The sequence below is a fragment of the Diplotaxodon limnothrissa genome, linkage group LG14, assembly GCF_057381915.1.
Source record: "Diplotaxodon limnothrissa isolate DT_005_m linkage group LG14, D_limnothrissa_male_GT1.1, whole genome shotgun sequence".
NCBI lineage: Eukaryota > Metazoa > Chordata > Actinopteri > Cichliformes > Cichlidae > Diplotaxodon > Diplotaxodon limnothrissa.
The window spans coordinates 42,457,075-42,529,163 of record NC_140609.1 but is presented as its reverse complement, the minus strand read 5'-3'; the positions used below and the strand labels follow the sequence as shown (position 1 = coordinate 42,529,163).

The window sequence follows — 72,089 nt, the reverse complement described above, 5'->3', positions numbered from 1 at the left end:
TCGTGCCTCACAGGCCTGAGGAAGACCTTTTAAGGTCGAAACGTTGCCTGAGGCACGTTTGATTTTTTTCAACCGGAAAACACGGTTTTTTGTTTTTAGGGATTTTCAAGCCCCTGTGCTCTCTTTTAGTTGTTTGCAGAATTTTTATTTTTGTTTATATTAAACAACCGAATACCCGGGTTTCTTTTAAGGGATTTTTAAGCCTTCGGGCTCTCTTTTAGTTGTTTGGAACCGAATTTACGGTATTTTAGTTTAGGGATTTTTAAGCCTTTGGGCTCTCTTTTAGTTGTTTGGAACCGAATTTACGGTGGTTTATTTTAAGGGTTTTTGAAGCCTTTGGGCTCTCTTTTAGTTGTTTGAAAACAATTTTGTTGTATTTCATTTATATTTAAAGTGGTAATTTAAAAACCACTCGTCATGGCGGACGAGTGGCAAGTAGTCCGCTACGGAAGACGACGCCAACGTTTCTTCCTTGAGAACCCAGACAGGGATCGGGGGTTCTCCCGTGGGATGGCCCGTGCACCTTCCTTCTACCCTCGTAGGAGGAATCAATTCCCCTACCCTAGCCGGCCAGCGCCTCCCATAGGGAACTTCCGGTACAGGAACACCCAGTCCCGCTCTTTTGCGGATGTGGTACGCCAAGCTTACCCAAGACCTCCCCGAAGAGGTCCTTCTCCACGGGGCTTAGGCAATGAGGTCAGGCGGCAACCAGCTGACCCTCAGTTTGGGAGACTGGTTCGAAAAATGCATGGGGTGATCAAAATGGTTCACCACTTGCAGAATGTGGCTCTGAAGCCTGGACAGACTACAGAGCCGAGAATGATTTCCAGAATGGTGGAGGTTCTGTCTGGAATGATTAAACCAGCCGCTCCAACGGAGCACACTTTGAGCCTGATTCAGGCCAATGCGAAGAACTGGGGTTATACCACTTGCCAGATTCTTATGGAGCACTATGAAGCTGGTCTGACGGATCTTTTGGAAGGGTTGTCCACCGTTCTGGTTCCTGATTGGAAACCTGCATTTGAAGTAGCAGTGCGTTGGGCGAAGCGGAACCTGTCGCGTATCACCCACACTGTTCTTGAGCATGCTGAAGCCCTGATTACGTCCATTGCTGAGGAGGGACAGCAAGGACAGGCTCAGGTCCCCCAGCAAACGGAAACCCCGGCTCAGCCCGAGGCTCCACAAGCCCGTGGAACTTCCACAGCTACGATGACCGCTCCTGGGGTTTCAACCTTAACTGCTACTTCAACTGAACGTAGAGATTCGGGTAGACAGCAAGGTCCCCGGCAGAGGCCCAAGGTCATGGTTTCGGCTGGAACCATGACTGATTTACGGGTTCAAGATGAGGATTGGCCTCAGGTTGGAAGTCACGCGGAACCTCCGAAAGAGCGTCGGAGAGTCAGACAACGCCGTGACCAGGAGGCCTTCCTGGAAGTTATCGCTGAAAGCGCGGAGGACCAGGAGGAGTCTGAGGCGCCAGTCTATCGTTCAGAGCACCCCGAATTGGAGGCTCTGTTTGATGAAATGCAGAGAGAGGAGGAAGCGGCTGAAGCAGCGGCGGCTGCCCTGCACTCTTCTGCACAAAGTGAAGACCTGGAGCAAGCCGACATGCAGATGTCACCTGTGTCACAGATATCTCAGGTTGAGGTCCACCGAGAAGAAGACTCTGCACACAGTGATGATCTGTTTGAAGACTCCTTCGATCACTTCACTTCTCCAGAACCGCCGAGGTTTAGGGTGAAGCACCATCCAAACACTCAGCGGAAGCTCACAGATTGGTCGTTGGAGGTTGAGAAAAAGTGGCTCATTATGGGCGATTCGAACGTTTGTCGGTTTCCAGACTTCCTCACCAGCAACCTACAGGTGGATAGTTTTCCGGGTGCTCATTTTCGACACGCACAGGCATTAATGGAAAAAACTACACCACCTCCAGATTTAGTGGTGGAAAAGATCATTTTGTCCTTTGGCATTAACAGTAGGGCGAATAAGTCTAAGGAAACCACAGTGAAGAATCTGCAGGGGGCACTTCGTTCTGCGAAGAGGAAGTTCCCCTATGCGGAGATATGGGTACCACTGATCAACTTTTCGCCAAACCTCCCGACAGAGGAAAAGGAAAACCTCCAGACCTTGAATGAGCATCTGATCAGGAACATGCCCTACATCCCCCTCTTACCGGAGGAGGATTTTGAGACCGAGCTGGATGATGTACACTGGACCAGTGACACTGCAAGGGCAATGTTTGAACATTGGATGGTGACGCTAAACTCTGCTGCCCCTTGAGCCTGGAACGAGAGGGGGCGGAAGGCTCGCAGTCCGTTCAGGCTCAGGAAGTAGTAGTTTTGGCAAAAAATTTCAAACTTACTGACTCACAACGTAGGTTGCTCAGTAAGGGGTTGACATATGTCCCAACCCTCGACATAGGCAAGGATGGCAGGGACCAATTTCAGTTAGATATGCAAAACTATCATAGGAAGCTCAAATTGGCAACCCATTATAGGAGCTCTAAAAAGCGAGACAAACTTCCTTTCATTGGCCCTTCCATTTGGGAACCTTCGTGGAATCTGATACCAACCCCAGTCCAAAATTTAATTAATACGGATAGAGACGTTTTTAGAACACATTATAAATCTCAGAATGAGAAACCCAATATTTCATGGCAGGAAGTAAAAGCGCTACGGGAGCTAATTAAAACCAAACATATGGTAATCAAGCCAGCTGACAAAGGATCAGCTGTTGTCATAATGAGTAGGGAACAATACATGTTTGAGGTGGAAAGACAACTTAATGATCCGGTGTATTATAAAAAATTGGAAAAACCTATGTACATGGACACTGTTCCCATGGTAATTGACATATTGGACACACTAAAAAAGAAGAAATTCATAAATGCGAAGCAAAGACAATACTTGATTGGCAAATTTGAGCCCAGGGAGAGGAGATTTTATATTTTACCCAAAATTCATAAGGAGCCGCATAAGTGGACAGTCCCATTTGAAATACCTCCCGGTAGACCGATAGTTTCGGACTGTGGGAGTGAGACATATTTGATAGCCGAATATTTAGACTATTATCTTAATCCCTTGTCCATCACTCACCCTGCCTATGTCAGAGATACTTATCATTTTATTGAGGTTGTGAAGGGTTTAACCCTCACATCGGATTCCGCCTTCTTTAGTATGGATGTAGATAACCTTTACACCAATATTCCCATTGAGGCTGGAATCAATTGTGTGAGGAAGGTGTTTGAAAGGAATCCAGACCCCAAAAGACCAGATCAGGAACTTTTAAAATTACTAGAAATTAGTTTAACTAGAAACGATTTTGTCTTTAATGAAAAATATTATCTTCAGGTGAAAGGCACGGCAATGGGCAAGAGATTTGCACCGGCCTATGCCAACATCTTTATGGCCAATTGGGAACAAGAAGTTTTAGCCAAGTGTGAGACGAAGCCGGAATGTTATCTTAGGTATTTAGATGACATTTGGGGTGTCTGGACGAAGTCGCGTGGGGAATTTGATAACTTTGTACAAATCCTCAACACACACGATCCCTCAATTACATTAAAAAAGGAATTTGATGAATATTCAATTGATTTCCTGGATACCACGGTCTTTAAAGGACCGGATTTCTTACAGACACATAAGTTAGACATTAAGGTGCATTTTAAAACGACGGATACACACGCATTACTCCACAGGAGGAGCTTTCATCCGACACATTGTTTCAGAGGGATTGTGAAAGCACAGCTCTTACGGTTTGCTCGGATTTGCACAAGAAGAGCGGAGTTTCTTGAAGCAGTGAGGACACTCTTTAAGGCCTTGAGGAACAGAGGTTATCCCAGGTCATTCCTAAGGGACTGCTTCAAAACCTTCAGGGAATCGAAGGCGTTGGATGATCGGAATATCATTCCACTAATTACGTCTTATTCGAGCACTTCCAAGGTTCTAAATGGGAAGTTTAAGACTAATTTCGATACGATTCCGGATGTCCAGCAATTTCTTCCGTCATCTAAGGTTATCTCGGCCTACAGACGGAACAAGAACTTGCGGGATTATTTGGTTAAAGCCAGGTTACCATCTCTAACCGTGCGGAAACCACAGTTATTGGAATCCCAATTTGTTAGGCTTAAGTTTGTTAAGAGTGCTGATAAGAAAGTTTTTCGGGTTGAGCAAGGGTTCAGCACCAACTCAAAAAATTGTATATATGTTATCTTTTGTTCAAGGTGTGGAGTTCAGTATGTTGGAGAAACCAAGAACACATTGTCCACACGTATGATGCAACATCGATACAATGTGAGGAACAAGAAGTCAACAGACACTCTTTTGGTTCAACATTTTTTAATTCATGGCGAAGAAGCGATGCGGATGGCTGGCCTGCAACGGAATGTAAGCTGGACGGATTGGGAACGCAAAAAGAAGGAAAAGTACTGGATTTTTTTACTAGGTACTAAAGACCCATCTGGCCTAAATATGCAAATTTAGTTTAATTTCCAATTTGACCCAGCTCCGGATCCCAGTTATTTGTCCAACCCTAATTGAAATGTGCCCTGGTCTGGTCCAAATTTCTATTATCCCAACCCCTTATCCCCAATTCGGATCCTTTTCCTAACCCTAACCACTCCCCCTCTTCCCCTTTCCCTCCTATCCCCTCCCACTACCTTTCCCTAACCCCAACCCCTTCCCTTCCCCTAACCCTAACCCCACCCATGTTCCCTTTCCCTAACCCTAACCTTTCCCCTTTTCCCCTAATAACCCCAATTGGCTTTATGTCCAACCCTAATATGGCAGTAAATTCATTGTTGGGATGTCAAAGTATAAATATAAAATTATACACTCAAATATTAAAAAGTACTCACGCTAATAAATAAATAAATAAATAAATTTAAATAGTGTATAATTTCAGTTCATGTTGTATAATTCATTTTAGTATAATGTCAAGCCCTAATTTTAAAAGGACACAGGGAAACTGGAAAAACATTTAGAAAGAGCGGTTTAAAACGCACAACAGACCAGAGGGTATAAAAGGAGCGCAGGCAGGAGAGAGAGCTCATTCTGCTTTCGACAGCCAAACAGTGCACATCTCCAGCAGCCAGCCATTGTTTTGAGCGCTTGGATTTTTGTTGGTTTTATTTTCTTTCGTGCCTCACAGGCCTGAGGAAGACCTTTTAAGGTCGAAACGTTGCCTGAGGCACGTTTGATTTTTTTCAACCGGAAAACACGGTTTTTTGTTTTTAGGGATTTTCAAGCCCCTGTGCTCTCTTTTAGTTGTTTGCAGAATTTTTATTTTTGTTTATATTAAACAACCGAATACCCGGGTTTCTTTTAAGGGATTTTTAAGCCTTCGGGCTCTCTTTTAGTTGTTTGGAACCGAATTTACGGTATTTTAGTTTAGGGATTTTTAAGCCTTTGGGCTCTCTTTTAGTTGTTTGGAACCGAATTTACGGTGGTTTATTTTAAGGGTTTTTGAAGCCTTTGGGCTCTCTTTTAGTTGTTTGAAAACAATTTTGTTGTATTTCATTTATATTTAAAGTGGTAATTTAAAAACCACTCGTCATGGCGGACGAGTGGCAAGTAGTCCGCTACGGAAGACGACGCCAACGTTTCTTCCTTGAGAACCCAGACAGGGATCGGGGGTTCTCCCGTGGGATGGCCCGTGCACCTTCCTTCTACCCTCGTAGGAGGAATCAATTCCCCTACCCTAGCCGGCCAGCGCCTCCCATAGGGAACTTCCGGTACAGGAACACCCAGTCCCGCTCTTTTGCGGATGTGGTACGCCAAGCTTACCCAAGACCTCCCCGAAGAGGTCCTTCTCCACGGGGCTTAGGCAATGAGGTCAGGCGGCAACCAGCTGACCCTCAGTTTGGGAGACTGGTTCGAAAAATGCATGGGGTGATCAAAATGGTTCACCACTTGCAGAATGTGGCTCTGAAGCCTGGACAGACTACAGAGCCGAGAATGATTTCCAGAATGGTGGAGGTTCTGTCTGGAATGATTAAACCAGCCGCTCCAACGGAGCACACTTTGAGCCTGATTCAGGCCAATGCGAAGAACTGGGGTTATACCACTTGCCAGATTCTTATGGAGCACTATGAAGCTGGTCTGACGGATCTTTTGGAAGGGTTGTCCACCGTTCTGGTTCCTGATTGGAAACCTGCATTTGAAGTAGCAGTGCGTTGGGCGAAGCGGAACCTGTCGCGTATCACCCACACTGTTCTTGAGCATGCTGAAGCCCTGATTACGTCCATTGCTGAGGAGGGACAGCAAGGACAGGCTCAGGTCCCCCAGCAAACGGAAACCCCGGCTCAGCCCGAGGCTCCACAAGCCCGTGGAACTTCCACAGCTACGATGACCGCTCCTGGGGTTTCAACCTTAACTGCTACTTCAACTGAACGTAGAGATTCGGGTAGACAGCAAGGTCCCCGGCAGAGGCCCAAGGTCATGGTTTCGGCTGGAACCATGACTGATTTACGGGTTCAAGATGAGGATTGGCCTCAGGTTGGAAGTCACGCGGAACCTCCGAAAGAGCGTCGGAGAGTCAGACAACGCCGTGACCAGGAGGCCTTCCTGGAAGTTATCGCTGAAAGCGCGGAGGACCAGGAGGAGTCTGAGGCGCCAGTCTATCGTTCAGAGCACCCCGAATTGGAGGCTCTGTTTGATGAAATGCAGAGAGAGGAGGAAGCGGCTGAAGCAGCGGCGGCTGCCCTGCACTCTTCTGCACAAAGTGAAGACCTGGAGCAAGCCGACATGCAGATGTCACCTGTGTCACAGATATCTCAGGTTGAGGTCCACCGAGAAGAAGACTCTGCACACAGTGATGATCTGTTTGAAGACTCCTTCGATCACTTCACTTCTCCAGAACCGCCGAGGTTTAGGGTGAAGCACCATCCAAACACTCAGCGGAAGCTCACAGATTGGTCGTTGGAGGTTGAGAAAAAGTGGCTCATTATGGGCGATTCGAACGTTTGTCGGTTTCCAGACTTCCTCACCAGCAACCTACAGGTGGATAGTTTTCCGGGTGCTCATTTTCGACACGCACAGGCATTAATGGAAAAAACTACACCACCTCCAGATTTAGTGGTGGAAAAGATCATTTTGTCCTTTGGCATTAACAGTAGGGCGAATAAGTCTAAGGAAACCACAGTGAAGAATCTGCAGGGGGCACTTCGTTCTGCGAAGAGGAAGTTCCCCTATGCGGAGATATGGGTACCACTGATCAACTTTTCGCCAAACCTCCCGACAGAGGAAAAGGAAAACCTCCAGACCTTGAATGAGCATCTGATCAGGAACATGCCCTACATCCCCCTCTTACCGGAGGAGGATTTTGAGACCGAGCTGGATGATGTACACTGGACCAGTGACACTGCAAGGGCAATGTTTGAACATTGGATGGTGACGCTAAACTCTGCTGCCCCTTGAGCCTGGAACGAGAGGGGGCGGAAGGCTCGCAGTCCGTTCAGGCTCAGGAAGTAGTAGTTTTGGCAAAAAATTTCAAACTTACTGACTCACAACGTAGGTTGCTCAGTAAGGGGTTGACATATGTCCCAACCCTCGACATAGGCAAGGATGGCAGGGACCAATTTCAGTTAGATATGCAAAACTATCATAGGAAGCTCAAATTGGCAACCCATTATAGGAGCTCTAAAAAGCGAGACAAACTTCCTTTCATTGGCCCTTCCATTTGGGAACCTTCGTGGAATCTGATACCAACCCCAGTCCAAAATTTAATTAATACGGATAGAGACGTTTTTAGAACACATTATAAATCTCAGAATGAGAAACCCAATATTTCATGGCAGGAAGTAAAAGCGCTACGGGAGCTAATTAAAACCAAACATATGGTAATCAAGCCAGCTGACAAAGGATCAGCTGTTGTCATAATGAGTAGGGAACAATACATGTTTGAGGTGGAAAGACAACTTAATGATCCGGTGTATTATAAAAAATTGGAAAAACCTATGTACATGGACACTGTTCCCATGGTAATTGACATATTGGACACACTAAAAAAGAAGAAATTCATAAATGCGAAGCAAAGACAATACTTGATTGGCAAATTTGAGCCCAGGGAGAGGAGATTTTATATTTTACCCAAAATTCATAAGGAGCCGCATAAGTGGACAGTCCCATTTGAAATACCTCCCGGTAGACCGATAGTTTCGGACTGTGGGAGTGAGACATATTTGATAGCCGAATATTTAGACTATTATCTTAATCCCTTGTCCATCACTCACCCTGCCTATGTCAGAGATACTTATCATTTTATTGAGGTTGTGAAGGGTTTAACCCTCACATCGGATTCCGCCTTCTTTAGTATGGATGTAGATAACCTTTACACCAATATTCCCATTGAGGCTGGAATCAATTGTGTGAGGAAGGTGTTTGAAAGGAATCCAGACCCCAAAAGACCAGATCAGGAACTTTTAAAATTACTAGAAATTAGTTTAACTAGAAACGATTTTGTCTTTAATGAAAAATATTATCTTCAGGTGAAAGGCACGGCAATGGGCAAGAGATTTGCACCGGCCTATGCCAACATCTTTATGGCCAATTGGGAACAAGAAGTTTTAGCCAAGTGTGAGACGAAGCCGGAATGTTATCTTAGGTATTTAGATGACATTTGGGGTGTCTGGACGAAGTCGCGTGGGGAATTTGATAACTTTGTACAAATCCTCAACACACACGATCCCTCAATTACATTAAAAAAGGAATTTGATGAATATTCAATTGATTTCCTGGATACCACGGTCTTTAAAGGACCGGATTTCTTACAGACACATAAGTTAGACATTAAGGTGCATTTTAAAACGACGGATACACACGCATTACTCCACAGGAGGAGCTTTCATCCGACACATTGTTTCAGAGGGATTGTGAAAGCACAGCTCTTACGGTTTGCTCGGATTTGCACAAGAAGAGCGGAGTTTCTTGAAGCAGTGAGGACACTCTTTAAGGCCTTGAGGAACAGAGGTTATCCCAGGTCATTCCTAAGGGACTGCTTCAAAACCTTCAGGGAATCGAAGGCGTTGGATGATCGGAATATCATTCCACTAATTACGTCTTATTCGAGCACTTCCAAGGTTCTAAATGGGAAGTTTAAGACTAATTTCGATACGATTCCGGATGTCCAGCAATTTCTTCCGTCATCTAAGGTTATCTCGGCCTACAGACGGAACAAGAACTTGCGGGATTATTTGGTTAAAGCCAGGTTACCATCTCTAACCGTGCGGAAACCACAGTTATTGGAATCCCAATTTGTTAGGCTTAAGTTTGTTAAGAGTGCTGATAAGAAAGTTTTTCGGGTTGAGCAAGGGTTCAGCACCAACTCAAAAAATTGTATATATGTTATCTTTTGTTCAAGGTGTGGAGTTCAGTATGTTGGAGAAACCAAGAACACATTGTCCACACGTATGATGCAACATCGATACAATGTGAGGAACAAGAAGTCAACAGACACTCTTTTGGTTCAACATTTTTTAATTCATGGCGAAGAAGCGATGCGGATGGCTGGCCTGCAACGGAATGTAAGCTGGACGGATTGGGAACGCAAAAAGAAGGAAAAGTACTGGATTTTTTTACTAGGTACTAAAGACCCATCTGGCCTAAATATGCAAATTTAGTTTAATTTCCAATTTGACCCAGCTCCGGATCCCAGTTATTTGTCCAACCCTAATTGAAATGTGCCCTGGTCTGGTCCAAATTTCTATTATCCCAACCCCTTATCCCCAATTCGGATCCTTTTCCTAACCCTAACCACTCCCCCTCTTCCCCTTTCCCTCCTATCCCCTCCCACTACCTTTCCCTAACCCCAACCCCTTCCCTTCCCCTAACCCTAACCCCACCCATGTTCCCTTTCCCTAACCCTAACCTTTCCCCTTTTCCCCTAATAACCCCAATTGGCTTTATGTCCAACCCTAATATGGCAGTAAATTCATTGTTGGGATGTCAAAGTATAAATATAAAATTATACACTCAAATATTAAAAAGTACTCACGCTAATAAATAAATAAATAAATAAATTTAAATAGTGTATAATTTCAGTTCATGTTGTATAATTCATTTTAGTATAATGTCAAGCCCTAATTTTAAAAGGACACAGGGAAACTGGAAAAACATTTAGAAAGAGCGGTTTAAAACGCACAACAGACCAGAGGGTATAAAAGGAGCGCAGGCAGGAGAGAGAGCTCATTCTGCTTTCGACAGCCAAACAGTGCACATCTCCAGCAGCCAGCCATTGTTTTGAGCGCTTGGATTTTTGTTGGTTTTATTTTCTTTCGTGCCTCACAGGCCTGAGGAAGACCTTTTAAGGTCGAAACGTTGCCTGAGGCACGTTTGATTTTTTTCAACCGGAAAACACGGTTTTTTGTTTTTAGGGATTTTCAAGCCCCTGTGCTCTCTTTTAGTTGTTTGCAGAATTTTTATTTTTGTTTATATTAAACAACCGAATACCCGGGTTTCTTTTAAGGGATTTTTAAGCCTTCGGGCTCTCTTTTAGTTGTTTGGAACCGAATTTACGGTATTTTAGTTTAGGGATTTTTAAGCCTTTGGGCTCTCTTTTAGTTGTTTGGAACCGAATTTACGGTGGTTTATTTTAAGGGTTTTTGAAGCCTTTGGGCTCTCTTTTAGTTGTTTGAAAACAATTTTGTTGTATTTCATTTATATTTAAAGTGGTAATTTAAAAACCACTCGTCATGGCGGACGAGTGGCAAGTAGTCCGCTACGGAAGACGACGCCAACGTTTCTTCCTTGAGAACCCAGACAGGGATCGGGGGTTCTCCCGTGGGATGGCCCGTGCACCTTCCTTCTACCCTCGTAGGAGGAATCAATTCCCCTACCCTAGCCGGCCAGCGCCTCCCATAGGGAACTTCCGGTACAGGAACACCCAGTCCCGCTCTTTTGCGGATGTGGTACGCCAAGCTTACCCAAGACCTCCCCGAAGAGGTCCTTCTCCACGGGGCTTAGGCAATGAGGTCAGGCGGCAACCAGCTGACCCTCAGTTTGGGAGACTGGTTCGAAAAATGCATGGGGTGATCAAAATGGTTCACCACTTGCAGAATGTGGCTCTGAAGCCTGGACAGACTACAGAGCCGAGAATGATTTCCAGAATGGTGGAGGTTCTGTCTGGAATGATTAAACCAGCCGCTCCAACGGAGCACACTTTGAGCCTGATTCAGGCCAATGCGAAGAACTGGGGTTATACCACTTGCCAGATTCTTATGGAGCACTATGAAGCTGGTCTGACGGATCTTTTGGAAGGGTTGTCCACCGTTCTGGTTCCTGATTGGAAACCTGCATTTGAAGTAGCAGTGCGTTGGGCGAAGCGGAACCTGTCGCGTATCACCCACACTGTTCTTGAGCATGCTGAAGCCCTGATTACGTCCATTGCTGAGGAGGGACAGCAAGGACAGGCTCAGGTCCCCCAGCAAACGGAAACCCCGGCTCAGCCCGAGGCTCCACAAGCCCGTGGAACTTCCACAGCTACGATGACCGCTCCTGGGGTTTCAACCTTAACTGCTACTTCAACTGAACGTAGAGATTCGGGTAGACAGCAAGGTCCCCGGCAGAGGCCCAAGGTCATGGTTTCGGCTGGAACCATGACTGATTTACGGGTTCAAGATGAGGATTGGCCTCAGGTTGGAAGTCACGCGGAACCTCCGAAAGAGCGTCGGAGAGTCAGACAACGCCGTGACCAGGAGGCCTTCCTGGAAGTTATCGCTGAAAGCGCGGAGGACCAGGAGGAGTCTGAGGCGCCAGTCTATCGTTCAGAGCACCCCGAATTGGAGGCTCTGTTTGATGAAATGCAGAGAGAGGAGGAAGCGGCTGAAGCAGCGGCGGCTGCCCTGCACTCTTCTGCACAAAGTGAAGACCTGGAGCAAGCCGACATGCAGATGTCACCTGTGTCACAGATATCTCAGGTTGAGGTCCACCGAGAAGAAGACTCTGCACACAGTGATGATCTGTTTGAAGACTCCTTCGATCACTTCACTTCTCCAGAACCGCCGAGGTTTAGGGTGAAGCACCATCCAAACACTCAGCGGAAGCTCACAGATTGGTCGTTGGAGGTTGAGAAAAAGTGGCTCATTATGGGCGATTCGAACGTTTGTCGGTTTCCAGACTTCCTCACCAGCAACCTACAGGTGGATAGTTTTCCGGGTGCTCATTTTCGACACGCACAGGCATTAATGGAAAAAACTACACCACCTCCAGATTTAGTGGTGGAAAAGATCATTTTGTCCTTTGGCATTAACAGTAGGGCGAATAAGTCTAAGGAAACCACAGTGAAGAATCTGCAGGGGGCACTTCGTTCTGCGAAGAGGAAGTTCCCCTATGCGGAGATATGGGTACCACTGATCAACTTTTCGCCAAACCTCCCGACAGAGGAAAAGGAAAACCTCCAGACCTTGAATGAGCATCTGATCAGGAACATGCCCTACATCCCCCTCTTACCGGAGGAGGATTTTGAGACCGAGCTGGATGATGTACACTGGACCAGTGACACTGCAAGGGCAATGTTTGAACATTGGATGGTGACGCTAAACTCTGCTGCCCCTTGAGCCTGGAACGAGAGGGGGCGGAAGGCTCGCAGTCCGTTCAGGCTCAGGAAGTAGTAGTTTTGGCAAAAAATTTCAAACTTACTGACTCACAACGTAGGTTGCTCAGTAAGGGGTTGACATATGTCCCAACCCTCGACATAGGCAAGGATGGCAGGGACCAATTTCAGTTAGATATGCAAAACTATCATAGGAAGCTCAAATTGGCAACCCATTATAGGAGCTCTAAAAAGCGAGACAAACTTCCTTTCATTGGCCCTTCCATTTGGGAACCTTCGTGGAATCTGATACCAACCCCAGTCCAAAATTTAATTAATACGGATAGAGACGTTTTTAGAACACATTATAAATCTCAGAATGAGAAACCCAATATTTCATGGCAGGAAGTAAAAGCGCTACGGGAGCTAATTAAAACCAAACATATGGTAATCAAGCCAGCTGACAAAGGATCAGCTGTTGTCATAATGAGTAGGGAACAATACATGTTTGAGGTGGAAAGACAACTTAATGATCCGGTGTATTATAAAAAATTGGAAAAACCTATGTACATGGACACTGTTCCCATGGTAATTGACATATTGGACACACTAAAAAAGAAGAAATTCATAAATGCGAAGCAAAGACAATACTTGATTGGCAAATTTGAGCCCAGGGAGAGGAGATTTTATATTTTACCCAAAATTCATAAGGAGCCGCATAAGTGGACAGTCCCATTTGAAATACCTCCCGGTAGACCGATAGTTTCGGACTGTGGGAGTGAGACATATTTGATAGCCGAATATTTAGACTATTATCTTAATCCCTTGTCCATCACTCACCCTGCCTATGTCAGAGATACTTATCATTTTATTGAGGTTGTGAAGGGTTTAACCCTCACATCGGATTCCGCCTTCTTTAGTATGGATGTAGATAACCTTTACACCAATATTCCCATTGAGGCTGGAATCAATTGTGTGAGGAAGGTGTTTGAAAGGAATCCAGACCCCAAAAGACCAGATCAGGAACTTTTAAAATTACTAGAAATTAGTTTAACTAGAAACGATTTTGTCTTTAATGAAAAATATTATCTTCAGGTGAAAGGCACGGCAATGGGCAAGAGATTTGCACCGGCCTATGCCAACATCTTTATGGCCAATTGGGAACAAGAAGTTTTAGCCAAGTGTGAGACGAAGCCGGAATGTTATCTTAGGTATTTAGATGACATTTGGGGTGTCTGGACGAAGTCGCGTGGGGAATTTGATAACTTTGTACAAATCCTCAACACACACGATCCCTCAATTACATTAAAAAAGGAATTTGATGAATATTCAATTGATTTCCTGGATACCACGGTCTTTAAAGGACCGGATTTCTTACAGACACATAAGTTAGACATTAAGGTGCATTTTAAAACGACGGATACACACGCATTACTCCACAGGAGGAGCTTTCATCCGACACATTGTTTCAGAGGGATTGTGAAAGCACAGCTCTTACGGTTTGCTCGGATTTGCACAAGAAGAGCGGAGTTTCTTGAAGCAGTGAGGACACTCTTTAAGGCCTTGAGGAACAGAGGTTATCCCAGGTCATTCCTAAGGGACTGCTTCAAAACCTTCAGGGAATCGAAGGCGTTGGATGATCGGAATATCATTCCACTAATTACGTCTTATTCGAGCACTTCCAAGGTTCTAAATGGGAAGTTTAAGACTAATTTCGATACGATTCCGGATGTCCAGCAATTTCTTCCGTCATCTAAGGTTATCTCGGCCTACAGACGGAACAAGAACTTGCGGGATTATTTGGTTAAAGCCAGGTTACCATCTCTAACCGTGCGGAAACCACAGTTATTGGAATCCCAATTTGTTAGGCTTAAGTTTGTTAAGAGTGCTGATAAGAAAGTTTTTCGGGTTGAGCAAGGGTTCAGCACCAACTCAAAAAATTGTATATATGTTATCTTTTGTTCAAGGTGTGGAGTTCAGTATGTTGGAGAAACCAAGAACACATTGTCCACACGTATGATGCAACATCGATACAATGTGAGGAACAAGAAGTCAACAGACACTCTTTTGGTTCAACATTTTTTAATTCATGGCGAAGAAGCGATGCGGATGGCTGGCCTGCAACGGAATGTAAGCTGGACGGATTGGGAACGCAAAAAGAAGGAAAAGTACTGGATTTTTTTACTAGGTACTAAAGACCCATCTGGCCTAAATATGCAAATTTAGTTTAATTTCCAATTTGACCCAGCTCCGGATCCCAGTTATTTGTCCAACCCTAATTGAAATGTGCCCTGGTCTGGTCCAAATTTCTATTATCCCAACCCCTTATCCCCAATTCGGATCCTTTTCCTAACCCTAACCACTCCCCCTCTTCCCCTTTCCCTCCTATCCCCTCCCACTACCTTTCCCTAACCCCAACCCCTTCCCTTCCCCTAACCCTAACCCCACCCATGTTCCCTTTCCCTAACCCTAACCTTTCCCCTTTTCCCCTAATAACCCCAATTGGCTTTATGTCCAACCCTAATATGGCAGTAAATTCATTGTTGGGATGTCAAAGTATAAATATAAAATTATACACTCAAATATTAAAAAGTACTCACGCTAATAAATAAATAAATAAATAAATTTAAATAGTGTATAATTTCAGTTCATGTTGTATAATTCATTTTAGTATAATGTCAAGCCCTAATTTTAAAAGGACACAGGGAAACTGGAAAAACATTTAGAAAGAGCGGTTTAAAACGCACAACAGACCAGAGGGTATAAAAGGAGCGCAGGCAGGAGAGAGAGCTCATTCTGCTTTCGACAGCCAAACAGTGCACATCTCCAGCAGCCAGCCATTGTTTTGAGCGCTTGGATTTTTGTTGGTTTTATTTTCTTTCGTGCCTCACAGGCCTGAGGAAGACCTTTTAAGGTCGAAACGTTGCCTGAGGCACGTTTGATTTTTTTCAACCGGAAAACACGGTTTTTTGTTTTTAGGGATTTTCAAGCCCCTGTGCTCTCTTTTAGTTGTTTGCAGAATTTTTATTTTTGTTTATATTAAACAACCGAATACCCGGGTTTCTTTTAAGGGATTTTTAAGCCTTCGGGCTCTCTTTTAGTTGTTTGGAACCGAATTTACGGTATTTTAGTTTAGGGATTTTTAAGCCTTTGGGCTCTCTTTTAGTTGTTTGGAACCGAATTTACGGTGGTTTATTTTAAGGGTTTTTGAAGCCTTTGGGCTCTCTTTTAGTTGTTTGAAAACAATTTTGTTGTATTTCATTTATATTTAAAGTGGTAATTTAAAAACCACTCGTCATGGCGGACGAGTGGCAAGTAGTCCGCTACGGAAGACGACGCCAACGTTTCTTCCTTGAGAACCCAGACAGGGATCGGGGGTTCTCCCGTGGGATGGCCCGTGCACCTTCCTTCTACCCTCGTAGGAGGAATCAATTCCCCTACCCTAGCCGGCCAGCGCCTCCCATAGGGAACTTCCGGTACAGGAACACCCAGTCCCGCTCTTTTGCGGATGTGGTACGCCAAGCTTACCCAAGACCTCCCCGAAGAGGTCCTTCTCCACGGGGCTTAGGCAATGAGGTCAGGCGGCAACCAGCTGACCCTCAGTTTGGGAGACTGGTTCGAAAAATGCATGGGGTGATCAAAATGGTTCACCACTTGCAGAATGTGGCTCTGAAGCCTGGACAGACTACAGAGCCGAGAATGATTTCCAGAATGGTGGAGGTTCTGTCTGGAATGATTAAACCAGCCGCTCCAACGGAGCACACTTTGAGCCTGATTCAGGCCAATGCGAAGAACTGGGGTTATACCACTTGCCAGATTCTTATGGAGCACTATGAAGCTGGTCTGACGGATCTTTTGGAAGGGTTGTCCACCGTTCTGGTTCCTGATTGGAAACCTGCATTTGAAGTAGCAGTGCGTTGGGCGAAGCGGAACCTGTCGCGTATCACCCACACTGTTCTTGAGCATGCTGAAGCCCTGATTACGTCCATTGCTGAGGAGGGACAGCAAGGACAGGCTCAGGTCCCCCAGCAAACGGAAACCCCGGCTCAGCCCGAGGCTCCACAAGCCCGTGGAACTTCCACAGCTACGATGACCGCTCCTGGGGTTTCAACCTTAACTGCTACTTCAACTGAACGTAGAGATTCGGGTAGACAGCAAGGTCCCCGGCAGAGGCCCAAGGTCATGGTTTCGGCTGGAACCATGACTGATTTACGGGTTCAAGATGAGGATTGGCCTCAGGTTGGAAGTCACGCGGAACCTCCGAAAGAGCGTCGGAGAGTCAGACAACGCCGTGACCAGGAGGCCTTCCTGGAAGTTATCGCTGAAAGCGCGGAGGACCAGGAGGAGTCTGAGGCGCCAGTCTATCGTTCAGAGCACCCCGAATTGGAGGCTCTGTTTGATGAAATGCAGAGAGAGGAGGAAGCGGCTGAAGCAGCGGCGGCTGCCCTGCACTCTTCTGCACAAAGTGAAGACCTGGAGCAAGCCGACATGCAGATGTCACCTGTGTCACAGATATCTCAGGTTGAGGTCCACCGAGAAGAAGACTCTGCACACAGTGATGATCTGTTTGAAGACTCCTTCGATCACTTCACTTCTCCAGAACCGCCGAGGTTTAGGGTGAAGCACCATCCAAACACTCAGCGGAAGCTCACAGATTGGTCGTTGGAGGTTGAGAAAAAGTGGCTCATTATGGGCGATTCGAACGTTTGTCGGTTTCCAGACTTCCTCACCAGCAACCTACAGGTGGATAGTTTTCCGGGTGCTCATTTTCGACACGCACAGGCATTAATGGAAAAAACTACACCACCTCCAGATTTAGTGGTGGAAAAGATCATTTTGTCCTTTGGCATTAACAGTAGGGCGAATAAGTCTAAGGAAACCACAGTGAAGAATCTGCAGGGGGCACTTCGTTCTGCGAAGAGGAAGTTCCCCTATGCGGAGATATGGGTACCACTGATCAACTTTTCGCCAAACCTCCCGACAGAGGAAAAGGAAAACCTCCAGACCTTGAATGAGCATCTGATCAGGAACATGCCCTACATCCCCCTCTTACCGGAGGAGGATTTTGAGACCGAGCTGGATGATGTACACTGGACCAGTGACACTGCAAGGGCAATGTTTGAACATTGGATGGTGACGCTAAACTCTGCTGCCCCTTGAGCCTGGAACGAGAGGGGGCGGAAGGCTCGCAGTCCGTTCAGGCTCAGGAAGTAGTAGTTTTGGCAAAAAATTTCAAACTTACTGACTCACAACGTAGGTTGCTCAGTAAGGGGTTGACATATGTCCCAACCCTCGACATAGGCAAGGATGGCAGGGACCAATTTCAGTTAGATATGCAAAACTATCATAGGAAGCTCAAATTGGCAACCCATTATAGGAGCTCTAAAAAGCGAGACAAACTTCCTTTCATTGGCCCTTCCATTTGGGAACCTTCGTGGAATCTGATACCAACCCCAGTCCAAAATTTAATTAATACGGATAGAGACGTTTTTAGAACACATTATAAATCTCAGAATGAGAAACCCAATATTTCATGGCAGGAAGTAAAAGCGCTACGGGAGCTAATTAAAACCAAACATATGGTAATCAAGCCAGCTGACAAAGGATCAGCTGTTGTCATAATGAGTAGGGAACAATACATGTTTGAGGTGGAAAGACAACTTAATGATCCGGTGTATTATAAAAAATTGGAAAAACCTATGTACATGGACACTGTTCCCATGGTAATTGACATATTGGACACACTAAAAAAGAAGAAATTCATAAATGCGAAGCAAAGACAATACTTGATTGGCAAATTTGAGCCCAGGGAGAGGAGATTTTATATTTTACCCAAAATTCATAAGGAGCCGCATAAGTGGACAGTCCCATTTGAAATACCTCCCGGTAGACCGATAGTTTCGGACTGTGGGAGTGAGACATATTTGATAGCCGAATATTTAGACTATTATCTTAATCCCTTGTCCATCACTCACCCTGCCTATGTCAGAGATACTTATCATTTTATTGAGGTTGTGAAGGGTTTAACCCTCACATCGGATTCCGCCTTCTTTAGTATGGATGTAGATAACCTTTACACCAATATTCCCATTGAGGCTGGAATCAATTGTGTGAGGAAGGTGTTTGAAAGGAATCCAGACCCCAAAAGACCAGATCAGGAACTTTTAAAATTACTAGAAATTAGTTTAACTAGAAACGATTTTGTCTTTAATGAAAAATATTATCTTCAGGTGAAAGGCACGGCAATGGGCAAGAGATTTGCACCGGCCTATGCCAACATCTTTATGGCCAATTGGGAACAAGAAGTTTTAGCCAAGTGTGAGACGAAGCCGGAATGTTATCTTAGGTATTTAGATGACATTTGGGGTGTCTGGACGAAGTCGCGTGGGGAATTTGATAACTTTGTACAAATCCTCAACACACACGATCCCTCAATTACATTAAAAAAGGAATTTGATGAATATTCAATTGATTTCCTGGATACCACGGTCTTTAAAGGACCGGATTTCTTACAGACACATAAGTTAGACATTAAGGTGCATTTTAAAACGACGGATACACACGCATTACTCCACAGGAGGAGCTTTCATCCGACACATTGTTTCAGAGGGATTGTGAAAGCACAGCTCTTACGGTTTGCTCGGATTTGCACAAGAAGAGCGGAGTTTCTTGAAGCAGTGAGGACACTCTTTAAGGCCTTGAGGAACAGAGGTTATCCCAGGTCATTCCTAAGGGACTGCTTCAAAACCTTCAGGGAATCGAAGGCGTTGGATGATCGGAATATCATTCCACTAATTACGTCTTATTCGAGCACTTCCAAGGTTCTAAATGGGAAGTTTAAGACTAATTTCGATACGATTCCGGATGTCCAGCAATTTCTTCCGTCATCTAAGGTTATCTCGGCCTACAGACGGAACAAGAACTTGCGGGATTATTTGGTTAAAGCCAGGTTACCATCTCTAACCGTGCGGAAACCACAGTTATTGGAATCCCAATTTGTTAGGCTTAAGTTTGTTAAGAGTGCTGATAAGAAAGTTTTTCGGGTTGAGCAAGGGTTCAGCACCAACTCAAAAAATTGTATATATGTTATCTTTTGTTCAAGGTGTGGGGTTCAGTATGTTGGAGAAACCAAGAACACATTGTCCACACGTATGATGCAACATCGATACAATGTGAGGAACAAGAAGTCAACAGACACTCTTTTGGTTCAACATTTTTTAATTCATGGCGAAGAAGCGATGCGGATGGCTGGCCTGCAACGGAATGTAAGCTGGACGGATTGGGAACGCAAAAAGAAGGAAAAGTACTGGATTTTTTTACTAGGTACTAAAGACCCATCTGGCCTAAATATGCAAATTTAGTTTAATTTCCAATTTGACCCAGCTCCGGATCCCAGTTATTTGTCCAACCCTAATTGAAATGTGCCCTGGTCTGGTCCAAATTTCTATTATCCCAACCCCTTATCCCCAATTCGGATCCTTTTCCTAACCCTAACCACTCCCCCTCTTCCCCTTTCCCTCCTATCCCCTCCCACTACCTTTCCCTAACCCCAACCCCTTCCCTTCCCCTAACCCTAACCCCACCCATGTTCCCTTTCCCTAACCCTAACCTTTCCCCTTTTCCCCTAATAACCCCAATTGGCTTTATGTCCAACCCTAATATGGCAGTAAATTCATTGTTGGGATGTCAAAGTATAAATATAAAATTATACACTCAAATATTAAAAAGTACTCACGCTAATAAATAAATAAATAAATAAATTTAAATAGTGTATAATTTCAGTTCATGTTGTATAATTCATTTTAGTATAATGTCAAGCCCTAATTTTAAAAGGACACAGGGAAACTGGAAAAACATTTAGAAAGAGCGGTTTAAAACGCACAACAGACCAGAGGGTATAAAAGGAGCGCAGGCAGGAGAGAGAGCTCATTCTGCTTTCGACAGCCAAACAGTGCACATCTCCAGCAGCCAGCCATTGTTTTGAGCGCTTGGATTTTTGTTGGTTTTATTTTCTTTCGTGCCTCACAGGCCTGAGGAAGACCTTTTAAGGTCGAAACGTTGCCTGAGGCACGTTTGATTTTTTTCAACCGGAAAACACGGTTTTTTGTTTTTAGGGATTTTCAAGCCCCTGTGCTCTCTTTTAGTTGTTTGCAGAATTTTTATTTTTGTTTATATTAAACAACCGAATACCCGGGTTTCTTTTAAGGGATTTTTAAGCCTTCGGGCTCTCTTTTAGTTGTTTGGAACCGAATTTACGGTATTTTAGTTTAGGGATTTTTAAGCCTTTGGGCTCTCTTTTAGTTGTTTGGAACCGAATTTACGGTGGTTTATTTTAAGGGTTTTTGAAGCCTTTGGGCTCTCTTTTAGTTGTTTGAAAACAATTTTGTTGTATTTCATTTATATTTAAAGTGGTAATTTAAAAACCACTCGTCATGGCGGACGAGTGGCAAGTAGTCCGCTACGGAAGACGACGCCAACGTTTCTTCCTTGAGAACCCAGACAGGGATCGGGGGTTCTCCCGTGGGATGGCCCGTGCACCTTCCTTCTACCCTCGTAGGAGGAATCAATTCCCCTACCCTAACACTCCAAGGCGTGATCAACCTTGGCAGGGCCTTCCTTGGAGGAGGATGTCTAGTGATAATGGCCGAAACATCCAATGATTCCAGGGTCCACTACTGATGATGTGTCCTAAATATTACTTTAAAATCAAATTAATGAGACTATAAAAAGATAATACAATAAAAAGCCGTGGGGGACCTTGCCGCCTGGGACGGGAGCAGGCATGGCCAGTGCATTGGAGCCCGGCCCCCTTCGGGGACCGGACTCCCAACTTATTTCTCCCCTATCCAGCCCGTGCCGCCTGTCCACCCACCTGGGTAGCGTGAGGTTCCCTGGGGGCTTTCTTCACTGGGCTGGGGGTGTCCCGACCCCCTCCCAATCCTAAACCTAACCACTTACAAAGAAAACCAAAAAAGGAATGTGAGATGGGGGTGCCATTAAAACAATAAAAACAAAGAAAGCTAGAGTGCTAAGCCAGTGCTAACAAGAAAGCCAAGGTGCTTAGCTGATGCTGGAAAGGAAATATGATGAGGGGGTGCCATTGAAACAAGAAAGACAAAGAAAGCTAGAGTGCTAAGCCAGTGCTAACAAGAAAGCCAAGGTGCTTGGCTGATGCTGGAAAGGAAATATGATGAGGGGGTGCCATTAAAACAATAAAAACAAAGAAAACCAAAAAAGGAATGTGAGAAGGGGGTGCCATTAAAACAATAAAAACAAAGAAAACTAAAGTGCTAAACTAATGATAACAAGAAAGCCAAGGTGCTAAGCTAATGCTAACAATTGTATGACAGTGACACATGATAAAGTACAATTTGTACATGGGACTAGTCATCTTTATATTGAGTTTCATGGATGCTAATATGGAAGCTAACATTATGCTATGGCTAAAGCTAATGATGGCAGTTCAAGGACACAACAGTGGTTGCCCTGGAGATCGATCAAGTGCATGATGGGAACCAGGAAGTCAGACCAGGCAGAGCACATGGAGCACAGGGAGCAGGTGGCAGACAGACCAGGGAGGAAACCTCATTCGAAGGACAAGGTGCAGGTATGTGAGAATACATGATAACAAATATAGGAAACGACTGAAGGAGAAGCATTTATGAGATGATATTAATACTCTAAACTTGCAGAAGCTAAAAGTCAATAATTGTGAGTTAATGAGTGAAATTTTCAAAGTCACGGACATACGTTAAATTTCCATAAACCCAAATAGGGCCTCATTAGCTCTCTAAAATGCGATTGAACCTGATGATATTAGTACTTTAAACCTGCAGAAGCTAAAAGCTAATAATTGTGAGTTGAGCAGGACTTATGGATCATGCAATCAATCGGAGACCTCCGCGTCTCCGTGGCTGGGGTAGTCGCAGGCGGCCTTCGGGCACTGCCTTCGTCCCCCCAAGTGCAGACATGCAATCAATCGGAGACCTCCACGTCTCCGCGGCTGGGGCATTCGCAGGCGACCTTTGGACACTGCCTTCGTCCCCCCAAGCGCAGACCGCCCGGGGTGGCTCTTGAGTGAAATTCTCAAAGTCACGGACATACGTTAGATTGCCATGAACCCAAATAGGGCCTAATTAACTCTCTAAAAGGCGATTGAACCTGACAGGGCCCGATTGGCCTCTTGGAAACTTTAAAAATTAAAGCCCAGAAAGGCATTACTTAATTACTATTAGGAAACTTTAAAAATTAAAGCCCAGAAAGGCATTAATTAATGACTATTGTCTTATTTAATTGATGACACACTCCAAGGCGTGATCAACCTTGGCAGGGCCTTCCTTGGAGGAGGATGTCTAGTGATAATGGCCGAAACATCCAATGATTCCAGGGTCCACTACTGATGATGTGTCCTAAATATTACTTTAAAATCAAATTAATGAGACTATAAAAAGATAATACAATAAAAAGCCGTGGGGGACCTTGCCGCCTGGGACGGGAGCAGGCATGGCCAGTGCATTGGAGCCCGGCCCCCTTCGGGGACCGGACTCCCAACTTATTTCTCCCCTATCCAGCCCGTGCCGCCTGTCCACCCACCTGGGTAGCGTGAGGTTCCCTGGGGGCTTTCTTCACTGGGCTGGGGGTGTCCCGACCCCCTCCCAATCCTAAACCTAACCACTTACAAAGAAAACCAAAAAAGGAATGTGAGATGGGGGTGCCATTAAAACAATAAAAACAAAGAAAGCTAGAGTGCTAAGCCAGTGCTAACAAGAAAGCCAAGGTGCTTAGCTGATGCTGGAAAGGAAATATGATGAGGGGGTGCCATTGAAACAAGAAAGACAAAGAAAGCTAGAGTGCTAAGCCAGTGCTAACAAGAAAGCCAAGGTGCTTGGCTGATGCTGGAAAGGAAATATGATGAGGGGGTGCCATTAAAACAATAAAAACAAAGAAAACCAAAAAAGGAATGTGAGAAGGGGGTGCCATTAAAACAATAAAAACAAAGAAAACTAAAGTGCTAAACTAATGATAACAAGAAAGCCAAGGTGCTAAGCTAATGCTAACAATTGTATGACAGTGACACATGATAAAGTACAATTTGTACATGGGACTAGTCATCTTTATATTGAGTTTCATGGATGCTAATATGGAAGCTAACATTATGCTATGGCTAAAGCTAATGATGGCAGTTCAAGGACACAACAGTGGTTGCCCTGGAGATCGATCAAGTGCATGATGGGAACCAGGAAGTCAGACCAGGCAGAGCACATGGAGCACAGGGAGCAGGTGGCAGACAGACCAGGGAGGAAACCTCATTCGAAGGACAAGGTGCAGGTATGTGAGAATACATGATAACAAATATAGGAAACGACTGAAGGAGAAGCATTTATGAGATGATATTAATACTCTAAACTTGCAGAAGCTAAAAGTCAATAATTGTGAGTTAATGAGTGAAATTTTCAAAGTCACGGACATACGTTAAATTTCCATAAACCCAAATAGGGCCTCATTAGCTCTCTAAAATGCGATTGAACCTGATGATATTAGTACTTTAAACCTGCAGAAGCTAAAAGCTAATAATTGTGAGTTGAGCAGGACTTATGGATCATGCAATCAATCGGAGACCTCCGCGTCTCCGTGGCTGGGGTAGTCGCAGGCGGCCTTCGGGCACTGCCTTCGTCCCCCCAAGTGCAGACATGCAATCAATCGGAGACCTCCACGTCTCCGCGGCTGGGGCATTCGCAGGCGACCTTTGGACACTGCCTTCGTCCCCCCAAGCGCAGACCGCCCGGGGTGGCTCTTGAGTGAAATTCTCAAAGTCACGGACATACGTTAGATTGCCATGAACCCAAATAGGGCCTAATTAACTCTCTAAAAGGCGATTGAACCTGACAGGGCCCGATTGGCCTCTTGGAAACTTTAAAAATTAAAGCCCAGAAAGGCATTACTTAATTACTATTAGGAAACTTTAAAAATTAAAGCCCAGAAAGGCATTAATTAATGACTATTGTCTTATTTAATTGATGACACACTCCAAGGCGTGATCAACCTTGGCAGGGCCTTCCTTGGAGGAGGATGTCTAGTGATAATGGCCGAAACATCCAATGATTCCAGGGTCCACTACTGATGATGTGTCCTAAATATTACTTTAAAATCAAATTAATGAGACTATAAAAAGATAATACAATAAAAAGCCGTGGGGGACCTTGCCGCCTGGGACGGGAGCAGGCATGGCCAGTGCATTGGAGCCCGGCCCCCTTCGGGGACCGGACTCCCAACTTATTTCTCCCCTATCCAGCCCGTGCCGCCTGTCCACCCACCTGGGTAGCGTGAGGTTCCCTGGGGGCTTTCTTCACTGGGCTGGGGGTGTCCCGACCCCCTCCCAATCCTAAACCTAACCACTTACAAAGAAAACCAAAAAAGGAATGTGAGATGGGGGTGCCATTAAAACAATAAAAACAAAGAAAGCTAGAGTGCTAAGCCAGTGCTAACAAGAAAGCCAAGGTGCTTAGCTGATGCTGGAAAGGAAATATGATGAGGGGGTGCCATTGAAACAAGAAAGACAAAGAAAGCTAGAGTGCTAAGCCAGTGCTAACAAGAAAGCCAAGGTGCTTGGCTGATGCTGGAAAGGAAATATGATGAGGGGGTGCCATTAAAACAATAAAAACAAAGAAAACCAAAAAAGGAATGTGAGAAGGGGGTGCCATTAAAACAATAAAAACAAAGAAAACTAAAGTGCTAAACTAATGATAACAAGAAAGCCAAGGTGCTAAGCTAATGCTAACAATTGTATGACAGTGACACATGATAAAGTACAATTTGTACATGGGACTAGTCATCTTTATATTGAGTTTCATGGATGCTAATATGGAAGCTAACATTATGCTATGGCTAAAGCTAATGATGGCAGTTCAAGGACACAACAGTGGTTGCCCTGGAGATCGATCAAGTGCATGATGGGAACCAGGAAGTCAGACCAGGCAGAGCACATGGAGCACAGGGAGCAGGTGGCAGACAGACCAGGGAGGAAACCTCATTCGAAGGACAAGGTGCAGGTATGTGAGAATACATGATAACAAATATAGGAAACGACTGAAGGAGAAGCATTTATGAGATGATATTAATACTCTAAACTTGCAGAAGCTAAAAGTCAATAATTGTGAGTTAATGAGTGAAATTTTCAAAGTCACGGACATACGTTAAATTTCCATAAACCCAAATAGGGCCTCATTAGCTCTCTAAAATGCGATTGAACCTGATGATATTAGTACTTTAAACCTGCAGAAGCTAAAAGCTAATAATTGTGAGTTGAGCAGGACTTATGGATCATGCAATCAATCGGAGACCTCCGCGTCTCCGTGGCTGGGGTAGTCGCAGGCGGCCTTCGGGCACTGCCTTCGTCCCCCCAAGTGCAGACATGCAATCAATCGGAGACCTCCACGTCTCCGCGGCTGGGGCATTCGCAGGCGACCTTTGGACACTGCCTTCGTCCCCCCAAGCGCAGACCGCCCGGGGTGGCTCTTGAGTGAAATTCTCAAAGTCACGGACATACGTTAGATTGCCATGAACCCAAATAGGGCCTAATTAACTCTCTAAAAGGCGATTGAACCTGACAGGGCCCGATTGGCCTCTTGGAAACTTTAAAAATTAAAGCCCAGAAAGGCATTACTTAATTACTATTAGGAAACTTTAAAAATTAAAGCCCAGAAAGGCATTAATTAATGACTATTGTCTTATTTAATTGATGACACACTCCAAGGCGTGATCAACCTTGGCAGGGCCTTCCTTGGAGGAGGATGTCTAGTGATAATGGCCGAAACATCCAATGATTCCAGGGTCCACTACTGATGATGTGTCCTAAATATTACTTTAAAATCAAATTAATGAGACTATAAAAAGATAATACAATAAAAAGCCGTGGGGGACCTTGCCGCCTGGGACGGGAGCAGGCATGGCCAGTGCATTGGAGCCCGGCCCCCTTCGGGGACCGGACTCCCAACTTATTTCTCCCCTATCCAGCCCGTGCCGCCTGTCCACCCACCTGGGTAGCGTGAGGTTCCCTGGGGGCTTTCTTCACTGGGCTGGGGGTGTCCCGACCCCCTCCCAATCCTAAACCTAACCACTTACAAAGAAAACCAAAAAAGGAATGTGAGATGGGGGTGCCATTAAAACAATAAAAACAAAGAAAGCTAGAGTGCTAAGCCAGTGCTAACAAGAAAGCCAAGGTGCTTAGCTGATGCTGGAAAGGAAATATGATGAGGGGGTGCCATTGAAACAAGAAAGACAAAGAAAGCTAGAGTGCTAAGCCAGTGCTAACAAGAAAGCCAAGGTGCTTGGCTGATGCTGGAAAGGAAATATGATGAGGGGGTGCCATTAAAACAATAAAAACAAAGAAAACCAAAAAAGGAATGTGAGAAGGGGGTGCCATTAAAACAATAAAAACAAAGAAAACTAAAGTGCTAAACTAATGATAACAAGAAAGCCAAGGTGCTAAGCTAATGCTAACAATTGTATGACAGTGACACATGATAAAGTACAATTTGTACATGGGACTAGTCATCTTTATATTGAGTTTCATGGATGCTAATATGGAAGCTAACATTATGCTATGGCTAAAGCTAATGATGGCAGTTCAAGGACACAACAGTGGTTGCCCTGGAGATCGATCAAGTGCATGATGGGAACCAGGAAGTCAGACCAGGCAGAGCACATGGAGCACAGGGAGCAGGTGGCAGACAGACCAGGGAGGAAACCTCATTCGAAGGACAAGGTGCAGGTATGTGAGAATACATGATAACAAATATAGGAAACGACTGAAGGAGAAGCATTTATGAGATGATATTAATACTCTAAACTTGCAGAAGCTAAAAGTCAATAATTGTGAGTTAATGAGTGAAATTTTCAAAGTCACGGACATACGTTAAATTTCCATAAACCCAAATAGGGCCTCATTAGCTCTCTAAAATGCGATTGAACCTGATGATATTAGTACTTTAAACCTGCAGAAGCTAAAAGCTAATAATTGTGAGTTGAGCAGGACTTATGGATCATGCAATCAATCGGAGACCTCCGCGTCTCCGTGGCTGGGGTAGTCGCAGGCGGCCTTCGGGCACTGCCTTCGTCCCCCCAAGTGCAGACATGCAATCAATCGGAGACCTCCACGTCTCCGCGGCTGGGGCATTCGCAGGCGACCTTTGGACACTGCCTTCGTCCCCCCAAGCGCAGACCGCCCGGGGTGGCTCTTGAGTGAAATTCTCAAAGTCACGGACATACGTTAGATTGCCATGAACCCAAATAGGGCCTAATTAACTCTCTAAAAGGCGATTGAACCTGACAGGGCCCGATTGGCCTCTTGGAAACTTTAAAAATTAAAGCCCAGAAAGGCATTACTTAATTACTATTAGGAAACTTTAAAAATTAAAGCCCAGAAAGGCATTAATTAATGACTATTGTCTTATTTAATTGATGACACACTCCAAGGCGTGATCAACCTTGGCAGGGCCTTCCTTGGAGGAGGATGTCTAGTGATAATGGCCGAAACATCCAATGATTCCAGGGTCCACTACTGATGATGTGTCCTAAATATTACTTTAAAATCAAATTAATGAGACTATAAAAAGATAATACAATAAAAAGCCGTGGGGGACCTTGCCGCCTGGGACGGGAGCAGGCATGGCCAGTGCATTGGAGCCCGGCCCCCTTCGGGGACCGGACTCCCAACTTATTTCTCCCCTATCCAGCCCGTGCCGCCTGTCCACCCACCTGGGTAGCGTGAGGTTCCCTGGGGGCTTTCTTCACTGGGCTGGGGGTGTCCCGACCCCCTCCCAATCCTAAACCTAACCACTTACAAAGAAAACCAAAAAAGGAATGTGAGATGGGGGTGCCATTAAAACAATAAAAACAAAGAAAGCTAGAGTGCTAAGCCAGTGCTAACAAGAAAGCCAAGGTGCTTAGCTGATGCTGGAAAGGAAATATGATGAGGGGGTGCCATTGAAACAAGAAAGACAAAGAAAGCTAGAGTGCTAAGCCAGTGCTAACAAGAAAGCCAAGGTGCTTGGCTGATGCTGGAAAGGAAATATGATGAGGGGGTGCCATTAAAACAATAAAAACAAAGAAAACCAAAAAAGGAATGTGAGAAGGGGGTGCCATTAAAACAATAAAAACAAAGAAAACTAAAGTGCTAAACTAATGATAACAAGAAAGCCAAGGTGCTAAGCTAATGCTAACAATTGTATGACAGTGACACATGATAAAGTACAATTTGTACATGGGACTAGTCATCTTTATATTGAGTTTCATGGATGCTAATATGGAAGCTAACATTATGCTATGGCTAAAGCTAATGATGGCAGTTCAAGGACACAACAGTGGTTGCCCTGGAGATCGATCAAGTGCATGATGGGAACCAGGAAGTCAGACCAGGCAGAGCACATGGAGCACAGGGAGCAGGTGGCAGACAGACCAGGGAGGAAACCTCATTCGAAGGACAAGGTGCAGGTATGTGAGAATACATGATAACAAATATAGGAAACGACTGAAGGAGAAGCATTTATGAGATGATATTAATACTCTAAACTTGCAGAAGCTAAAAGTCAATAATTGTGAGTTAATGAGTGAAATTTTCAAAGTCACGGACATACGTTAAATTTCCATAAACCCAAATAGGGCCTCATTAGCTCTCTAAAATGCGATTGAACCTGATGATATTAGTACTTTAAACCTGCAGAAGCTAAAAGCTAATAATTGTGAGTTGAGCAGGACTTATGGATCATGCAATCAATCGGAGACCTCCGCGTCTCCGTGGCTGGGGTAGTCGCAGGCGGCCTTCGGGCACTGCCTTCGTCCCCCCAAGTGCAGACATGCAATCAATCGGAGACCTCCACGTCTCCGCGGCTGGGGCATTCGCAGGCGACCTTTGGACACTGCCTTCGTCCCCCCAAGCGCAGACCGCCCGGGGTGGCTCTTGAGTGAAATTCTCAAAGTCACGGACATACGTTAGATTGCCATGAACCCAAATAGGGCCTAATTAACTCTCTAAAAGGCGATTGAACCTGACAGGGCCCGATTGGCCTCTTGGAAACTTTAAAAATTAAAGCCCAGAAAGGCATTACTTAATTACTATTAGGAAACTTTAAAAATTAAAGCCCAGAAAGGCATTAATTAATGACTATTGTCTTATTTAATTGATGACACACTCCAAGGCGTGATCAACCTTGGCAGGGCCTTCCTTGGAGGAGGATGTCTAGTGATAATGGCCGAAACATCCAATGATTCCAGGGTCCACTACTGATGATGTGTCCTAAATATTACTTTAAAATCAAATTAATGAGACTATAAAAAGATAATACAATAAAAAGCCGTGGGGGACCTTGCCGCCTGGGACGGGAGCAGGCATGGCCAGTGCATTGGAGCCCGGCCCCCTTCGGGGACCGGACTCCCAACTTATTTCTCCCCTATCCAGCCCGTGCCGCCTGTCCACCCACCTGGGTAGCGTGAGGTTCCCTGGGGGCTTTCTTCACTGGGCTGGGGGTGTCCCGACCCCCTCCCAATCCTAAACCTAACCACTTACAAAGAAAACCAAAAAAGGAATGTGAGATGGGGGTGCCATTAAAACAATAAAAACAAAGAAAGCTAGAGTGCTAAGCCAGTGCTAACAAGAAAGCCAAGGTGCTTAGCTGATGCTGGAAAGGAAATATGATGAGGGGGTGCCATTGAAACAAGAAAGACAAAGAAAGCTAGAGTGCTAAGCCAGTGCTAACAAGAAAGCCAAGGTGCTTGGCTGATGCTGGAAAGGAAATATGATGAGGGGGTGCCATTAAAACAATAAAAACAAAGAAAACCAAAAAAGGAATGTGAGAAGGGGGTGCCATTAAAACAATAAAAACAAAGAAAACTAAAGTGCTAAACTAATGATAACAAGAAAGCCAAGGTGCTAAGCTAATGCTAACAATTGTATGACAGTGACACATGATAAAGTACAATTTGTACATGGGACTAGTCATCTTTATATTGAGTTTCATGGATGCTAATATGGAAGCTAACATTATGCTATGGCTAAAGCTAATGATGGCAGTTCAAGGACACAACAGTGGTTGCCCTGGAGATCGATCAAGTGCATGATGGGAACCAGGAAGTCAGACCAGGCAGAGCACATGGAGCACAGGGAGCAGGTGGCAGACAGACCAGGGAGGAAACCTCATTCGAAGGACAAGGTGCAGGTATGTGAGAATACATGATAACAAATATAGGAAACGACTGAAGGAGAAGCATTTATGAGATGATATTAATACTCTAAACTTGCAGAAGCTAAAAGTCAATAATTGTGAGTTAATGAGTGAAATTTTCAAAGTCACGGACATACGTTAAATTTCCATAAACCCAAATAGGGCCTCATTAGCTCTCTAAAATGCGATTGAACCTGATGATATTAGTACTTTAAACCTGCAGAAGCTAAAAGCTAATAATTGTGAGTTGAGCAGGACTTATGGATCATGCAATCAATCGGAGACCTCCGCGTCTCCGTGGCTGGGGTAGTCGCAGGCGGCCTTCGGGCACTGCCTTCGTCCCCCCAAGTGCAGACATGCAATCAATCGGAGACCTCCACGTCTCCGCGGCTGGGGCATTCGCAGGCGACCTTTGGACACTGCCTTCGTCCCCCCAAGCGCAGACCGCCCGGGGTGGCTCTTGAGTGAAATTCTCAAAGTCACGGACATACGTTAGATTGCCATGAACCCAAATAGGGCCTAATTAACTCTCTAAAAGGCGATTGAACCTGACAGGGCCCGATTGGCCTCTTGGAAACTTTAAAAATTAAAGCCCAGAAAGGCATTACTTAATTACTATTAGGAAACTTTAAAAATTAAAGCCCAGAAAGGCATTAATTAATGACTATTGTCTTATTTAATTGATGACACACTCCAAGGCGTGATCAACCTTGGCAGGGCCTTCCTTGGAGGAGGATGTCTAGTGATAATGGCCGAAACATCCAATGATTCCAGGGTCCACTACTGATGATGTGTCCTAAATATTACTTTAAAATCAAATTAATGAGACTATAAAAAGATAATACAATAAAAAGCCGTGGGGGACCTTGCCGCCCGGGATGGGAACAGGTATGGACAGTGCATAGGAGCCCGGCCCCCTTCGGGGACCGGACTCCCAAACTTGATTCCCCCTACCCGCCAGTGCCGCCTGTCCGCCCGCTTGGGTAGCGCGGGGTTCCCTGAAGGCTCCCTCAGGAGGTTCTTTGGCCACTGGGCTGGGGGTATCCCGACCCCCTCACCAATCCTAACCCTAAAGGACACAGAAAAACAATTGGACACAACACATCCTGACCCTAACCACATATAATCGGAATATAAACAATTGGACATTATACAAAAATCAATAAAGACAAACACAGAATTAGGACTAAACAATTAAAGGAGGAATTGGAGGACACAAACTAATTGGACATAATACAAAGGTCAATAAGACAAACACGTAATTAGGACAAAACAATAAAAGGAGGACGTGGAGGACACAAAACAATTGGACAAAACACAAAAGTCAATAAAGACATACATATAATTAGGACAAGAAATTAAAAGGAGGATTTGGAGGATACAAAACAATTGGACAAGCCAAAACGAGAAAGACATAATCGGGACAGAAAAATATAAGGAGGACTTGGAGGACATAAAACAATTGGACATCACACAAAAGGTCACAGAGGAGGACATAACAAGGACAAAGGAAGGTGGGACAGGATGGTTACAAAGAAAGGAATAAAATCATAAAGTCACGTAAAAACCAAAGGAAAGGACAAATAAGAAGGGGGTGCCATAAATAACGTAAGACAAATACTGGAAAGGACATTTAAAGAAGGGGGTGCCATTGAAAATATAAAAACAAAGAAAGCCAAAGAAAAGAAAGGACAAAAACATTAAGAATATTAAACAGAAAAAGAATGAAACGGAAAACCCAAGAGTGGGAGGAGACAGCACACTATAAAAGCCAAGAGAGGCACGCAGACAACACACAGACACACACGTTGGGCCAGCCTGAGGAAGGCCTAAACCGGCCGAAACGTCGCGACGGCCCAATGACACACAAGTACATGATTAAAACACATAACACAAAACACAAAATTATAAAAATTATAATAATAACCTACCTACGGGTAATTTTTGGAAACGGGACAAGGACATCATACCAGTCCGTTGGACGATCACAGCCTCTTGGGGCATGCTATGGGGGACCTTGACGCCCGGGATGGGAACAGGTATGGACAGTGCATAGGAGCCCGGCCCCCTTCGGGGACCGGACTCCCAAACTTGATTCCCCCTAACCCTAACCCGCTTAGGGTAATTTTTTGATCAGGGGGCACCAATACCAGTCCCATGGATGGACCGTGCACTTAGGTTCCGGCATAGCCGGGCCTAGTCTTCCCCACACCCTAACCAGCCTGTGCCTCCTGGGATTGGTGGTGCCCCTGCCCATTTCCTCTCTCCCTCATTGTGGGGAGCCCCCCACCCACTACCTTATCCTTACCCTAACCCCTTTGCCCCCCTCCCCCCTCCCCCTCTAGCCCTAACCCTAAGGGAACTTTAAAAGCCTAACTAAAAGGAGAAAAAGATAAGGAAATTCAGAAAGAAAGAACAGAGTACATAAGGAAAGGATTTACAGGAAGGGGGTGCCATAAAAGAAAAATATAGACCACGGACGGGATGTCTAAAGAGAAGGGGGTGCCATTTCAAGAAATATGAGAAAGAATAAAGAAAAGAACATAAGAGAAATAAGGAGAAATAATAAAGAAAAACAGAAAGAGTAAAGAACAACAGAATACAAAGAGAAAGATAAAGAAAAACAGAGAGAATAAAGAACAAGAATAAAGAATAACAGAAATACAAAGGGAAGGATAAAGAAAAACAGAAAGATAAAGAACAACAGAAAAAGATAGAAAAAGGGAGAACTAAAGCAGCCAAAGCTGAGAACAAGAAAAAACTAAGATACAGAAAAAGTTAAGAAAAACAGAAAGGAAAAAGAAAAGTATAAAAGGCCCAGAGTGGCGAAACAGAACACAAAAGCGGGTGGGCCAGCCTGAAGAAGGCTCAGAGAAGCCGAAACGTCGCGAAGGCCCACCACAGTGCACTACACCCGCTTAGGGTAATTTTTTGATCAGGGGGCACCAATACCAGTCCCATGGATGGACCGTGCACTTAGGTTCCGGCATAGCCGGGCCTAGTCTTCCCCACACCCTAACCAGCCTGTGCCTCCTGGGATTGGTGGTGCCCCTGCCCATTTCCTCTCTCCCTCATTGTGGGGAGCCCCCCACCCACTACCTTATCCTTACCCTAACCCCTTTGCCCCCCTCCCCCCTCCCCCTCTAGCCCTAACCCTAAGGGAACTTTAAAAGCCTAACTAAAAGGAGAAAAAGATAAGGAAATTCAGAAAGAAAGAACAGAGTACATAAGGAAAGGATTTACAGGAAGGGGGTGCCATAAAAGAAAAATATAGACCACGGACGGGATGTCTAAAGAGAAGGGGGTGCCATTTCAAGAAATATGAGAAAGAATAAAGAAAAGAACATAAGAGAAATAAGGAGAAATAATAAAGAAAAACAGAAAGAGTAAAGAACAACAGAATACAAAGAGAAAGATAAAGAAAAACAGAGAGAATAAAGAACAAGAATAAAGAATAACAGAAATACAAAGGGAAGGATAAAGAAAAACAGAAAGATAAAGAACAACAGAAAAAGATAGAAAAAGGGAGAACTAAAGCAGCCAAAGCTGAGAACAAGAAAAAACTAAGATACAGAAAAAGTTAAGAAAAACAGAAAGGAAAAAGAAAAGTATAAAAGGCCCAGAGTGGCGAAACAGAACACAAAAGCGGGTGGGCCAGCCTGAAGAAGGCTCAGAGAAGCCGAAACGTCGCGAAGGCCCACCACAGTGCACTACACCCGCTTAGGGTAATTTTTTGATCAGGGGGCACCAATACCAGTCCCATGGATGGACCGTGCACTTAGGTTCCGGCATAGCCGGGCCTAGTCTTCCCCACACCCTAACCAGCCTGTGCCTCCTGGGATTGGTGGTGCCCCTGCCCATTTCCTCTCTCCCTCATTGTGGGGAGCCCCCCACCCACTACCTTATCCTTACCCTAACCCCTTTGCCCCCCTCCCCCCTCCCCCTCTAGCCCTAACCCTAAGGGAACTTTAAAAGCCTAACTAAAAGGAGAAAAAGATAAGGAAATTCAGAAAGAAAGAACAGAGTACATAAGGAAAGGATTTACAGGAAGGGGGTGCCATAAAAGAAAAATATAGACCACGGACGGGATGTCTAAAGAGAAGGGGGTGCCATTTCAAGAAATATGAGAAAGAATAAAGAAAAGAACATAAGAGAAATAAGGAGAAATAATAAAGAAAAACAGAAAGAGTAAAGAACAACAGAATACAAAGAGAAAGATAAAGAAAAACAGAGAGAATAAAGAACAAGAATAAAGAATAACAGAAATACAAAGGGAAGGATAAAGAAAAACAGAAAGATAAAGAACAACAGAAAAAGATAGAAAAAGGGAGAACTAAAGCAGCCAAAGCTGAGAACAAGAAAAAACTAAGATACAGAAAAAGTTAAGAAAAACAGAAAGGAAAAAGAAAAGTATAAAAGGCCCAGAGTGGCGAAACAGAACACAAAAGCGGGTGGGCCAGCCTGAAGAAGGCTCAGAGAAGCCGAAACGTCGCGAAGGCCCACCACAGTGCACTACACCCGCTTAGGGTAATTTTTTGATCAGGGGGCACCAATACCAGTCCCATGGATGGACCGTGCACTTAGGTTCCGGCATAGCCGGGCCTAGTCTTCCCCACACCCTAACCAGCCTGTGCCTCCTGGGATTGGTGGTGCCCCTGCCCATTTCCTCTCTCCCTCATTGTGGGGAGCCCCCCACCCACTACCTTATCCTTACCCTAACCCCTTTGCCCCCCTCCCCCCTCCCCCTCTAGCCCTAACCCTAAGGGAACTTTAAAAGCCTAACTAAAAGGAGAAAAAGATAAGGAAATTCAGAAAGAAAGAACAGAGTACATAAGGAAAGGATTTACAGGAAGGGGGTGCCATAAAAGAAAAATATAGACCACGGACGGGATGTCTAAAGAGAAGGGGGTGCCATTTCAAGAAATATGAGAAAGAATAAAGAAAAGAACATAAGAGAAATAAGGAGAAATAATAAAGAAAAACAGAAAGAGTAAAGAACAACAGAATACAAAGAGAAAGATAAAGAAAAACAGAGAGAATAAAGAACAAGAATAAAGAATAACAGAAATACAAAGGGAAGGATAAAGAAAAACAGAAAGATAAAGAACAACAGAAAAAGATAGAAAAAGGGAGAACTAAAGCAGCCAAAGCTGAGAACAAGAAAAAACTAAGATACAGAAAAAGTTAAGAAAAACAGAAAGGAAAAAGAAAAGTATAAAAGGCCCAGAGTGGCGAAACAGAACACAAAAGCGGGTGGGCCAGCCTGAAGAAGGCTCAGAGAAGCCGAAACGTCGCGAAGGCCCACCACAGTGCACTACACCCGCTTAGGGTAATTTTTTGATCAGGGGGCACCAATACCAGTCCCATGGATGGACCGTGCACTTAGGTTCCGGCATAGCCGGGCCTAGTCTTCCCCACACCCTAACCCTAACCCCCTAACCCCTAACCCCTATGCCAATTCGGCCCTAGTTAAACTATCCCCACCCCAGGATCCTATCCTAACCCTAACCAGCCACAATCCTGACCCTAATTCCTAGCCCCATCCATGGTGCACCCCTACCTTAACCTCAATAAACGGAACCCCAAGTAAAATTAAGGCCACAACACAAAGAAATAAACAAAAATGACGGCCATGTATGGAATTAGGAAAGGAGGGTATGTAAACCAAAGGAAAGGAAGCAGGAATTAAGAGTAAAAGGAAACAGAAGGCAAAGCAAGGGTAGGAAAGGAGAAAGGAAAGGAAATGGATAGTGTTAAGCAAAAGAAAGCAGTGGAAAAAAGGAAAAACGGCAAGTCACGTATATCCGGCACTTTGGATGCTCTGCAGTGGGGAGGAGCCAAAAACTATAAAAGGAGGGGGCAGAGAGGAGTCTCCTTCATTTGAAATTGGCCACCGATGCATGAGCACAGCCTGAAGAAGGCACAACACCGCCGAAAGCTAGCGCAGGCCATGCATCACTATAAAAAATGTTTTGTTTATTGTTTTAGTTTGTTATTTTAGTTTGTTGTTTTTGGGGGAGGTTTATTTAAATTTTATTCATTTTCATGTTTATTAATGGCCTAAAAAACTAATTTAAAAACCTAAGATTGGGAATTCATAAAAACAACACGGAGACAAAAATAATTGGGCAAATGGAAAATTTATTACAAACACAGTAAAAACAGTTAAAAACAATTGAAAACCTGAAAGAAAAATGAAAATTAGAACAATTTGATTAAAAAACAATTAAAATGTGGTACTTACCTGGAAGCCTAAATAAGGAAGGTACTTACCTGATTCGGAACCGGAGAGTAACGGACACGGAAGACGGAGTGGCAGACGTAGTGGGTCTTGGGAAGGGTCATTAAAGTATGGCCCGTGCACTGCTCCCGCCCTCCTCGTGCAGGGGGGAGCTTCATTTTCCCCAACCCTAACCCTAACCCCACATTAAGGAGGGAATAAACTCCATCAGGAATATTTTCCAAAAATACCCAGACAAAAAAAGACCTGAAAAAGAATTATTACAATTATTAGAAATCAACTTAACGAGAAATGATTTTGAATTCAATGGGGACTTCTTCTTGCAAATTAAAGGTACGGCCATGGGCAAAAAATTCGCCCCGGCATATGCCAACATTTTCATGGCCGAATGGGAAACTGCAGCCCTGGCAAAATGTGTCAAGAAACCACTGTACTATTACCGGTTTCTTGACGACATCTGGGGCATATGGCCACACTCTGAACAAGATTTTGAAACCTTTCTAAGCACTCTGAATGGCCATAATGATTCGATCAAATTAAAATCTACAATTAATAGAACCACAATTGATTTCTTGGATACAACCACTTTCAAAGGACCAAATTTTCCACAGACACACAAATTGGATATTAAAGTATTCTTCAAGCCCACAGACACACATGCCCTTTTATTCAAAACAAGTTTCCACCCAAAACATACCTTTGCTGGTTTAATAAAGTCACAACTGTTGAGATTTCACAGAATTTGCACACAACAGACTGACTTCAGAGCAGCGACCAAAATTTTATTCTCAGCTCTCACCAGTAGGGGGTATTGTCGCTCTTTCCTCAGGAAATGCTTCAATTCATTCCTGCAGACAAAACCCATTGATTTGACACCTGTCCTGCCTGTCGTTTTGACCTATGCCCCATCAACGTGCAAACTAATCAGAGTGATTAGAAACAATTTTCAGGATCTTGTCCAGAAAACCCAATTGCTGGGGGATCACAAGGTAATAGCTGCCTTTAGGAGGAATAAAAACCTGAGGGATTTCCTCATTAAGGCAAAAATCTCACCTCTCTCTGAGCCCAAACTCAGAGACCAGGGGCAATTTTTTAAGCACCAGAAATGGTTGCGTAGTTTTTCTAATGGTAATGTATTCTGCTCACAAGCTAATGGGACTCCACGCTCCAAGAACTGTGTATATATGATCACTTGCAGCAAATGTGGAATTCAGTATGTGGGTGAGACAAGCAACACAATTCTGACAAGATTCACCCAGCATAGGTACAATGTGTTAAGGAAGAAGAACACACACACACAACTGGTGAAACACTTCCTGTCACATGGCTGGGAATCTGTCAGAGCAACAGTAACACAGGCAAATCCCAGATGGACTACTCAGCAGAGGAGAAAGGCTGAAAGACTCTGGATTGCCAAACTGGACACTGTACACCCTAAGGGGTTAAATGAAAAAAGTTTTTAAAGGACATAAAGTCCACATAATGTACATACTTGTCTATTATTACTGTTTTGTTATTACTGTGATTACTATGTTCCTTATCATCATCGTTGTTACCAGTACTCCGCCTGTCTGTATATGTTTATTGGAGCATCCTGACCATGAGACTTATCCTGACCCTAACCAGTCCTAACCCTGTGCTGGGTTTAATTTCATCCTTGAAGCCCAACCCTGATTTCAATTCTAAACCTAACCACATTTAACCCTATATTGGGATGACCCTCAACTCCAAACTCCACCCTCCCTCCCCCTCTCTCTCTCTCTCTCTCTCTCTCTCTCTCTCTCTCCCTCTCACACTCTTTCTCTTTCTTACCCCTTTCTCCTGCCGCCCCCCCCTTATCTCGGGTTCATCACAATGGAAGTCTCATGCCCAGGATGCCAACACAATCCTTTTTAGGACACCACATTGGAGACATGGTTCCTTGAGCCGGGAGCAGGAATGGCCAGTGCATTGGTGCTCGATCGCCTGCGGCGACCGAGCCCCCATCTTACCTTCCCCTAACCCAGACTCTTTGCCTCGCTCAAAGAGACAACATGCCAGAAACGTCCAAGTTCCCTCTCTGCCCAAACGCCACAACCTGGTCAGGTGTCACACACTGAGGTGCTGGACCTCACACAGGGGGAATCCACCCCCATTAAGGCAAGGCGCATTGGCCCTGTGACAGTGTCTAAACCACAAACAGCTTCTCACCTGGGCCCACCTCGCAGCGGTTTAGACAGACTCAGCTCCTGTGTGCAAACTCGGCTCCAGGTTCAGCCAGCAGAAGGATCACCATCTCCTCCACCATCTCTTCCTTCTTCACCAACCTCACCGGGACAGCAGGTGCGGACCCCGACCAGACATCCCAACACATACAGGAAACTGACAGACTGGCATCTACACGTCAGGGACCCCTGGCTCATCGTCGGCGATTCCAATGTTAGCAAATTGCCTCCCTTTGCAGCCGACAGCCTTCAGATTGACAGTTTCCCGGGTGCCAAATGGTGGCATGCAGAGTTCATCCTACAGAAGGCCACTATTGACACTATGGTGACAAATCTGATCCTGTCCTTTGGCATTAATAACAGGTCCCAGAGAGACAAAAATGTGCCTGTTCTAGAACTAAAGAGAGTCCTAAAGACAGCCCGGGAGAAATTCCCTGAGGCAGACATTTATGTGCCTGAGGTTAACTTTTCTTCTGCTCTCCCTCAGATCGAACAGGACACTTTGCTGTATATGAACACCTTTATTACAGGTTTAAAAGAGCACATTCCAGCCCTCACCCCAGACAGCTTCTCCACAGAAGATGATGATATTCACTGGTCGCATGAAACTGCAGAGGCAATGCTTCAGCACTGGGAGAAGTATGTAAATGGGGAGTCCCCATAAGCCTGACACGGGAGGGGTCAAGTGATTTACATGTTGTAAATGGTGTCATGAACTTGTCCAAAAAATTCCGTCCTTCCATTGCTCAGCGGACCCTACTGAATAGAGGCCTGACTTTTATCCCCACAAAAGGCTATAACAAAAATCTACATTTACAGTGTAAATATGACATTCAGCAGTACCATAGGAGGATCAAATTGGCTGCCTTTTATGGAGATAAAAATGAGACTCAATCTCAGCCCTTCACTCCAAAATCATACTGGTCACCACCCAATGCTCAGCTTCCACCCCAAATTCTTAATTTGATCAAAACAGATAATGAATATTTTCAAAACCACTTTAACGTAGGACGAATTAAGTCCAATTTGACAGTAGAAGAGATAAAGGCCCTAACAGAATTGAAAGGAAACAAACAAATTATCATTAAACCAGCAGACAAAGGAAGCGCAGTCGTGATTTTGGATAGAGAACAGTATTTGGAGGAAGGCTACAGACAATTGAACGACAAAACATATTATTTGAAACTAAAAAAACCCATTTACCACGAAACAGTACCACTAGTGGAAAAGATTATTAATAATTTGAACCAAAAGAAATTTATAAACCTAAAACAAAAGAACTATTTACTGGGCTCCGCTGAGCCAAGAGGAAGACTTTTTTACATGCTGCCTAAGATCCACAAGGATCCGGCGAAATGGAGTGTCCCCTTTCAGGTGCCCCCAGGGCGACCAATCGTTTCAGACTGTGATAGTGAGACATATTATACAGCTGAATACCTGGACTATTTCCTGACTCCTTTATCCACAAAACATGCAAGCTATATCAAAGATACATATGATTTTGTGGATAAAGTGAAGCAAATAGAAGTCCCCATTGATGCTTTTCTGTTTTCCATAGACATTGACAGCCTTTACACAAACATTGACATTGGTGAAGGCATTGACTCCATTAAGAGAGTCTTTCAAAGATACCCGGATAAGAAAAGGCCGGAAAAAGAATTACTACAACTTTTAGAAATAAACCTCACAAGGAACGATTTTGAATTCAATGGTGACTTCTATCTACAAATCAAGGGGACAGCTATGGGGAAAAAGTTTGCCCCAGCATATGCAAACATCTTCATGGCAGAGTGGGAAGCTACTGCACTAGATAAATGCATAAAGAGGCCACTGCATTATTACCGCTTTCTGGACGACATATGGGGTGTCTGGCAACATTCTGAGCAGGACTTTGAGATATTTCTTAAAACTTTAAATGACCACAACGCTTCTATTAAGCTTAAATCAACCATCAGCAATACCTCTATTGATTTTCTTGACACGACCACCTTTAAGGGCACAAATTTCACAAATGACCACAAATTGGACATAAAGGTATTCTTTAAACCCACAGACACTCATGCCCTACTATTTAAAACAAGCTTTCATCCCAAACACACATTTGCAGGAATTATCAAATCTCAGCTGTTAAGATTCCACAGAATCTGCACACAGAAGTCTGATTTTGGAACTGCTGTCAAGACCCTATTCTCTGCTCTCTCCACTAGAGGGTACCATTGGTCTTTCCTAAGGAGGTGCTTCAAATCATTTTTGCTGACAAAACCAATTGATGTTTCCCCTTTACTTCCAGTGGTCATCACATATGCCCCTTGCACCTGCAAATTGGTCAGGGCTATTAAGAACAATTTTCAGAACCTGTCTCGAGATGTACAGACACTCCATAATCACAAGGTGATTGCTGCCTTCAGGAGACATAAGAATCTGGGTGATCTCCTCATTCGAGCCCAAATCGCGCCTCTCTCTGTGCCTAGGCGGAGAGATCAAGGACAATTTTTCCAGCATCACAGATTGGTGCGCAGTCACTCCAATGGCCAGGTTTTTCTGTCACTGTGCAAAGGGACCCCGAGGTCCAAAAATTGTGTGTATTTAGTTACATGTAAGAGATGTGGGATCCAGTATGTGGGGGAAACTGGTAACACACTGCTCATCAGATTCACTCAACACAGGTACAATATTACACGGAAGAAGAACACTCACACCCACCTGGTCAAACATTTTTTATTGCATGGCTGGGATTCTGTCACAGCGACGGTCATTCAGATCAATTCGAGGTGGACAACACAACAGAGATGGAGAGCTGAGAGGATGTGGATTGCTAAACTAAATACAGTTTATCCACATGGCCTCAACGAAAAGGGTTTTAGGAGGTATTAATCGAACAACATGTATAAAGTTAATGTTTCATTTTTGTTAGGTGTATACTTATGGACATTTTGTCACTGCACTTGGGACCTCGGCTTCTTTCATGTCTCACAGGGGAACATCCTGACCCTGAAATTGACCCTGACCCTAACCTCAGTGACCCCTATAATAATTTGACCTCCTGCCCTAAACCTAACCACTTGCCACCCTGATTGGACACGAGAGTTGGTCATCCCCCACCCCTTGAGTGGACCCTAAACCTAACCTCCACACCCCTCCTCCCCCCACCTCTCTAACTGCATCTATTACATTCCATTTGGAACTCCACTGGGGGGGTCCTGGACGCCTGAGATGGGAGCAGGTATGGTCTGTGCATTGGAGCGCGGCCCCCTTCGGGGACCGTGCTCCCAACTTTGATTTCCCCTAACCCTCTGAAATATGGCCAAACTGGTGGCAAGTGGCATCTTGGCAGCTGCACGCTTGACTTTTCTCAGTTCATGGGCAGTTATTTTGCGCCTTGGTTTTTCCACACGCTTCTTGCGACCCTGTTGACTATTTTGAATGAAACGCTTGATTGTTCGATGATCACGCTTCAGAAGCTTTTTGAGACTGCTGCATCCCTCTGCAAGATATCTCACTATTTTTGACTTTTCTGAGCCTGTCAAGTCCTTCTTTTGACCCATTTTGCCAAAGGAAAGGACGTTGCCTAATAATTATGCACACCTGATATAGGGTGTTGATGTCACTAGACCACACCCCTTCTTATTACAGAGATGCACATCACCTAATATGCTTAATTGGTAGTAGGCTTTCGAGCCTATACAGCTTGGAGTAAGACAACATGCATGAAGAGGATGATGTGGACAAAATACTCATTTGCCTAATAATTCTGCACTCCCTGTAGATGAGTTTTAAGTAGTGATTTAAAAGTGGTGAGACAGTGTGTGGTCCGTAGAGCAAGTGAAAGTGCATCCAAAGTCTCGGGGCAGAACAACTAAAGGCTCTGAGTCCCGTGGTAGTCAGGCGAGCAGGTGGAACAGACAGAAGGGAAGCTGAAGAAGAGCGGAGTGTACGAAGGGGTGAGTATGTGTGGAGAAGATCAGATAGATATGGAGGAGCAAGGTTATGAAGCGCTTTGAAAGTGAGAAGCAGGATCTTGAAATTGACATGGAGGTGAACTGGGAGCCAATGGAGCTGTTTAAGAACAGGTGTTATATGTTCAGTGGATCTAGTTCTGGAAATAATACGAGCAGCTGTATTTTGAACTAACTGCAATTTATGGAGGGATTCATGAGGTAAACCATAGAGAAGAGAAGTACAGTAATTCAGACAAGATGTGACAAGAGCATTGACAAGTATGGCGGTACTATGTGGTGTGAGTGAGGGACGAAGATGGTTAATATTACAGAGATGAAAGTAGGAAGACCGAGTGATATTATTTATATATACTAACTTCCCTTTTTCTCATTTATCTATCAAAACTCACCCCTTACACGTATTCCTCTAACTCTTATTTACAGCAAGAATTATTTTTATATTTACAGCAATACATGGTTATATTCATAGATTAATATTAAGCAGTATTTACAGCAACAAACAGATTATACTCTAGACCAGGGGTGTCGAACTCCAGGCCTCGAGGGCCGGTGTCCTGCAGGTTTTAGATAATACCCTGGGTCAACACACCTGAATGAAATGATTAGTTCATTACCAGGCTTCTGGAGAATTTCAAGACATGTTGAGGAGGTCATTTAGCCATTTAAATCAGCTGTGTTGGATCAAGGACACATCTAAAACCTGCAGGACACCGGCCCTCCAGGCCTGGAGTTCGACACCTGTGCTCTAGACTACTAGTCAGCAGTATTTACAGCAGTAATTATACTCAAGGGTTAGTAACAGCTATTTACTAGGGCTGTCAAATGATTAAAATTTTTAATCAGATTAATCACAGCCTAAAAATTAATTAATCATGATTAATCGCAACTCGAAATATGACCAAAATGTGTGCAAACATACGGACAGATAGCGGATTTTTACACACTTGTTAGTGTTATTTAATGCTAAGACCACGCTGAGTGGCCTGCGTTCACTCAGCGTGGTCTGACGTAGGCTGGGTGTTGTGCTGGAAGCGAATTAATCACAGCCTAAAAATTGATTAATCGCAACTCGAAATATATGTATATATGTGTAAAAATCAGGACAGATAGTGGTTTTTAAACACACTTGTTTGTTTTATTTATTATTAATTGTGAGTACAAGCAGTACAAGCAGAACAGGGCTTCAAATAATTGTGAGGGATTTTTACTGAATGTTTTCCACCCATTTAAATCTAGCACATTGTTTTATCCATATACATTTTCAAGTTCACAGAACATAGGCCTAATTCAACAGGCAAAATAGAAAAAATCTCCAATCATCCTTTTGGGTAAGGTAGATTAGTGCAAAAAAATATGAACAACAGTGAAAAGTATTGTTTAAATCACATTCAACCATAGAACAAGCTCTAAACACACGGTCCTCTGGTCTACTCATCCTTCAGCCAGTTGCTGAGACAAACCAACTTGTCCACGTTCTCTGAGTGCAGAGCAGACCTCTTCTTGTTCACAATGTGCCCTGCTACAGAGAACAGCCTCTCACAGGGCACTGTGGAGGCAGGAGTGGCCAGGTATCTGCGAGCAAGGCGGGCCAGCTGGCTGTGGGCTCCTGCATGAGCTGCCCACCACTGTAAGGGACAGTCCTCTAAGGCAGTGCAGGGCTCTGCTCTGTAGCGCTGTATGGCTCTGTCCTGCTGTACCTCCTCCTCTGACTCAGAGTCAGAGTCCATCTGCAGCAGGCTCAGCCTCTTCTTGGCTGGACCTTCTTCTGCAGTGTGTGATCTTCTAGGAGAGTCTTCATGCAGCATGCCTGCCAGTGTGATCCACACTGCTTCTCTGTCAGTCTTGGGCACACTGCGTAGGTCTTTAAAACGTGGGTCCAGTGCAGTTGCGATCTGGAGCCATGCATAGTTGGTATGTTCCTGGCGGGAAGCAAGGTCTTCCTTAAACTTCTCCTTAAACCTCACCACATATGCAGGGTCCTCATCAGTTACTTCCATGACACGGCGCAGGTGGCAGAAGGCTGGTAGAACTACAGAGCAGGAGACGTAGGCCTCTCCTCCCAGCAGTTCAGTCACATATCTGCAGTGGAATACACACACACACACAGATAAGACAGCAAATTAAAAAAAGCTTTTTAATACTAGGTAATATTAATAAAATATTTGATTTCATTTATTTTTTAAATAAGACATTTTCATAATAACAAAACTGATTTAAGATGTATGTTTGATACATTTAATCTAAACCTACAATTATGGTCACAATGACAGGCTCACCTGCAGGGCTCTAGAAGTGTCTCCAGTCTCTGGAGTTTATCCCACTCTGGAGGCGTCAGGAGGACAAGTTTATGCTTTTGTTTATCCAGAGTCGCGGTTACTGCAGTTTGGTTGCGGATCAAGCGCTTCACCATCTCCAGCGTGGAGTTCCAGCGCGTAGGCACGTCCTGGGCCAACGGCTCCTGCTTGCGCCCCAGTGACACCTGCTCTGCGTTCAGCTCTGCTGTGTTTGCTGGGCTGTGCTTAAAATGGCCAACAATTTTGCGGCATTTGGCCAGCGCAGTGACAAAGCCACTGTCTGCGAGACTCACTGTGATGCATCTCTGTAGAATGTGCGCGGTACACGGCATGTGATTGAATGGCATGATGCGAGCCGCGGCGATCATATTGCGCGCACTGTCCGTGCCTACTGTTGTCACCTTCTCCTCAATTCTCCACCTGCGAGCAACAGTCTGGAACTGCTCTGCACAAGCCTCCGCAAAGTGCCGCTCTTCCGTTTTCATTATAGTCAGCGCAAAGGATGTCAGACCCCAGGCTTCAGTGATTAAATGCGCAGTAACTCCCAGGTAATTGTCATTACTCAATGATGTCCAGTGGTCTCCTGTCAGAGCCACGCATTCTGTGTGAACTAAAGCCTCTTCTTTTTTCTTTTTCTCCGTTTCATACAGTTCGTGGATTCGAATTGTTATTGTGCTTCTCGCTGGGGGCTTGTAGGACACGTCCTGAGATGCAACCTTTAAAACATCCGCAAAACCCTTGTCCTCCACAATGCTTAGCGGTCTACAGTCCTTTGCTATCCATTTGGCTATATTGTCGGTCAGTTTGTCCAAAGAAGACTTACCGAGTGGCCTGCATTCACTAAGAGTGGTCTGACGCAGGCCGGGTGAAGCTGCTGCCCCGACAAACGCGTGTTTGGCATTAAGGTGGTATTTTAAGGTTGAATTTGAACGGTGGAATTGAAACTCTTTACTACAGTGAGTGCAAATTACAACGCGTTTGTTTATTGTCCCATCTATGTTCTTCTTGTATTTAAATTCCCCATCCAGAAGGCCATCCTGTTCCTGCTTCTCCATTTTCAGTGGCGCGGTAAACAAATCAAGTGGAATTATGGGAGCGACTTATCTGCGTGTTGCGCTAAATAGTTAAATATTCTAACGTAATTAATTCCAAAATTTAATTATCGCAATTAACGCGTTAATTTCGACAGCTATACTATTTACATATGTACACTTTGGCCGAAGGTGTGACCTTTTATACAGCGACGCACGCAATTTACCCAGCGTGTCCAGACTATCAAACCCTCAGATTCCCACTGTGAGTCCCAAGTCAAGCATTACTTGCTGAGTCCAAAATTCCCCCAAAGCCCGAACAGACCTGACTACAGAGTAATTCACTTGGGTTAACCAGGTTAACTTATCAAGCTAAATGGATGACTAGATTTTCAGTGTTAACCACCGCGAGGGTGCCATTATGTACATAACTTTTCATCAATTCAACTTTTCACTTCTGCGCAGCTTACACATATTCTTCAGATACACTTCCTCGACACTGAAGAATAGCGGAAAAATAAGCCCAAACTCCCCCAACACAGCCCTGGAGTTATACTCCAGCACATGGCAAAGTAGCCTTTTACCCCCCCCCCCCAAACACACACATAGCGCTCACTCACACTCCCCCACGGGTCACAGAAGTTACAGGAAAAACACGCTGAATGATGGAGCTGAAATTGGAAGACATTTGTCACGGTCTGCGTGTGACCGTAGGGATGAGGAAAGTAAGCATTGGTAAGCATTGTCAGGCAAACTACTGAATACCGTTGCTGCTAGTGATGTGCGAATCATGAACGAGTTGTTCAATACTCGAGAATCACTTTACTGACTCGTGAATCATGATTCACAAGCCCAACTGACTCATTCACTGACTCATTCCTGTTGCTAAAACTAATTTATTTAGTAGAAATATATCTAGCTTATAATTGAAATTGTGTGGAAAAAAACAACAGCCAGTTTCTTAACAAAAACATTTCTGCTCTGAACTGGAAAAAAAAAAACCCTGAGTAGAAGCTCACATCAAGACAATAGCTCCTCAGTTCACAGTAGCATCGCTCAGCTAACATGCAAACAGCACATTTGACTCACTCACCCCCTCTCTCCTGGCTCACAGCTTCTTCTTCTTCTTCTTGGTCGGCAACCAATGCTAAGGAGCATTACCGCCCCCTGGCTCACGGCTCAGTGGACATTTAGATGAGAAAATATATATTTGACACATTTGAGGAAAATACTAATAAAATAAAAAATAAATAAATAAAATAAATGTTCCCTTTAGAAATCTTAAATTTTTTGCTCTATAAAAATAGCTGTTTTTCTGTTTTTCAATCACTCATCTTAGCAGTAGGATTTACATGAAACTGGAATAGCTTTATGCATACTTTTTTCCACACTGACTTTCAGGCTTCTTTAAATTCAGCCATTTGTAGGTAGATACATTTTCATCATACAATGTGCATCCTTCTGTTCCTAACTCATTACCTAGTGCATATCATTATAGATATCCAGCATGAATTTTTAGAGACCGCATGTTCCTTTATTTTCTGCATCTGCACAAGCTTTTTTTGACAGGAAATCTTCAATCCATATAAAAGGCCAGTGATATGAAAAAGAGAGGGACGTCTGATAGGAGCTTAAAAAAAAAAAATAATAATAATAATAATAATATTAAAAGAAAGAGACTAAATCACTGACAAGTGTTAGAGCTTCGTTTTATTTCCAGCAGTGTATGTGTCATTAGGTTTCCTGTTTTTGATCATCCAGAAACAAACATGGTTTTACAACGTTCAAGTAGTGCCTTTTGTTCAGAATATTTTGTAAAAAATGGTGTGTGTGTGTGTGTGTATATATATATATATATATATATATATATATATATATATATATATATATATATATTATAAACAATGACATGTGATGAAGGTGAAAAGCTCTGCTGGTTTCATCTGTTTCTATAGTCCCAAAACACTAGTTATTACAGTTACACATTATTCACATTTCTTAAAAAAAATTCTATGCTTAATAAACACTGGAGAACTTTTTACAAATATCTAATAAATTATACTGAAAAAGAATCTGAAGAAATTCTGCAAACATGATTTATGACAAAACAGTGACATCTTCTGGCCATGTTTATGACAGCAGGACAGGCAGTGTTATTTCTATTCATGTTTAACTGTGAAAAACTGAAGAAGAAAAGTTTTTATTTCAGTCAAATTTAATGCTGTATTTTTTGTATCTTAACAAAATTTGGTCTTTTGGGCACTCAGTCCTATTTCCTGGGAATGAACTTATGTGAACCCTTTAGATAAACAGCAGCCAATTTCAATACAGTGGGTAACAGGAACTAAATGGGCTCTTTGTAGACTGCATCAGAACACAAAGCAGAAGAAATGGGATCTAACATTATTTGATGTAATTAATGACAGTCACAGTTCTTCACTGCAGTACAATGAATATTTCAAAGGCAGTTCCTGTTGCATTATCTGGTTGGATGGTAGGTAATCTGATTACCAACCACCAGGTCACATGTAAACTACATTTCAGTGTGTTGCACTCCTCTGTCAGACATGGCAGGTATAATATTACTGTTTTATTACATCACTAACATACATAAATTTAAAAACAACACATCATTGTGCCGCTGGCTTACATGCGCCCCACAGCAGACCTGATCTGCTCCAGCTGTCAGAACAGACTCTACTACAGTCAGTTACTCTGGTTTTCTCTTTAATAAAATGCAGATCTGGAGCAAATAAAACATCTGTTGGGGTTAACTATGTCTGAAACAGGAGGTCTGAAAGATATAGGCAGTAAAACCAGTGAAATCTCCCACTTCTCCAGATTTGATCACTTCTTTAGAGTCTGAACAGACAGAGATAAGATCAGGTCCATGTTAAAAAGTATCCAGAACTGGAGACCAATTGCCAGTGTAAACCCAGTTTGTGGTGTTCATGGCAATTGTCATGTCTGGTTACTCTGACACTTTGACCCGAAAAGTGACGCGACCCAGAAATTTGTCTCGCTCATCATCATTGCGGAGGTTAGAACCCTCAACTTTACACTCCACCGTCTGCTCGATGTTATAGTCTTCTTTTGTGAACAATAACTTGACTGCAACAAGCGGTTGCACGTAGTCAGGCTGTAAACGGAGAGAGAGGTTGTTAGCTGTAGCTCATAGCCATCTTCTTGGCTTAACCTCATCTAACAGGAGTCTTCTGCAGCCTTTGCCAGCAATTTTATTGAAGTTATCCAACTAAAAATATGGCTGTTGTGTAGTTAATTGTACTGGCAGACCAATCCAAGAAGTCTGAGCTCCAGTTTTCCTGAGTGGTGAACTGTATGGGAGAGAATTATTCAGCTAAATAACACCTTCAACTTACAAACCCAGTCTTGAAAACTGGCCAAAAGGATAACTTCAATCTTCGGCATAAAGCTGGAAAACTGAGCATGAATAACACTATGCACGCCTGCCACCTCTGCTGAGAAAGCCATGTACTTAGTAAATCAGAACTCAAAGAAAGTTTGGGAGGGTTAGGTTACAGACAGCCTACAAAGACTTCATCATCTACTGCATAAATTAAGGACAAGACCAAATTATGTTATTTGCTACTCGCTCCCAAACCACAAGATAAGATAACTTTCTGAATGAATTTCTTTAATTACTTCTTCTAAACCATCAACATGTTTTTTAGACTCCACAAAGAAGTCCTACCATTAGTTAATCCTTCAATCTTAAATATGATCATCCCATCTCTATTAATGGGCTACATACTACAGGCCTAAAAGCTGCCAGTAATTAAAAATCTATCACTTCACCCAGCTCACCAACCTTTATATTATGTCAAAAATTCTTGACAGAGTATTTGTGAAACAGCTAACTGATCAGAAACCCTTTCTTTGAGTTTCTATCACGGTTCAGAACTTTCAGTACAGAAACAGTATAGTCACTGTTACAAATGATGTTTTTGCCTCTGGCAGTGGAGTGAACTGTGTGCTTGTCCTGCTAGAGTTCAGTGCAGCATTCGATACAATTTACCATAGTATTTTACATTCTTACAACGATTAGAGCATGCCTTAGGTATGAAACCTACTGTGCTGCAGCGGTTTGTTAATTCATATCGATTGGCTTTCTTCATTGGCTCCCTATTAAATCCAGAATTGAATTTAAACTCCTTCTCATATGCTCAGTCGTGAATAATTAAGCCTGATCTCATCTTAAAGACTTCACAGTAGCGCATCACCCAAATACAGTACTTTGCTATCACTGGGAACCACAAGTACGATGGGAGCCAGAGCCTTCAGATTTCAGACCCCTCTTTGTCTGCTGCCATAGGCCTAGGCTGCTAGGGGCTTCCCGTGATGTATCGTTTCTTCACTCACTGTGTTTTTATATACATCTCTGCATTTAATCATTGGTGATTATTAAGTTATGGCATTTGTTATGTCTTCCTCCCACCAACCCCAACCAGTGGCGGCAGATGGCTGCCCATTTCAATCTCCCTTCAATCGGCCAGTCCCTGTCACCAAGCTGAAATTCCCAGTCTTATCCATCTCCCCCATCATTCCAATAGCCTGGTCATTTATGTTGATCTAGAGATCAATTGCAGTCATTCTAACAGAATGATTGCATTTACCCCTCTTACCCCTCTGCAGCCTCCTCCTTGTAAGCTTGCAGCTCTTGCAGCAAGACACTAAAAAATAATTAATTTTCTCATGAAATGCATTTTAACTCAGTGAGATTTTATTCCTCCCTTCAGCTCAGTCTTGGGTTCTGTTTGAGTGATTGTGATAAAAGTTGTCATTGTTGTACTTAAAATTTGTAAGCCTTGCCTTAAACTGCAGGCACATTCCATGTAAGGTTCTGGTTTCTTTATTTGGTAAGGAATGTTTACTTCCTGCCCTTTATGGGCTCACCTTTGCTTGTATATGGTGGACCATTAGATTTCAGGCTTTTTCACTGCAAATTGGAATTCCTCATGCCTCTTATAGGCATTTCTTCTGAGAACTGACAAATCAATTCGTATAACTGTGTATGGACTTTCTTGGCATTTCAGGCCTTCGCAATGTTGCTAATCCTCAAATGTTTCATACTCCTTTAGGCCATGGTAAGATTGGTTCTCTTTTCTTTGAGGGTCCTGCTTTAATTCTGTATACAATAAATTGTGTTCAGTTTAATTAAATTCAGTTTTATCAATATAGCGCCAAATCACAACAACAGTCGCCTCAAGGTGCTTTATATTGTACAGTAGATCGTACAATAATACATACAGAGAAAAACCCAACAATTATATGACCCCCTATGAGCAGCACTTTGGCGACAGTGGGAAGGAAAAACTCCCTTTTAACAGGAAGAAACCTCCAGCAGAACCAGGCTCAGGGAGGGGCGGGGCCATCTGCTGTGATTGGTTGGGGTGAGAGAAGGAAGACAGGATAAAGACATGCTGTGGAAGAGAGACAGAGTTTAACAAAATTAAATGCAGAGTGATGTATAAACACAAGGTTACTGAAGAAGAAAAACTCGATGCATCATGGGAATCCTGAGCAGCCGAGACCTATGGCAGCGTCAGTTCCTACAAATGATCTCTCCTTATGGTTGTTGTGATTTGGTGCATTACAACTAAAATTAAAGGTAAATATTTAAATAAAGCTTAGCAACCTGTATCAAATACTATTCTTGTATTCATTCCTTGTAGGTTAAGTAAACTTTGACGCTTCAAAAATAGAAGTATTGTCAAAGTGAGAGGAAATCTGTTAACCTTAAAGTTGCTCTGACATTTTCCTGCATAAATAGAAAAGTAGAAATAAATCAGATTTTTTTTTTTTTTTTTGCTACATAAAAATACTTCTGAATAAGTACTCAGCATGCAATATTTACTCACGTGAGACTTCTTCCCATAGTATGGAAAAAACATCTTATCCAGACGACCCTCAGACGGAAAGTACTGCATCTGCAAGGAAGTGGCTCTCTACGAGAGAGTGAGGCACATATACAGTTCTTCAATTTAATAGTTCGAAAAAGTAATTTCATTTACTACGGAAACCTTCTAATTTGCACTTCTAAAAATGTGGTGAATTCTCCTTTTACGTTTCTCCTCTGCTTCACAGGTGCACCATGGGATATTTGCATGTTGTGGGTTACCTTGGCAGTGCAGTTGATGTAGGGATCTCCTTCTGGTTTCAGGCCGATTACCTGCAGACAGGTTTTTAATTAGTATTCACGCAAGTCATTTTTGGCTTTTTTAAAATCAACAAGTGCTTCACTGACCCGGTTCAGCTTGATTATGATGCAGGGTTTCCCCTCCTTAAACCCAAAGCTGGGGTCAGGCAAACCAGAACACTGACGCAGTGTACTTCGTTTAAACTGACAAACCTTCTTTATCGGCTCATTGTCCTGTGTAGTGTATTCGCCCACCATACACAAGTCATTACGCTCCTGAATACTGTCATTATAACCTGAAGAGGAAGAAAGACAAAATGAGGCTTGTATGTCTGAGCAGGGGCAGAGTCGACACTACCGTATTAGACAACACACAGTAAAGTCGATCAACTCTAGATCAGGGGTGGGCAACTCCAGGCATCGAGGGCCGGTGTCCTGCAGGTTTTAGATCTCACCCTGGGTCAACACACCTGAATCAAATGATGAGTTCATTCCCTGGAGAACCATAAGACATGTTGAGGAGGTCATTTAGCCATTTAAATCAGCTGTGTTGGATCAAGGATAAATCTAAAACCTGTAGGACACCAGCCCTCCAGGCCTGGAGTACCCCACCCCTGCTCTAGCTCTGATCCTACAAACCCATCCATCCATTTTCTTCTGCTTATATGGGGCGAGGTCACGGGGGCAGCAGCCCAAGCAGAGAAGCCCAGACCTCCCTCTCCCCAGCCACCTCCTCCAGCTTATCCGGGGGAACACAAAAGCATTTCCAGGCCAGCCGAAAGATATGATCTCTCCAGCCTGTCCTGGGTCTGCCCCGGGGCCTCCTCCCGGTGGGACATGCCCGGAAAACCTCGCTCATGAGGCGCCAGGGGATGTCAGATGCCCAAACTACCTCAACTGGCTCCTTTCGATGTGGAGGAGCAGCAGCTCTACTCGGAGCCCCTCCCGGATGGCCGAACTTCTCACCCTATCTCTAAGGGAGAGGCCAGCTGTCCTTCGGAGGAAGCTCATTTCCGCCGCTTGTATTCGCGATCTCGTTCTTTTGGTCACTACCCACAGCCCTTGACCACAGGTGAGGGTAGGGACGTAGATCGACCGGTAAATTGAGAGCTCCACTTTTACACTTGGCTCTCTCTTCACCACAACAGACCGGTACAGCGTCCGCATCACTGCAGCTGCTGCAACAATCCATCTGTCGATCTCCCGCTCCCTTCTCCCATCACTCATGAACAAGACCCCGAGATACTTGAACTCTTCCACTTGGGGCAGGGTCTCGTCCCTGATCCGGAGTGGGCACTCCACTCTTTTCCGGCCTACAAACCATTTCACTTTATCAATATTTCTTTGATTTATCGGTCAGCCTTCTGCCAGTGTAGCTCAGGACTCTTACATGAGCTTCTTCATCCGTCCTGTTGGAATTCTTTTGTCTTTGAACATGTTTCATACAGTTTTGAATCACTGCAAGCACATGTAATTCAGACAGCCACAGAGCTTTATCAATCCATGATACTGCCTGCATTGTGTTTCACAGATGGATGGCATGTTGGCTGTGAGCATGCAGCTATCCAACCTCAGATGTGCTGCAGTGTTTATGTGAAAAGCAATGTTTCTTCTGTGGTTTACATACATTAACACGACTTTTCAGGGTTGTTTGATGCTGTCTGCTGATCTGATCTTCCTGCGCTGTATATAGTTTCTCAGTTTTTACCAGAGTGTGTGCTCAGTTCAGGTAAAATTATTATAGTACTGTTAGGCTTAATTGGCTTCCGTCAAAATGTACATCATCATACTCAAATCCTTACTCTGACATATGTGACTGGAACTAAACACCTAAATGAAGAGGCAGAGCTCAGAGTACATCATGAGTGGACTCACTGATCCACCTCACCAGGATCTACAGCAGAGGTGGAGCCAGACACTTTATACCCGGGGCTTAGCCACCTGCTTCACGTGGCTGCTAGGGACATTGATGAATACACAGACTCAGTCTGCGGATTTATCAGGACATGCGTGGAAGATGTCGTCCCATCCAGAACAGTTAAATCCTTCCCAAATCAAAAACCCTGGATTAACGGAGATGTTCGCGCGGCACGGAGCACCACCTTTGCCTCCGCGAACACATCGGACTACAAACACGCACATTACCAACTCCGGAAGACGATCAAAGCAGCCAAACGTGAGTACAGGGACAGGGTGGAGCAACAGTTTGACAACCCTCGGAGTATGTGGCAGGGACTAAACACGATCACAGACTTTAGAGGGAAAACCAGCACACCGCAGACCACGGCCTCTCTGTGTGAGGATCTAAACGTATTCTACGCTAGATTCGACACAGCGAACACCATGAGACCGGACAGTGTGCGCACCGCGGATGACGTCAGTGCGCACACTGTGTCTGAGGAGGATGTGCGGAAGTGCTTCAGGAAGGTGAACGCACGCAAAGCTACTGGTCCGGACGGGATTCACGGCCGCGTCCTCAAGTCATGCGCGGCTCAGCTGGCTGGAGTGTTCACGCACATCTTCAACCTTTCCCTCTCTCTGTCTGTAGTCCCAGCCTGCTTCAAAATGGCCACCATCGTCCCTGTACCCAAATCCTCCACCATCTCCTCATTGAACGACTGGCGACCTGTAGCCCTGACCCCCATCGTAAGCAAATGCTTCGAGAAGCTGGTCAGGGACTTCATCTGCTCTGCACTACCCGACTCACTGGACCCTCTACAGTTTGCATACCGCCACAACAGGTCCACTGATGATGCCATAGCCCTGACACTACACACTGCCCTGTCACACCTGGAGAAGAGAGACACGTATGTGAGGATGCTGTTTGTAGATTACAGCTCAGCATTCAATACCATCGTTCCCTCGAAGCTGGACAGGAAACTGCAGGATCTAGGACTGAGCAGCTCCCTCTGCAGCTGGATCCTTAGCTTCCTGTCTGACAGACGCCAAGTGGTCAGACTGGGCAGCATCACCTCATCCCCCGTCACACTGAACACTGGTGCTCCACAGGGGTGTGTACTGAGCCCTCTCCTGTACTCACTCTACATCTACGACTGCACGGCCACTAACAACTCCAACATCATTGTGAAGTTTGCGGACGACACTACAGTGGTGGGTCTTATCACCAACAGTGATGAAACAGCTTACAGGGAGGAGGTCAGCGCCCTGACCCACTGGTGTCAAGACAACCATCTCACCCTCAATGTCGCAAAGACAAAGGAGTTGATAGTGGACTTCCGGAGGTGCAGAGAAGTACACACCCCCATCACCATCAACGGCGCTGCTGTGGAGAGAGTGAGCAGCTTCCAGTTCCTTGGCGTACATCTGGCTGAGGATCTTATGTGGTCAGTACACACAAACAAAACAGTGAAGAAGGCGCAGCAGCGCCTCTTCTTTCTCAGGAGACTGAAAAGATTCGGCATGAGCCCCCGCATCCTCAGGACCTTCTATCACTGTGCCATTGAGAGCATCCTCACTGGATGCATCACCACCTGGTATGGCAACAGCACCGCCTACAACTGCAAAGCTCTCCAGCGAGTAGTGCGGTGCTCTGAACGGATAATTGGAGGTGAGCTTCCCTCCCTCCAAGACATCTACAGGAAGCGGTGCCTGAGGAAAGCGGGGAGGATCATCAAGGACTCCAGTCACCCCAGCCATAAACTGTTCAGACTACTTCCATCAGGAAGGAGGTTCTGCAGCATCCGGTCCCGAACCAGCAGACTGAGAGACAGCTTTTTCCATCAGGCCATCAGACTGCTGAACACTTCATAGACACCTCAGCTTCACTACTGGAACTTTAACATTATGCACTCCATACTGTACAGTAACACCACTGTTTTGCACATGTCTCACTCTGTATATTTTATTTTATTTATTGTTTACTCTATTTAATTTGTAAAATATGTGTACACACACACACACACACACACACACACGTAGAAAAATATTTAGTATACACATCCAGAAATGCATATACTATTATATATTGTACATATATTTATTAGTTTCAGATGTAGCCATTCTTGTATTTTGCTTGTTTACATTATTGTATTTTGCACAACTCTGTTGCTTGTGAAGCTCGCACACAAGAATTTCACTCACATGTGCTGTACCAATATACCTGCACATGTGATGTGACAATAAAAGTGATTTGATTTGCTCTTGTTCCATCTCTGTTCTGTCCTCATCCTCCTCTCTCTCTCTCTCTCCCCCTCTCTGTTCCTCTCCCCCCCCCCCCCCCTCTCTCTCTCTCTGCTGACAATCAAGCCAAACACCAACATCATCAAATATACAGTTGAAACCAGATATTTACAAACTCTTCATCTAAAAACACTTTTTTAATTGTAACATCAAATCAGACTAAATCTTTATTTTTTAGATAAATATAAAAACATGTTTGTTAACTTTAAGAGTAAAGAGAGAAACTGTCTGTATTTCTTAATTGTAAATGGCACCAAATTGTATTCAAACTGAGCCACACTTATGGAGCTCCACAATTCTTTTCCTGGTGTTTTGTTAACATCTCTTGATTTTCCCATGTCACAGAAACAGGCTCTGTGTTTTGCCTTATATGCATCCACAGCTGTGCCACCAATTTACTCACATGGACTCTACTAACCAATCAGAAGCTTCTTCAGCTCAGAATGGAATCGTCTGCAGTTTCTTATAATTAACAATATACTTAGTGTACTTGTACTCCTACATTTGATGAAAGTGATACAAAACAGAAGCTCTGTCTCTCTTTATTCTGACATTTAACTAATTCAAAAGATATTTCAATATTTATTTATCTAAAACAAAACAAGTTTACTCTAAATTGATGTTTAACAGTAAAAAAAAAAAAAAAAAGTTTGTTTTCTCCATAAAGTGTAAATATCTGGTTTAAACTGTGAATATACTGCTGTGTGTTGAAATTCCGTTTTTTGCATAGAAATATACTGAACAACATACAAAGCTTAATATATAAAATAACATCTGAGTTTTTTCTGTGAAAGAAGCTCCTTATGTCCATTGTTGTGTTAATCAGTACATAACTGAAACCGGTTTAGAGAGTTTGTTTAGCCGTGGAAGGTAACAACTGAAAATATGAAATAAACACACATGTAAGCTAAGACTCTCTAAACAAACAGCATTGTTGTTGTTCGGCTTTTCATTTCGCCATTTATTGATTCACTTGAAGAACAAGTAACGTAATATGGGTCAAGTGATCAGTTTGACATCAATCTTTCGTGATACACCGTCATATTTACATTATTTGTACAGTACGAATGATTTGGTTTGGTACCTGGTAAAACTTAAGCTCTCCTCTGTCTGCCTGGCTGTGCTTCTCCTACAGCAAACTCGCAGGCAGCAGCTCCCCCCTCACTCACATGCGTAAGTGCTGTGCTTAGTCACCTAGTGCCTGAGCTCGGATCATACCAAAATTAGGGGGAATTCACGACTGTGCGCTATGTGTTTTGAATAATGTGTGTAGTTTTTGTTTTACACATTTGTCAGTCAGGCATCTAACTATGAAACAAATTACACTCGAAAAAGACCCTGGGCTTCTGAGACACCGATGATCTACAGAGGGGACGCTGGGATGTTAGACCGGATACATTTCACCAAGTGGTGCAATGAGAGGGAAGGTGATCGAGACTGAATGATATCCCATAAATATGATATCCACGTGTCTTTCATGAAGCTCTGCACACAACAGTACATGATGGACACACACAGACAAACCCATGCGTCCAGCACACAGTCATTTGTATTTTATTTATTTTATTTTCTTCAAGCAATATTGAGAGTGATCTATTAAATGTACCAGTCATATTCACTGACATGGAAAATGTGCTACAGGAACACTAACATTGAAATGTGTGTAAAAAAACATTTTGCTTTTCAACCTAAATTCTTAGTCTGAGAACGAACATTAGGTAGCTTAATGGTTCAAGCTCATGTCTGAACACATCTTGGTCCTTTTCTTCCTGGAATAAGCAAAGTCATTTGCAGGAGTACTTCTATAATTCACCCTTACTTCAGCTAGGTTTTGGGCATAATGTTAGCACAGAGGTTCACTGATGTTCTACAGGGAGGGCCATTTATATGGATACACCATAATAACATGGGAAGGGTTGGTGATATTAAAGTCCTGTTTGTGGCACATTAGTATATGTGAGGGGGCAAACTCCTCAAGATGGGTGGTGACCATGGTGGCCATTTAGAAGTCGGCCATCTTGGATACAACTTTTGTTTTTTCAATAGGAAGAGGGCCATGTGACACATCAAACGTATTGGTAATGTCACAAGAAAAACAATGGTGTGCTTGGTTTCAACGTAACTTTATTCTTTCATGAGTTATTTACAAGTTTCTCTTTGTTCACAGCCATTGACATGTCGAAGAGGTTAACACGTGAGGAGCGGGTCGAAATTGTGTTGATATCTGGTGAACGCAGTAACCGGGTCATTGCAGCAGATTTCAATGCAAGACACCCTACGAGACCACCCATCTCCCATGCTACAGTCATCAAACTGCTTGCTAAGTTTCATGAAACCGGTTCAGTGTTGGATTTGCCAAAATGTGGACGCAAGAAAACTGTCACTAATGAAGAAACATCAGTGGCTGTCCTAGCTTCATTCAGCAAGAGCCCACAGCGTAGCACTCGCCGCATGTCACTGGAGAGTGGCATTAGTCGAACATCTCTCCGGCGGATATTAGCTACTCACAAATGGCACCCTTACAAACTCCAGCTACTGCAGCATCTCAACGAGGATGACCCAGATTGGCGCACACAATTTGCAGAATGGGCAAAACAAAAATTGGAACAGGACCCTCAGTTCACGCAGAAGATTTTGTTCAGTGATGAGGCAAACTTTTATGTGAAAGGTGAAGTTAACAACAGTACTTTTGAAATGGTGCCGGTGCTTAAACGGTGCTCGAACCGGTGCTCGAACCGGTGCTTAAAGAATGAAGAACACAAACTTTGTCCAAAAACCTCTCGTTTAGCTGTTTTTTTGTAAAAAGATAACAATGAAGATTAGATCAAGTTTTGACAATTCCAGAAATCCTGGAAATGAGTTTGGAGACTCTGTGTGGCGGTTTACATGTTGTACTCACTTTGCAGGAGGTTGTGCAACTGTTGCATGTAATGTTTGTAGTTTTCTGGGTCACTGCGGTTGAAAGTAATTTCAACTGCATGAGGACGAATCACCAAACCTGCAACAAAATCAAAGTCATTACTGAAATTTTAAAAAATGACCATAAGTAAGGATGAGTGGCAGTAGGGTGAAACAGGAAATGAAAGCACCTGGACTGGCCACTCGATCCTGATGTCGGGGCACATTTTCGTCAAGCGTCTGCAACATCACCCACATGGTGAGAGAAAACATTCCCCCCAGGAAACCATAAAAGATGAGGTAGAAGAGGAGGATGAGACCTACAGAGAACATTCAAATGTTACTTTGTTTCACTGTTGTGGTTAAATAGACAGCAAGAGAATAGCCATTGTTGACTATCAAAAATACTATGGAAACCAGTACCCACAGTTAAAGAGTGATTATAGAAAAGAATGCCTTTATTGTCACTGTACGATTGTACAGTGAGATACAGATCATCTCATACTCAGTGCAAAGGGGGGGGGGGGGGCAGTTCCGCTGCTCTATATACACATATGGACATTGTAAATTTGTACATTTTAGTTATATATATATATATATATATATATATATATATATATATATATATATATATATATATATATATATATATATATATATATATAACTAAAATGTACAAATTTACAATCAGGTGTAAAAGACAGAAAAGAAAAAGTAAATAAATAAATAAACTGGGTTTTGTATATACAGTTACCGGTGATTGCACATAGAATTTAGTATTACACAATGGTGATTTATGGAGGGAACTGGAAAAATGTGGGGGTGGGGCTGTGCTATCGGTGCATGTGTTAGCTCAGGATGGTTATGGCCTTTGGAAAGAAACTGTTCTTGAGTCTGTGGGTCTTTGTGCTGATGCACCTGTAGCGCCTCCCTGAGGGAAGCAGGCTGAACATGTTGAAACCAGGGTGGGAGCTGTCCTTGATGATGTTTGCTGCTCTGCTGAGGCAGCAGGAGGAAAAAATGTCCATCAGGGAGGGGAGAGGGCAGCTGATGAGCTTCTGTGCTGCCTTAACTACATTCTGAAGCCTCACTCTACCCGCCTTAGTGCAGCTGCCCTACCATACTGTGATGCAGTTTGTTAGCAGGCTCTCAATGGATGAGCAGTAGAACATCAGACGCCCGCTGAGATGTTGTCTCTCCAGGAGATGTCAGCAGAGATGAGGACACCAAGGAACTGGAAGGTGTGGACTCTCTCCACACGCTCCCCGTTGATGTAAAGAGAGGCTAAGTCAGTGCTGTGCCTCATGAAGCCGACAATGACCTCTTTGGTTTTCTTAGTGTTCAGTGCCAGGCTGTTCTCTGAACACCAGGCTGCCAACTTCACGACTTCCTCTCTGTAGGCTGCCTCGTCTCCCTTTGAGATGAGGCAGCCTACCGTGGTGTCATCAGCAGACTTGATGATGAGATTGTTGTTTTGGGTTGAACTGCAGTCATGGATGTAGAGAGAATACAGGAGGGGGCTCAGCACACAGCCCTGTGGGGAGCCGGTGATCAGTGTGCGAGTGGAGGAGAGATGAGGGCGGAGTCTTACAGTCTGGGGCCGGTTTGTGAGAAAGTCCTTTATCCAGGCGCATGTGAGAGGCGGGAGGCCAAGAGTGACCAGTTTGATGATGAGGACGTCTGGGATGATTGTTTTACTGGGACATGCATGTTCTAGGGGACTCAGCACAGAGTGGAGGGTGATGGCGTCTTCTGTGGATCTGTTTGCACGGTATGCAAACTGGTGGGGGTCGAATTCTGGGGGAAGGTAGTCCTTGATGTGCTGAAGGACTAGTTTCTCAAAGCATTTCATGATTACCGGTGTGAGGGCCACAGGGCGGTAATCGTTCAGGCTGGTGATGGGAGACTTCTTCGACACTGGGATGTTTGTTTCTGATTTTAGACAGGATGGGATGGCTGCCTGATCCAGTGAGAGGTTGAAGATTCTGGTGAAGATGAGGGTGAGCTGGTGGGCACATGCTCTTAGCACCTTGCCAGGTACTCCATCTGGACTCCATCTGGCCTTCCTGGGGTTCACTGCTAGGAGCACATGTCTGACATCGTGCTCCGCTACAGTGAGTGGAGCGGTGCAGGAACCAGGTGAGGATGAGAGCAGGGCTGAAGCAGATGAGTACTGCTGTTGTGGCGTTTCAAAGCTGGTGAAGAAGCGATTTATTTCCTCTGGCAGCTGTACATTCAGTGCACTGTTTTCACAGTGCTGCCTTTGTGGTTTATGTCGTCTTGTATGCCCTACCACACCTCCTGTGTGTTGTTGCTCGACAGCTGGGACTCGATGCTTCTTTTATGGTCTTTAATTCCTCTTTTCAGATCGGCTCAAGGAGTGATCGAACCTGGCCCGTTTTTGTTTTGGGAAAACCCGAATGCTTTTGTCCACAGTCACATTTCCAATACAGAACTTGATGTAGTCCAGTAATAATAATAATAATAATAATAATAATAATAATAATAATAATAATGATGATGGATTGGATTTATATAGCGCTTTTCAAGGCACCCAAAGCGCTTTAAAATACCACTATTCATTCACTCTCACATTCACACACTGGTGGAGGCAAGCTACGGTTGTAGCCACAGCTGCCCTGGGGCAGACCGACAGAAGCGAGGCTGCCATAGCCCCAGTACTGATTCTGTGAAAGTTTCTAGGTTCTGATATTGAAATATGTCCCAGTCTGTCTGTGTGGAGCAGTCCTGCAGTTTGGAGAGATCATTTTCAGGCCAGGTTGTAACTGTCTTTGTGGTGGGCTTGGTACTGCATCTGAGGGGGGTGTAGGCTGGGGAGAGCAGGAGGGAGAGGTCTTCGGACTGGCCGAGGTGGGGGGAGGGATGTGGCATGGAAACATTCTTAACAAAAAAAACTAGTTCAAGCACATTTTGTTCATACTACTGTACTATATTAGTACATCTGAGTTATTGTGAACCAAAGAAGTCTATACCAGCTGCATAAAACTGCTTACAGAGCCATTTCTACACCTTTATCAGCACCACTTTCTCTGATTCACTTGTAAGTAAAGTTAAATGTGCTTGCACCTCTAGGGCAGGAAAGCAGAAGGGAGTCAGACTGAAGAAACTGAACAGTTGTGCTTGATTTTATGATCTATCGCCCACTTAAACTATTACTTCTGTTCAGGAAAACACAACTTTAATTTGGCATCTTAAAACATGGATAACAACAAAATGACAAAATATATTTTAGCAATAAAATTATCAGCTTGATTAAAGAGCTTGTACCTCCTGGTGGATTAACAATTACAGAAACAGGGGGCTTGGGTCCTGGTTGGTGTGTTGCCGGGGTTGTGGGCGGGTGGGTGCATGGGGGCCCAGCCCTGGAGCAGGGTGCCGCCGGTGCATCGAGCCACCTGGGGGGCTCTTCAACTGGTGGGGAAGATTGTCACATCTTGCAGGAGCTTTCCTCTCCTCAGGGGCTCTCTCTACAGGAGGGGGAGATACAGGAGAGGTGGAGGAAGATCTCAGCCTGGGTGTTTATTGTCTTATGTAGTCTGGAAGAAGAGTGGATGGTGGGGTGGGTGCAGTTTTCTCTGTGGTGGGGTTGGGTGGACTGTCCTGGGCTCTGTGGGGCCGGGGGGCACTGCTGCGCTGGGCCCCGGTCTGGATGGGCCTGGGCCCCCTTTCCCTGGTGGGTCGCGGAGTATGGGGGTGCCTACTGGGGTCAGCGGGGGAGCTGGCCCCAGGGAGGGGTCACTTGCCCCTCCCTTCCTTCCCTCCCCATCTCCAGCTGCCTCCCTCTTCCCGCTCCACCACAACTACCCACACATGCAGGACCTTGGAGTAGGGGTATGTCACCAGGGTGCAGAGGAGGCCACCCCCCCGTCCCCTTCTGGCTGCCTCTGCCTCAATTTTATCCCACAACTTAGACATTCACATTACTCACACTCTCATTACACATACATATAGGATCTTGGGGGTGGGCACGATACACGGAATCCAAAGTACCATCAGGGTGTACACCCCACCCCTGGCGTCGTTGCCCACCTTTCAATGTTAAATACACGTAGACATTGAGGGCCAGCAGGAGGGACCATGCGCTTACCTGCTGCTCTCTGGCAGGTAGCTCCATGCCCTCCTGGGTTTTAAATGCACCTTAGAACACACATGCATCAACACTACAATGAGCGGGTGGAGGGAGGTTTGGAGTCTTCTCTCACCCCCATTCTCTGCGACCTGCTGGAGCGGGGGGGCTAGGAGGAGGAGTTGGCCATCCGACTGCGGTCTGGAGTGTGGGGCCTCCCTGCTGCTGCGGAGTCGGGGCGGTCTGCCTCTCCCCACCGCAGGGAAAAGGGTAACACCACCTGGGTCTGGGTGCAGTTCCCCCCCTCCAGGGGCAAGGGTACCTAGACCCAGGGCTTAGAGTACGCTTGGGGAGTGTGATCGTGTGTACAGCGTCTCTTTATGTCTGTCTCCACGTTGGTTGAGTGTGGAGTAAGTGTATATGAGAGCATGAGGGTGGGAATGGATGTTTGTATATGTGTGTGCCTGTATTTCTGTGTCTATATGTCAGGTTGGGTGTCAGGCGCCACCTCTCTGGGGACATCTTAGGCCCTCCAAGGTATGGAGGCCTATCTCCCCCTACCACCACTTCCCCTGCCAGTGGCGGACTCCCTCAGACATCGGTGCGTTGGTGGTTCTTTGTGTCCGGGGATGGGCGTCCAGGTACACACCGGCTCACTCCTCACTCCTTCTTTCACTCCTCGTTCAAACCGTCTGTCTTCCCTGTCCATCATGTGAGATTTGGCATCTTCAAAGAGTGACCTTTGACCTTCAGATGCAGATGTACAGCTGAGTCCTGTCGAGGTGGCTGTTTGGTGTCTCCAGTATAGAGGTCTGAGCTCTCCTCGCTGCACTGCACAGCTACACTACATTGTTTAGTTTGTGTCTGAGTGTGTGGCTGGGCTAGAAGTACTCTGGGAAGACACTCCTGGCGCAGAGAACTGAAGAAGCTTCTTGGATGAGAGGTGAAACGTCTTCAAGGAACTTAAAGAAGTCCAGACGCTTTTCTTTCCAAGCTCCTTAGACTACGATGACCTGGATGACTGAGAAGCTTCACAGACAAGATGCTCCTGAGTTTCTCTGATAAACCTGATACATGAAGGATGACAATGTTGTTCTGTTTGTCTTTCTTATCCTCCCTAACTGGTGTCTGACCTTCTCTCCTCTGCATATTTGCTGACTTGATAAAAGCTCAATTATGATAACCGCATGTTTTAGGAGCTTAATTTACATGTGTGGATTCCCTCTTTTTCCCTTCAGGCTTAGAGGGAACATTTTCTGCCCGGAGTTGTTGTAGAGTCCTGATTACTCCAAGTTTGTGTTCCAGAGGGTGGTGTAAAGTGTGCGTGTTAGTCCCCATAGGGAAATAGTTCCTCTGCATTTAACCCATTCACCCAGTGAAGCAGTGGGCAGCCGCCAGTGCAGCGCCCGGGGAGCAGTGTGTAGGGACGGTACCTTGCTCAGGGGTACCTCAGGGTAGCCGTTCAGTGGAGTCGAACCCCCGACCTTCCGATCATGGGGCCACCACTCTACCTACTGAGCTATCCCTGCCCCTGGTGGGAGTCACACACAGGGAAAACATGCAAACTCTTTACTGAAAGAACCTAATGCCACAGGTGCAATGCAGCAATAAAGAAACACAGCTTTTTCATTAAAAAAAACCAAAACAAAAAACAAACATGCCTTTGTGTAATCTGAAAGAGCTGGACAAGCACAAAGCATCAAACTAGCAATCAGACTTCAGGTGTAGCAGCTATAAGTCTTATAGCCTGATTATTAGGGGTGTGGCAGGGGGATATAGCTGTTAGCTAAAAGGAGCTTGCAAAGAAAAGCGTCTGGACTTCTTCAGAACTTCTTCAGTTCAGAACTGAAGAAGCTTCTCGGATGAGAGGTGAAACGTCTTCAAGCAACTTAAAGAAGTCCAGACGCTTTTCTTTGCAAGCTCCTTTGACTACGATGACCTGGATGACTGAGAACCTTCACAGACATAACTGTTAGCTGTCTTCTAGGCTTCATTTTAACTCAAATTTTATTAATACAGCGCCTAATCACAACAGTCACCTCAAGGCACCTTATACTGTAAGGTAGTAATAGATACAGAAAAACCCAACAGTCATATGACCCTCTATGAGCAAGCACTTTGGTGACAGTGGGAAGGAAAAACTCCCTTTTAACAGGAAGAAACCTCTGGCAAGTAACTGATTGGAGTGCCATGTTTTTTTATACACGAAGAACTTTAATGGCCCTAGAACAGACTACTGAGGAACCTGAAATGTGATCATATTCTGGAGCTTTTCCAGTAAACAGGAACTGCTGACTGGTCAATTAAAATTCTTATTATTCAGTTAAATTTGATATGGTGAAGGAATGAAGAGGGGGTGTTTTGTTTGTTTAATTTGGTTGGTAGAGGGGGGGTTTACAGAAACCATACTGGTGTTTGTAAAGAGTTAAATTAGTATGTACATGGGAAAAAAAGAAAAAAAAACTTTTCTAAATAAAAGCTACGCCCAGCTCCTGTATTCACGAGAATACCTGATTTGGCAAATACTTTTCATCAGATGTCTTTCCTGACACAAACTCTAAAGGATCCCTTTTCCAGGATTAAACCAAGATATTGTTTGGTGAATGTGTAAGCCAAAAAAATGAGTTACAAAGTAGTACTTTTGTATGCATTAGAGAGGGTTTACAGTAATTAAAGCAGCATGTATTGTTAAGTTCAGTCTGTTATCTGTGTGTTCATTTTTTTCCTGTCAGGCTGTGTTTTATCAGCTTTGTATCATTATCAGCTCAGACTTCTGCCTAAACATCCAGCATCACTTCGCACTGATGCTGAACAGACTAAGGCCATGTCCACACTAATACGTTTTTGTTTGAAAATGCATCTTTTTCTCTCTGTCCACACTGAGATGGCGTTTTTGGTCAAGGAAAACCGCGTTTTGAAAACGCTCTCCAAAGCAGATACATTTGAAAATCCCATTTTTGCGTTGCTGTGTGGACAGCAAACCCGGAGCCTTTTTGAAAACAATGACACATTTTAGTCATGTGATGCAGTCATGTGACCAATTAAACTAAAATAGCAGAGGGCAATTTACAGCAGTTGTTTTGTCTGTTCTCAATTTTGACAGCCCTATTAAAGATTAATATCAGTCTGCACATGCTCCAGAGAGCTTTTCTTCAAATTCTTTAATTCTCACTCGCTTTTTAAACTTTGTACTTTTGTGTTACTCACAGCAACAACTCCACCTCATTGTTAGTCCTTTAAAAAAAAACCTCTGCTTTTCCTCGACGTTTTGCTGCAACGTTTCAAAGAGCCAGTGTTCTGAGAAACCATCCTACTCTGACAAAACGTCCTACCTGCATTATAATTTTGACAGTGACTTGCAACTAAACCTAACCCTACCCATAACCATAACCTTAAGAAGTATTCCGGATGGGTGAGAGAAAAAGAAGCTAATTCGGTGTCGGTGTTGTGCGCATGCGCTGCGTCTGCGCAGAAACATTGGGTAGGATGTTTTTTTCAGGTAGGATGGATTCCCAGAACACCTGAAAGTTTATAAAAAGAAAAAAAAAGAAAAAAGAGAAATGAGGCAGGTTGAATCTTCTTATTTTTCACGCATGCGCAGAACTGGAATGTAAGCGTTTTTGGCCGTTTCAATGTGGACGCACACCTCTGTGAAAATGGATGAAAACGATAGTGTGGACGCGGAACGTTTTCAAACTAATTTATCTGGGCTAGTGTAGACGTAGCCTAAATCATTTAAAAATCAACCGGTTTTTCTCACTTCCTGTCAGATAACTCCTGCTCCACAGGGACCTAAAACTAAGGAGCCAAAATGGCTTCCTTCAAACAAGATGAACTTAAGACCAAGGCCCAGGCTCAGATGAAGGAGGATTATTTGGAACAGAGTCATGCTGAGCTGCTCTAGAAAGCCCAAAAATGAGGACATGAAGGTGGAAGTGAGGAGAACAGTTCTGATGAGTTGTGTCTTTGATACTGTTGGCTGTAACCCCAGAGACATTAATTCAGTCACGGTTGCGATGTCATCAGCATTACTGAACTTTTTAAACTGGAAATTTATTAATAAATCCTCAGTGTGTTGATCCTATTTTCATGTTAAGACTGAAAGCTTTTAAAACAGTTTTGTTTTTCGTAGTCACGACGGAACGGACAAACTCTTATTAAAATCTTTGCTGGGTTAGGATGATGATCCTAAATCTGCCTCTTAGTCTTTTGTAAATAAATGATAAGTAACGATTTTGCCTCAGTCATGACTGTAGAAATCTTATAAGCAGTCTTCCCTCTGAGCTTCACTCAGACTCATTAAATCTCATCAACGATTAAAATCAATATGAACACGATGGTTATTAAATGTTGTTAGTGTTGAATGTGTGCATTAGTACACAGTGTGTGCAGGCTGTGGTGTACAGCAGCATAAATACTGCAGTATGTTGTAGTACCGTCACAGAGTTGCAGAGGATTTTACATAATTAAACATGAACTCGGCGCGCCTGAGGGCGCAGAGGGTGAATCTGCTTTATTCTGACATCTTCAGCTGTGTTAATGAAAATCACTCATCCGAGCTCACATATTAGCCCGGCTCGGCCCGATCCGGCTCGGCCCACTGTGAAGCTGCGCGCATCGTGACAGGCACCCTTAGCTCAGCGGGATTACAGCCGTGCCCGACCGAGCCGAGTAGGGTCAGACCGGGTCAGAACAGACTTCAACTGTCGGGAAAAGATCAAGTTCTTTGGCCGCCTCTCTTACCCCAGCTGCCAGCGGTTCGGCCCAGAAACTCCCCGGTCCGCGGGTTGTAGATGAAATCCTTCCAGGAATCCTGCTTCTCCTCCTTCTTCTTCTCCATTTTCGCTTCATTCGCTTCTTTCTTGTCGTCCTTCTTTTCCTGTTTCTCCTCCTTTTTCTCTTCTTTCTCCTCCGCCTTCACCTCCTCCTTCGTATTATCCTGGTTCTGATCTTGGTTCGGTTCCTGGGTCTGATCCTGATTTGGTTCCTGGGTCTGGACCTGCGGACTGGACGACATACCGATGCCGGACTAAACTGATCTGGGCTAATCAAGGCTAAACACCAACAGCTGGGATAAACCGATCCGTCGGATCTACGTGAGGAGCCCTGTACGCGCACGCGCAATCACACACACACACACAAGCACATAGGGACTGCTGCAGAACGAGACGCATGCGCAGCACAGAGCATGTGTGAGGGCTGAGGGTCTCCAGTGATAAAGACGATGATGATGATGATGATGATGATGATGATGATGATGATGATGAAGATGCACTGTGTTGTGAGAATAGGCTGAGACCATCATCCATCCTAAAGTCTGTCCCAGCTGTTGTGTGTGTGTGTAGGGGGGTTTAATTACAATTAATTCTAATCAGTTAACTCTTACATCCCCAAAAGTTATCACCAATCTAACCATAACCCTACTATCGTGTGATATGGGTTAATATAATGTTAAGTCACCAGTCAGTCTCTGAAGGACGAGGATATTCAGTGTTTTTGTCAATAAAAAATATGCCTGATAAGCCCTTTCACTGTAATTTTTGTATAAAACAATAAAAATAAGCCCTGAAAGAAAAAAATAAGCTGCTCAGAAATAAATTCATGTCAAACCAACATTATATAATCATGTGACAATTGCAGTGGCAAGTAATTGGGCAAAAGCAGGATGATGTCATGCTGTTGTGACACACAGAAAGAAGGAGGAAGCCACCTGAAAAAGAGGAATAAGAAGGAAATAAGGAGCCAGGAAATGCAAGAGGATCTATTCTGTCTCTTTTGTTCAGTGCTTTTTTCTGTCCTGTTGTAATATTTCACGAATGTGACAGCGACAAACACAGTGGCTCCTGATTTCCTTGCACCTGACTCTCTCTGAGATGATGTTTGCACACTTAAAGTCATGTTTCAGATGTGGAGGAAAACAGACTCAGCAGACACTGAACACTGAATGAAGAGGTTCTGGTTCTAGTAGTGAGAAGGTGGTACATGATATATAAAGACACAAGTTTTATTTGTTTTGGACCTTTGGGTGATGATGGAGGGGTTCATGTAGAACAAAGCAGTCTGAAAAATGGAGCCAAGCCTTAAGTGCTGCCTACCTGATCCAGACTTTTACGTCCTTTCTGGTTTTTGTTTGTTTGTTTAGTATCTCCTGTTATGGGCTTTTATTTTGTGTTTTATACTATTTTGTGGACACTTCCTGCTCCCAGTGAAAGGTGTCAGTAAATGTGGGAGCTGTGACATCACACAATTGTGATAAAGTATTGTGTGGTATCATCTATCTCTCTCTCACACACACACACAAACACACACATTTACACATTAAAAACACGCTGCTCTCTCTCTCATCATTCTTCTTCACCCTCCTTACCCCCCACCCCCACCCACCCTTCAGCAATAGGGGGAGGAGCCAGCAGAGTAAGGATGCTGTCAGGTTGCTGTGGTTTCAGCCTCTCGTTTCTTGTGGCGACCATCGTCAGGGATGTGTGTGTGTGAGGGTGAAGGGTGTGTGTGTGTGTGTGTGTGTGTGTGTGTGTGTGTGTGTGTGTGTGTGTGCATTTGAGTGGTGGTTATTGCAACTGTAAGGATATATGAATGAAGAAAGGCGAAGAGGAAGGAAAGGAAGGACGGGGGAGGAAAGTGGCATTGAAGGGTGGATCTGGATTAACGTCGATGCAGACAAAAAAATCTGTCATTTCCTCTGAGCTGCAGAGATCTGAGAGGACAACAGAAGCCTCATCACTCCATCTTTGTTCCTGCAGAGGGAGGACTGAAGGAGGGAAGGAAGGAGTCGAGGACCAAAAGGGGGAAAGAAAGGAGGACTGAAACAAGGAAAAAATAATAGGAAGCAGGGAAGGAAATAGGATCGAATCAGGGAAGGAGGGAGAGTAGGAGGAAGAGGGAGTCTGAGTCCTTGCTGGTCATCAGGTAAGGCTCCTCATTCAGCTTCAGTGTCATCTTCCTTCATCTCTTCGGTGTTTCTGCTTGTCTCCGAGCTGCTGCTGTTCCCACTGACAGTGTTCAAAATATCCAGTTTCTTCACATCCTTCTCGCATTTCTGTGAAACCTGAAACGGCAGCATTTTACTTCAATATGGCTGCCATGTTGGGGTTAGAGTAAGGGAAAACTTCATTTGATTTGCTTTTATTTTGAAGGGGACGTCTGTCAGTCATGAGTAAACAGTGTAAAAACAAAGGTGAACACACCTAAGAAGACAAGGTCAAAGTTCAGATTGGAAGTGATTCTGTGTAAACCGTGTGTGTGTGTGTGTGTGTGTGTGTGTGTGTGTGTGTGTGTGTGTGTGTGTGTGTGTGGGAAGGTTCATGCCTAAGTCAAAGAGATACAGCCAAAGACATACTTATCATATTCTTACCCCTGTTTTCTCCCACTATCAGAGAGTTGCTCATTAAGCAGTTATTCTTGCTGTGGATACATCACTGTGTTTCACCTGTGATGGACTACTGACCTGTCCAGGTGTATCCCACCTATACTGGAATAGGCACCACCCCACATGTTCCAAAGTAGGCTAAGGAGTTAAGGATAATGCGTGGAAGGATGGATACATATATGTTAATGGATGGACAGATGGATGGATGGATGGATGGGTGCTTTAGACAGAATTAGTGGATAGAGGCTATAAAATAAAAAACTGGAATAAACTCAACCTTCAGGGTGGTGTTCCCACAGAAATAAATAGGTGGAGCAGCACCGTTATCAACTAAAAACACTCAGTGCTGAACAGTGCCTGTTGTACTGTAGGTAACATGACTTCACTACCATCTGACAGCAGAACAGTTCCTGTTTTGAGCTTCCTGCTGTGAGGAGTATGGTATTCCTGTTTCCTCCAACAAACACATGCTGGTTACGTTAACCTGTGAGCCAGAAGGAGTGTGTGGTGGGTCAGAATCTGTAATGAAGCTGTATGTGTTAATGTGGGTGGTGGTGTAAAGGACTGAGTAGTCAGTAAACCTCTCAGGAGGCTGCTACAACTCAGAGTGTGAAGCAGCTCCACCTTGACAGATCCTAAAGGGGAGACCCTGAGTAGCAAATCCGAATCTTTCCCCTCATCCTCTCCTCGTGTCTCCTCTCTCACCCGCTTACAGGATGCATTACATCATTCTCCTGTGAGAGATGCTGCTGTTGCTAGGTTACTGCCAGCTGACTCCCTGTTCCATTTTTAGATGGATGCTGAGAAACAGAGAGGTGGGGGAGGGGATCAATATGGCGAGATGAATTCAAAGCAGTACTTTATTTAAAAGTCAGAGAAACAAATATGAAG

At 44.3% G+C, this 72,089-nt stretch overlaps 2 protein-coding genes across 2 annotated transcripts; both read right to left on the bottom strand.

Annotated features, from left to right (window-relative positions):
* Nucleotides 1-44,574: 44,574 nt before the first annotated feature.
* Nucleotides 44,575-46,496, bottom strand: LOC146619619 (E3 SUMO-protein ligase ZBED1-like). The gene is made up of 2 exons (XM_085371437.1): nt 45,424-46,496; nt 44,575-45,226 (listed from the first exon to the last, which is right to left on the bottom strand). The coding sequence occupies exons 1-2, from the start codon at nt 46,494-46,496 to the stop codon at nt 44,575-44,577; spliced, it is 1,725 nt and encodes a 574-aa protein (XP_085227563.1).
* Nucleotides 46,497-49,443: 2,947 nt separating this feature from the next.
* Nucleotides 49,444-68,831, bottom strand: LOC146619618 (sodium/potassium-transporting ATPase subunit beta-3-like). The gene is made up of 7 exons (XM_085371444.1): nt 68,558-68,831; nt 59,919-60,047; nt 59,729-59,827; nt 52,738-52,925; nt 52,612-52,662; nt 52,352-52,438; nt 49,444-49,611 (listed from the first exon to the last, which is right to left on the bottom strand). Exons 1-7 carry the CDS (start codon nt 68,829-68,831, stop codon nt 49,444-49,446), a joined length of 996 nt encoding a protein of 331 aa, XP_085227570.1.
* Nucleotides 68,832-72,089: the final 3,258 nt, after the last annotated feature.

Bases quoted from the DNA above. Each gene is read 5' to 3' on its own strand.
- LOC146619619 (XM_085371437.1), bottom strand. From the start codon at position 46,496: ATGGAGAAGCAGGAACAGGATGGCCTTCTGGATGGGGAATTTAAATAC. The intron at 45,227-45,423 runs GTGAGCCTGTCA...ATTCCACTGCAG, and splicing joins ACACTTCTAGAGCCCTGCAG to ATATGTGACTGAACTGCTGG.
- LOC146619618 (XM_085371444.1), bottom strand. From the start codon at position 68,831: ATGTCGTCCAGTCCGCAGGTCCAGACCCAGGAACCAAATCAGGATCAG. The intron at 59,828-59,918 runs GTGCTTTCATTT...ATTTTGTTGCAG, and splicing joins GGATCGAGTGGCCAGTCCAG to GTTTGGTGATTCGTCCTCAT. The intron at 49,612-52,351 runs GTGAGTAAATAT...CTCCGTTTACAG, and splicing joins ACTATGGGAAGAAGTCTCAC to CCTGACTACGTGCAACCGCT.